This window comes from Spinacia oleracea, chromosome 4 (assembly GCF_020520425.1).
Source record: "Spinacia oleracea cultivar Varoflay chromosome 4, BTI_SOV_V1, whole genome shotgun sequence".
Taxonomy (NCBI): domain Eukaryota; kingdom Viridiplantae; phylum Streptophyta; class Magnoliopsida; order Caryophyllales; family Amaranthaceae; genus Spinacia; species Spinacia oleracea.
In genome coordinates, this window is record NC_079490.1 from 51,865,023 (window position 1) to 51,937,111 (window position 72,089).

A 72,089-nucleotide genomic window follows, 5' to 3' on the forward strand; every position below is an offset into this window, starting at 1 on the left:
ATTAAAATGAATTTAATTAAAATAGTGCGACCTACGAAATAATTAAAATAATTATTTTATTTTAATTTCATTTAGTGGCTCCCACTCAAACCAATAATTATTCCGGATAATTAAAAATAAAATATTAAATTAAATATCCCGTTAGCCCAAATTAATGCAAATATACGAAGCCCAACGAATTAAACGATTAAAAAAAAGTTCAATTGCCTAATCGGGCTAGGCTTGTGCCCAGCCCCGCCTTGCGTGAAGCCCAGAGCAAACGAGCATTGCCCGCGCACCCCCAGCCCCATCGTGCGTGAGGCCCAACAGCACACGAGCAATGCCCGCGCGCCCACAGCCCCATCGCACCGCATGCACACCGCGTACCCGCAGCCATGCTGCCCCTGCGTTGCATGTGTTGTGCATCGAGTGTGATGGACGTCGCAAGGCTTGCCCTTGCTTCGTCACAGCCCCGCAAGCGCCCTCGCCTGCCCTTTCTTTGCCCAGCGTGCACGAGGCACGCAGCATCGCTGCTGCTGCCCGTGTCGCATGGCTCGGTCGAGCACAATGGCCTTTTATGGCTCGACGAGCCATACTTCCATCATGCCCATGTTCGTGTTTTTGGTTCGTAAAATGGACCAACTTAATTAAAATTAAATTTAATTCACGAACTTGCATTAATTTTATTTTTCAAAAAAAAGTTACGATATAATTTTCGAAAAACAACGATTTTTAACGATTTAATAAACTTTAACGACAATCCAATTTTCTAAAATTAATAAATCAAGGACTAACAATATTCAAACTTTCAAGAACGATCGAATCAACTTTAAGTTTGAACTTTTAATTAATAAAATCCGAAATTTTATATCGTTCATAAACAATTAAATTTCAGATTATTAATAATTTGGTTTAAGTTCGATTAAAATTAACGAAACCATTCAAAATTTTAATCCAATAATTTTTAAAATTAGCCACTAACCCATGAAATTATACCCCCTTCCCCAATTAACCGAGCTATTAAACCAAAATTAAATAAAATTCAATTAGGGTTGTAAATTTTACGAATTGGGGAAAGGCAAAATTAGGGTTTATACTTATCGGAAAAATCTGAAATTTTTACCATATATCAAGCATGTACCCAGAAACATTGTGTCAAAATTTCATGCAATTCGGAGTAGTTTAGGTTGACCTTTTAATTGAATTACTGTCCGACACTTTTAATTTTTAATGAAAAATTAACAAAAACGCCCAAACAACGATACTTCGAGGCCTGTTTTCGCAATTCTATTCTCATGAGTTGATCTTAGAAAATCGTTTTCCATCAGATTAGGGTTTTAAAAATCGAAAAAGCGAATATTTTTGATTTCGGAACTGCCAATTTCGCAATTAATCCCATAATTCGGAAAAAATTCCGAAAAATCAACAAAAATTCCAAAAATTTCGACAATGCAAAAACAATAATAATCATGCTAATTCATGCTTTGAATACATAAGGCTCATGATACCACTGTAGGGTAATACAGTTAAACATAATAACATGTGCGGAATAATCCCCAAAGCCAGGAAACATGTATAAAGCACAGATTAAGCAAACTTACATTCGAAGCGTGTTTTCCACGTTAATCCGTCAACGAACATGAACAAAGAACTCCACTTGTCGTTCCTCTACTTGGTTCACCGACACGTCAGATCCGTCTTGATAATCGTAGCTTAGACAATTGATCAAGATACTTTGCTTTTGGGAAGAACTCACTTTGGAGGCACACAGAGAATTAGGGTTCTCTATGTCTCTAGGGTTTGAGTGTATGAATTGTGTTGTGTGTTGGAAACAAGGTTGTAAGGTTATATCATTAACCTTACTAACCGACCAAGAAAGAAGCAAGGCCAGCTAGCTAGCCATGCGAGCCAAGCAACGGACACACGCCCGCGCCCAGCGACACACTGCAGGCCGAAGCCCACAGCGCGCACGCCGAGCAGCTGGGTCGTGGGCCTTGCTCGCTCGTCGCTGCTGCTGCGCTATGCGTGCTGTTGCGTGCTCGCGCCCAATGGGCTTGCCTTGCTTGCTCGCGAGCTTGCTGGCTCGTTGGGCCTTGCACGCTTACGTGCTTGGCTCGACGGGCTGGCAACTCCGATGCCCTTCGTATTCGCGATTTAATATATTTCCGATATATTATTTATCGTTTCGTATACGACGAATCACCGTCGTACGATACGATTTATTCGTGTCGCCCAGCTTACGAATATTCGCGATACGATATACGATTCCGACAAAGGTCGTATCGTATAATACGTTTCCAACTAATTCGCGAAAAGCTATTAAATGAATTTCCGATTCATTTAATCCGGTGATCTGTTACGTGTCATTGGTGTGACCTTGTAGGTTCAGTCAAGAGTAAGTTGTGAGTTCAATATCCATTAGAACTCACTGATCGGAAGCATTGCTTCAGCTAGCTGTTCCGATCACTTGATCTCACTGAATTAATTGTTCGCAATTAATCTGAACCTTGGTATTAGACTTAATGCACCTTGGGTGAAGGACATATTTCCTTCAATCTCCCACTTGTCATTCAGACAAGTGTGCATCCACATTCCTTTGTCACTTAGTGTTACTTACTGAACATAAGGTAAGATCCAAGCCATCCTTATTAGGTCCAGAAGTGTTTCTCGGATTACAGAGTTCAACTGTCAAACTTTTGCAGAAGGTTAAGCCTAACCATTCTGAGCACGGCCATGCATTTTACAGTATCTAACTCTCCGAGAGGCCTTGTTACACAACAACACCATATCCTATCAAAGATAGGAGGACAACCCATTCTTGCAATCTATGAACACTCACTTTAATTCATAGTACGCCCAATAACTGCTTTTATAGCCTCCTTTTACGGTGCGACGTTTAGCTAGTATCAAAGCGAACTAATTCTCAAACGAGCAGACATAATCGCTCATGTTCTGAGGAACGGTTTCTAATCACCATTAATGAGAACTACCTATGACATGACTTTAATCTCTTAAAGCGTTCTCATGGTCAATCTGATACAAGATCCAATAAGTATCTATGCAAAAGATTCTGAAATCCAGTCACTCTAGTTCAAGAAACAGACCTAAGTAATCTACTTGCAATCTAATCTTCATTAGTCATTGGTCGTCCACCTTTCAATGACCTGGATTAGGGATCCTTTGTGACTTCAATATTCAAGTTCACTTATGGGTGTTTCTTTGCCAAAGAATCCATCTTGACAACCCATTTGAATGATTTGAATCACATGGACTTATCATTTAATTCTAAACCACAATTAAATGAATATGAAATAAATAAATTTCATAAATATGAAATGGTTAAACCAATTGTTTTAAACATAGATCTAACAGAATTTCTAAAACAGTACTTAGAAAATCAAAGCCATTCTCCAACATACTTGATTCCCATGGTTGCAACATGTGCGTTGTGTTTCACTTGTGGCAACGGTTTAGTCAATGGATCCGCGACGTTGTCGTCAGTTCCAACCTTGCAAATCTCGATTTCCTTTCTTTCAACAATCTCTCGAAGTATATGAAATCGCCGCAGTACGTGCTTGGACTTCTGGTGGCTCCTAGGCTCCTTTGCCTGGGCAATGGCTCCGCTATTGTCACAATACAAAGCCACTGGTCCTTTAATGGAGGGGACAACACCAAGTTCATCGATTAACTTCCGAATCCAAACAGCTTCCTTTGCTGCTTCTGAGGCAGCAATGTACTCGGCTTCAGTTGTAGAATCCGCAATAGTGCTTTGCTTAGCACTTTTCTAGCTTACTGCTCCGCCGTTGAGGCAGAACACAAACCCAGACAGTGATCTAAAATCATCTCTGTCGGTTTGAAAGCTTGCGTCCGTATAGCCCTTAACAATCAACTCATTTGTACCACCATAAACCAGAAACTGATCCTTAGTCCTTTTCAGGTACTTAAGGGTGTTCTTGGTAGCAGTCCAATGCGCCTCACCTGGTTCTGACTGGTACCTGCTCGTTGCACTGAGTGGGAACGAAACATCCAGCCTTGTACAAATCATAGCATACATGATGGATCCAATAGCCGAATCATATGGAATTCCACTCATCTTTCTACGCTCATCAGATGTTTTGGGACACTGATTCTTGCTTAGATATACGCCATGTGACATGGGTAGATGGCCTCTCTTGGCTTCCATCATATTGAACCTAGCTAGCACCTTCTCAATGTAAGTGCTTTGGCTTAGTCCAATCATCCTCTTAGATCTATCCCTATAGATCTTGATGCCCAATATGTACTGTGCCTCTCCTAAGTCCTTCATTGAGAAACACTTCCCGAGCCAAGTCTTTACAGACTCCAACATAGGAATGTCGTTTCCAATAAGCAGTATGTCGTCAACATACAAGACTAGGAATGCAATTTTACTCCCACTAACCTTCTTGTATACACAAGATTCGTCCTGATTCTTGACGAAGCCAAACTTATTGACTGCTTCATCAAATCGTTTATTCCAACTCCTTGATGCCTACTTTAGTCCGTAGATGGACTTCTTAAGCTTGCATACCTTTCCTTGGTTCTTTTCATCGACAAAACCCTCCGGCTGTGTCATGAACACAATCTCTTCAAGAACATCGTTCAAGAAGGCAGTTTTGACATCCATTTGCCATATTTCATAGTCATGAAAAGCGGCAATCGCAAGGATTATCCGAATAGACTTAAGCATCGCGACTGGGGAAAAGGTTTCATCGTAGTCAACGCCATGAACTTGCCTGTGACCTTTTGCTACCAATCTAGCCTTGTATATGTATACAATTCCATCTTTGTCTTTCTTCAACTTGAAGACCCATTTGCATCCGATAGGTGTGAACCCATCCGGCAAATCAACCAAATCCCAGACTTGATTTTCAGACATGGAGTCTATTTCAGATTGCATGGCCTCTAACCATTTAATGGAGCTTGGGCTCGTCATAGCTTGCTTGTAAGTCAAAGGTTCATCACTATCCAATATGAGAACGTCTAAGTTTTCAGTCAAGAGGACGCCTGTCCATCTGTCCGGCTGAAAAATAGTTCTATTTGACCTACGAGGGGCAACAACGTTTTGAGGAACTACTCCCACTGGCTCTTCTAAAGACCTTGGAGGTTCATCAACTTGAACTGCTTCTAAAGAGTTTTGAGTTCGTTGTTCGTCTCGAATCTCTTCGAGGTCTATTATTCTCCCACTTGTCAATTTGGAAATATGATTTCTTTCCAAAAAGACACCGTCACGAGCAACGAATACCTTGTTGTCTGACTTGTTGTAGAAGTTATACCCCATAGTTTCTTTTGGATACCCAACGAAGAAACATTTGTCAGATTTAGGTTATAGCGTGTCCGAAATTAATCGCTTGACATATGCTTCGCAACCCCAAATCTTCAGAAAAGACAACTTTGGAAGTTTCCCAATCCATAATTCGTATGGAGTCTTTTCAACAGCTTTTGACGGAGCACGATTCAGTGTGAGTGCTGCAGTTTGCAACGCATGTCCCCAGAACTGTAAAGGAAGTTCGGCTTGACCCATCATTGACTTGACCATATTGAGTAAGTCCTGTTTCTCCGTTCCGACACTCTATTCCATTGAGGTGTCTCCGGAGCAGTCAATTCAGAAAGAATACCGCATTCTTTTAGATGGTCACCAAACTCGTGGCTAAGATATTCACCTCCTCGATCCGATCTTAGAGCTTTGATTTTCTTGCCATGTTGATTCTCTAGTTCATTTTGAAATTCTCGGAATTTCTCAAACAATTCAGACTTGTGCTTCATTAAGTAAATAGAGCCATATCTACTAAAGTCGTCCGTAAACGTTATGAAATAGCTGAACTCACCTCTAGCTTTCGTACTCATAGGCCCACATACGTCCGTATGTATTAGCCCTAGTAGTTCGCTTGCTCTTTCTCCCAGCTTTGAGAAAGGTTGCTTTGTCATTTTGCCAAGTAAACAAGATTCGCATTGATTAATCTTCTCTAAGTCGAATGATTCTAGAATTCCTTTCCGTTGAAGTAATTCCATGGGCTTTATGTTTCTATGGCCTAATCGACAATGCCACAGAAATGTGAGATCCGAATCACCAGTTTTAGCCTTTTTGGTATTTATGTTATAAATGTGTTTGCTCGTATCTAGCACATAAAGACCGTTTTCTTGTTGTGCTGAACCATAAAACATTCCATTCAAAGAAAAAGAACAACTATTGTCTTTAAATTGAAAACTAAAACCTTTAGAATCCAAACTTGAAACGGAAATGATGTTTCTGGTGATACTAGGAACATAGTAACAGTTTTCTAGTTCCAAAACAAACCCACTAGGCAAAGAAATAAAATAAGATCCTACGGCTAATGCAGTAATCCGTGCTCCATTTCCCACGCGTAGATCCATCTCGCCTTTATCAAGATTTCTACTTCTCCTTAGTCCCTGTGAATTGGAACATAAGTGTGAGCCACAACCAGTATCTAATACCCAAGAAGAAGAATTATCAAGATTACAATGTATAACATACATACCTGAAGGAGAAGCAACGTTTCCGTCCTTCTTCTCTTCCTTTAGTTTGGGGCAATCTCGCTTGTAATGACCAATTGAAGCATTGCGATGTAGAAGGAGAACGATCCTTCTTCATCTTCTTCTTGGATGGCGCCACTTGCCTTCCTGAAGTAGATGGAGATGCACCCTTGCTTTGGATCTTCCCCGGAACCTTTTTCTTGATTTTCTTACTCTTTACTTTTAGCGATGCTTGCTTATCACTTCCAAAGTCCAATTCGTACTGATGAAGCAAGTAAATTAGTTAACTAAGAGTATTCTCCCTTTTCTTGGAGAAATAGAGTAGTTTGAATTTCTTATAACCAGGGTGAAGAGAATTCAAAAGTATTCCCGCAGCTGCAGAATCTGGGAATGGATCACCAAGTAACTCAAGCCGGTTGAGAAGCCCAACCGTTTTCTCTGTATGAGTTCTAATTGGCGTCCGTTCTGTCATTTCAAGATCAATGACCCTTTCCCTTGCTTTTTGTCTTTCGACGTCAAAGCAACAATCCAGTGGAGCGTTAAGCTTTAGATCCTCAAATGAATTTACCAATTCAAAAACATTTTGGTCGACATGTTGACCACCATGTTGGAATCTACCACGACATATATCCTTAAGATTCCTTAGGAGTGCCCATGGCTCGTATGCAACGAACCTTGCACTCCAATCATTGGGGATAGAGCCAAGAATAAGATCCATCACTAGCGACACGTGGCTTGCCCACGTACAGTGCTTTTCTGGAGTCATATCCTTTGAGTAATAGCTGGGGATGGGATGGTCAACTACATATTCAATGTTGTTCCACCTGAGGACTTGCCGAAGCTTCCTCTCCCAATCAAGAAAGTTTGATAGGTTCAATTTTACATCCAGAATTTCAGTTACTTTGAGTTTTGTTTTGATCGCGGCCATATTGATTACTACAATCGAAAAGAATTTGCAATAAATAACCATTCATACAATTCAATAACTTTAAAATAAAAGCAAAAACAGCAATCATTAAAGCTATTAAAACATTTCATTCATGCAAAAGTAAAAACATGGTCCAAAATGAATGAAACGATTCCAAGACCCCAAAAGTCCTAAATCCTTAAGCAGCTTTAGCATGTCTTAAGTAGTTTAAGATTTTAGGTAAGCAAAACCTATTGCTAATAATCTCCAAATTACTCTTGGTTAATAAATTAATGCCATAATTTATCCCATTGCCACAACTTAATGCCATTGTTGTTTGAGTTGAAACCACAATCAACGTGCTCCTTTGGGACGCCTTACCACCTAAGTCAACTAAAATAGCACCTCGCTTTTGCAGAAACCTACTATCTTAGATCCTTAGATTTTTGTAAGTGCTTGATTTGGAAGGCAACTTAGATTAATGCCATAATTTATCCCATTGCCACAAAATGAAGTAAATTCAGTAGGAAAATATTCCCCACCTCTATCACTCCTCAAGATTTTCAGTTTCTTTCCCTTTTGTGTTTCTACCATGGCTTTGTAAACTTGAAACATATCAAATGCTTGATCTTTTGATCTCATTAAATAGACATAGGTAAATTTAGAACAATCATAAATAAAAGTAATAAAATACCTACTGCCACCTCTAGTTAAAACACCATTTAACTCACAAATATCAAAATGTACAAGCTCTAAAATTTCAGATTGTCTATCAACCTTTGGGAAAGGTTTCCTTTTCATTTTTGCTTGGACACAAACTTCACACTTATCTTTGTGTTCATTGCTATAAGAAATAATTTTTTTTTTGCACATGAACTTCATTATTTGATAATTAACATGTCCCAAACGATTATGCCAAAGATTAAAAATTGTACATTCTATATTAAAACTGAAATCAAAAGATTCCACACAAAAATAATTAGAACTTTCAACTTTATTGATACTTAGTTTAAACATGCCATCTGATACATAACCCTTTCGAACAAAGGAACCAACCTTAAATAGAATAATCCCATCGGACTCTAAAACAGCCTTGAGTCCTTTCTTACATAAAATAAAACCAGAAACCAAATTCTTCCTAATATAAGGAACATGAAGTACATTATTAAGAGTGACTTTCTTTCCAGAAGTAAATTGGAGCACCACAATTCCTGTTCCAAGAACCTTGTTAATGCGATGATCTCCCAACAGAATTTCATGCCCATCAACGGCATCAACATAATCCTTAAAAAGCGAGCGATTATTATAAACATGGGTGGTAGCACCATAATCATACCACCAATCATCACTTGTAGCAACTGCATCCACATACAACTCTTGGATCATTCCAATGTACAAATCAGAAACCATACAAGTAATCTCGTTGTCTTTTTGTTCAACAACATTTGCAACTGCCTTCTCTTCATTACTCTTCTTCTGGGTTTGGTTTCGATTTTTCTCCATCTCCTTCTTAGGATTCCTGCATTAACGTTTGAAGTGTCCTTTCTATCCACAATTGTAACAAACAATTTCAGAAATATCCTTCTTTCCGTTTTTGTTCGGGTTAGAAGAATTAGGATTATTATTTTTCTTTCTCTTACCCTTCTGATTCTTCTTTTTGATATAATTTACTTTAGAACTAGAAGCAACATTCAGATCCTTCTCACGAATACGAGTTTCCTCTTCATTTCGTAAGTGTTTCTGAATCTGTTCCAAAGTAAATTCCTCAGAAGTATGCAGCAACTTTTTCCTGTAATCATTCCAGGATGGTGGTAACTTTACAATAATCCCTCCCACAATCAGTTTCTCAGGAATGGTTATCATCATATCTTTAAACTTAGAAATCAATACCAGAAATTCGTGCACTTGATCAAGAATAGAAGTGCCATCAACCATAGAAAATTCAAAGAATTTAAAAGTAATAAACTTATTTGCCCCTTGTTTTTTAGCATCACACTTAAACTCCAGGGATTTCCACATCTCCTTTGCAGACTGAATTGGAGTGTAGAGATCATATAAACGATCAGAGATGGAATTCAGAATATAGCCTCTACACATCATCTCATCTTCAATGCGCTTCTTACGATCTGCAACCATCCCTTCGGTGTCCTTGTCTGATGGTTCTGGTTACGGACCCAACTTCGGATCCAGAATATAGAAAATCTTCAGAGCAATAAGCAAGAACGAAATCTTCTCCTTCCAACGCATAAATTTGGTTCCATCAAAACGATCTAGTTTCACATTATCATTACCGAACATCTTCATCGTGCTCTCCATAATATTATCCTAAGATTGTTAAATACCGTACTTTGAAATATAAAAAAACGAAAATTTAGAAACTAAATTAGGACGAGTTAATCTCTGTCCTTAGGATAATATTAGCCCCCACTATATTGTTGATGGGATTCAAAGCTAATCTACCCCCAGGATTCCCTAATCACGAATGGAATACAGCAAATTAAACCACTCCCCATGAACATGTATTTTGGAAGAAACTGACATTATGAGATATGTAAAGAACGTAATTAACATTAACCTAATGGATTAGATTAAATAGGAAAACCAATATGACAGTTACTAAATAACTGCCCTTGGTATTATCCTATTCAAAATAATTAATTCATTAATTCCGAAATATTAATTAATTAATAACCGCAAAAACAATTAACGTTAAGTATGTCATTAAATAGACGGTGCGCGTGCCACGTGCTAAGTGCTAAGTGCTAAGTCTTGATTAATAATATATAGCAATATTACCAACCCAATACTAGCAAACCAAGCCCAATGCTCCACTAGGCCCAATAACCCAAGTCATCTCATATTCAATATAAGAGGGACTGTAGACACCTACTTTTGTCCCCATTCCCGAAAGGGAAGGTTCGATGATGAGAACATAAATCTCCACTTGACAACGCATCTCCTATAAAATAACGAATCTCAATTCCCCTTTTCATTTCACCCGAAACCTGCTATTTATAAAAACCTATTATTTATGGAAACCTGCTAAAAATAGTAACTGCCGTAATGGGTAGTTGTTAAAAGTGGCAAGTCATAAAAGATAGAAACCTGTCAGAATTAGGTGTTGCACTCCAACATAAATCCTAAATGAGATAGAAATTGCGAGAGAATTCTATTCCTAATATGATTAGAAAGTAAGAGTCACGTATTAATTAAAATCCTAACGAGCCTATAGTTCGTAACGGGCCCAGACGCATCCCGTCACAAGGTTAATACGCACTAAAGGACTCAATTAAATCTCAAATACTCCGGATTCTAGGAATCCGAATCTGACTAAGAAAAACAGCCCAGATCCTATTTTCAACGCCTAGCTCTGGGCGCCGAAATCTTCGGCGCCCAGGCCTGGGCGCTGAAAATACCTGGTACGTGTTTTTCCTAATTCCTCGTGGATTAGAGTTCTGCAATCCTATCTTTCCACGAACTCTTTTCTATAAATAGGGCCTTAAGTTCGACGTGAAAAGGACACAACACACAATTATCATTCTGAGTATTGACTCTAAACCCCTAAGCCTAAGCCTCACGCTGCAAAACTGATCACGCGTTCTGTCGCAATCGATCCATAAATCGAACAGAACGTATCCCGTCCCATAATTTGAGATTCGTTAAATAAAAGGAGAAATAGCAAAGTCAAAGTGGTTAGTTTTCTGAGAACCGTGACGCACCTCTCAAGGGTGCGTCGTAATGTGTCCCTTTTCCATGGTTTAATTGCTTTCCTCGCCCTTTTATGAACTGTTAAACTAACTGAAATCTGATTGTTCGATCACACTTAATAAATATGATATTTTTGGGAAAATGGATGATCATGCTAGGTCCCTTAAAACAATCTAAATCAGATAATCGCGCTCGATCTAGTACTATATGTTGCATATTATTAAAATCAACTCAGATTAGTTTAATAGTTAACGCATGTCCCTTCAATTATTTATGCTGAGCTAGTAAGGATATCCTGCCTCTGCAGTTATCGAAGAGCGAGTACTCCTCTTGGTAGTTACAGTCCCCCGAACCCTCAATCTCTACCCTGTGGGTGTACATTGAGCGATCCCCACCACCAGGGATCACAAGGGAACCTACGGCCGTCGTGGTGAAACATAATTGCACTCCCTTTATGTCACGATAACCGGGTTTTGTCAGTTTTTCTCATTGTCGTTAAAAACTGAATGGCGACTCCTATATTACTAGTCAATTGGGTGTAAACTCACAGGAAATCCAATTACACTTGATTTGACAAAAAGAAGCGTCACACCCACGAGGGACAAGGTCACGCATTAGCCTCGTGCTTTTTCGACCCCCTCACAGTGGCGACTCTGCTGGGGATAGTGAAGGAAATACTCGTGCTTGTAGGTAATCAAAATAGCCGAAGGGTGAAACGATCCTACCCCGCATTTATTTCCCAATCAAGTTGGGACGACCTGAAAATCAGCATATTAATGTGAACGGACAGAACCGCATAACGAATCTTGGCTCCCTTGGTGTTTCATCTTGGGAGTTAGGACTAAGGATACCCATCGCCAACTGGGGGGTGCATATGCTTCGAATGTTGTCCACTCGGCACTTTCGCTAGTAGTACACCCGTCCCAAACCCAATCGCTCGCTCATTAGGTCCCTCTCGCCTGCATGCCCCCTTGGCTTGCACTTGCGGGTTGGCCTCTTGAGCGAAATTCGTCTGCTGAAGACACTACCTCGACCGGGGCATGTGTTGGATCTACGATAGAAGCGGTACCAAGCCAGGCGCAAATAACTACCCATAGAAGCCTATCATAAACTACATGACATATTATTATTGCCTCATGATGGAATGTTAGTTATGTGTAGCGAAATATATGATTGTGTGTGACAAGCTGTCCTAGAAAAACCAATGACCTTAAAAATTGCCCAAACATTCATAAACCAATTTGCCAAAGAGTTATACCGAAACACGTGTTCCGCAAACCCGAACGATCGCCACAAAAATAAGCGACGCTCGGGACGGACTGTAACGAATCCCACAAACGCTGCACAACGCGTAAAGGACGTTATTAGGCAAGCACCCAAAATCGAAGTCGCATAAACAAAAGTAGACGCAAACAGAAAATGAGAACCAGCCAGGGACGCATTTTCAACGCCCATGGCTGGGCGCCAGTATTTCTCACGCCCAACGCTGGGCGCTGAAGTTGCTGTTTGACCTTCTGGTCAGGCACAACAGCTCGGTGCCCGCGAAAAAGAAAACACGTAGCAAAAAACCGTTCGTAAAAAAAATTGCTGCGAGGGCGTAAGAAAAGCACTCGATTCTAAAAGCGACTTGTAAAAAAATAAAATAACTCTTTGTGTCGTTGTTAGGCCTCCTACGACGACAATATTCAGCACCAAAACCGAGCACGCTAATCGAAATAAACTTGAATGTCACATGTGCAAAATATTCAAAAAATAATGTTCGAATGAAGTTTTCTAGGAAAAATAATGTTCGAATAAAAAAAAAAAAAAAATCCGAGTCTAAACTAGGCTATGCCAAAGTACAATCTAAATCCTAAGTCTTAGTTGTCTTATCCATAGAATCGGTCCTAATGCTTGGTGTCGTTCTGCAAGTTAAAAGGTTAAACCATATTGAGCCTCCCTTCCTAACATTTAAATCAATGAGCACCCATATGTAATTGTCATCCCTTGCTAAGAATCCACGGCCTTAATACTCTCTCTTACCAATAAAAAAAAATATATTATAGTATTTGCAAAATGGAAACAGTCATATTCTGAAAATCATTCCCCCATAGTCGCACAACCCCCGAAGTGAACCTAAGGTGTCAATACCATTAGCACAAAATTAATGGCCTCAAGGGTTATGATCACATTGGGTCACGACTATCGTAGTCCTCTCGAGCCACTCGCTCCTTGAAATACTCCTAAGTACGGACTAAAAGATTTTCCACGAACGCAACGTGACGAACCATGAAAATACCCGAACCGGCATGCCATAAGGCTACCATTGGAGTAAAGCAATACACACTAAGAGGGAAGCCGCATTAATGATTCTAGTCTTGCAAAAATAAAAATTCGATCTCCCCAACTAACTACCTTTCCAACATTAAGCAAAATGGCGCATGACAAATGAACACCCAGGGGTTAAAATCTAAAGTGTCAACCAACGAAAGTTATGGTCCAATTAGCCTAAGTTTGAGAGATGCTTGGTCAAGTATTATAGGCTTATGCCACGTCATCATTTTGAGTCTAGACCACCTCCTTGTATTCATACACGGGTTATAATCAGAAAGATTAATGAAAGTTTGAGTCTAAATCACAACTTCCAATTAAATCCCGAAAACTGGAATCTGAAAAGAAGCAAAAAAGTTATTTTCGATGCAATTCTTTCGTTAAATTTCAATAAGGTAAAAACAAGATTTCGAATCTACGCTATTTGCACATTTTAAGAAACGACAAATTACGCTTGCAAAGCAAGGCAATTTAAAGGTCCACCCTAGGACTGCTAAAATTAAAGGTCCACCCTAGGCCTACTAAAATTAAAGGTCCACTATAGGCCTACCAAACGAGGCTCACTCAGTCTCGCCTCGTGACTCAAAGACCACAACCATCTACCTTTTAGCCCAAATAAAATTTTTTGAAAGATTTATGTTGGGGAGAAATCCCATGCAAAAAGGAAAAAATAGAAAGAGAAAAGGGAGAGCGAAAAGAGCGAGCCATGAAATACTTAGCCCGTACCTCCCAAAGTGCGAAATTTACTCAAGTAAACGAAGGAAAAGAATCGAGTCAACCAATCCAAATCATAAAATTCTACGATGTCTACCCTTTCCAATCCTTATGTTCTTAGACGCCTTCGCTCTAGGGCCCCTGTTCAGCTCATTTAACCCATCCATGTTCTCGTTGCCATAACCCAAGAAACCATTACCTCGACTCTTGTTCTTGAACTTGTTGTCAACCGCAAACCACGCACGGCCATTGACACGTGCGTCATACCCATTATTTCCAAAACCTGCTCTTACACCACCATTAGCATAATGACCATATAACTTGTTTGGATACGTCCTGTTGATATACCCTTGAGCCGTCCCTATGCTACTCATTGGCCTTGATTGATGTAAACTCGTGACACTAGCTTGAGGCCGCAAATTGTGAATCCTAGCAGATGTAATCCTCGTGCTTGACTAATACCTATACAACTTATCCTACCTCATTCAACCCATCTTTCAAGCCGTCTTGAGTCACAAATAAAAAAGGAGACAAATGAAAAGTACATTCTACGCTCAACGTAAAAATAAAAAAAAATAAAAAAAAATGTGAATAATAAAAAAGAAACTTTGCAAAGCGCCTCTAAAGTTAGTCTAAAAAGAAAAAGAAGCATTTAGCGCACCAAAAAAGATCCGCCCAGAAATCATTTACAGCGCCCAAAGCTGGGCGCCGAAATCTTTAGCGCCCCAGCCTGGGCGCTGAATCTCTCTGCTTGCCAAATTTTGTCCAGAAGTGCTCGTCATTTTATCCGCACATGCACGGAAAAATAACGAACACTTGGAGGGGTACAACACGTATTCAGATATACGTACCGAAAAACACATGAAAAGATTTTTGTGCAAATACATGTACTTAAAAAAAAAAAAAAATTGGCTTACGGCAAAGCGGCAGATTAAAATAATAATAAACTTCACTTGCTTCACCCTATTTCAAACATTACGATTCCACTCGAACGTACTCGTTTAAAATCAGCATTCTAAAAAACCATTTTCTAGGCTAAGAACTACGCAAGACCTGATTCCAAATTAAATCTATTTAAGGCGGATACGTAGGCAATCCATGATTTGGTCCAACAAATATTAAAGCCTATAGAAAAACAAGAATAAAAATAGAAGTCCCTTATTGAAATTTAATTACTTGCAATCCAAGTCGAAAGAAAAATTGAAAGCACGAAGAAGAATCCAAGTCATCAAGATGCCAAAATGAGCATACATCAAAAAATAATAAGGGCATGTACCCTTGCCAGAAGGAGCACTCACACTCCTAGGCACTTAGCCAAGACTCAAAAAGATCGCTTTGCCTCAATTGAATGGGGGCTAGCGCAAGCGTCCATGACCTCTAAAGTACTCGACTTGACCCTCCCTAAAGCGAACTAACTCACTTAAAGACTTTCTTTCACCACTAGACATAGTCGTTCGCTTAAATACCTTCTTTCATCACTAGACACAGTCATAATCGCCAACAAGTAGTAAAGGCAGTAAGCTTGCAATAAAGAGGATTGTTCTACGGCGTCGCCCCATCGTTCCTTCGAGTTCAGGGCACCCGTTCATGGTAACTCAAATGCTCGCGAATCACCTTTAAAAAAAAAATTAAAAAATCAGACATCGTCAATAGGACTTGGCACTTAACCAAGGCTCACCCTACTCAGACATATGACACGGGCATCTAAAATCGAAATCTGAAACATCATTAATGGGAAGACATAACAGCAACTGGGGGCTAAAAAATTGAAATGAAAGAGCTAGGGAAAGAACTAAGTATACCTTGACCTTTTGTGCAGACATACACCAAGTAAATCTAAGTCAATTTGAAAACGGTTTATATTCCCGCAATTCTGGAAAAGATGGCCCTAAAAAGCCTAAGGTACATGCCAAACGGGCACATGTATATCTTGACGCCTGCACCCTGGCTTCCAGCAAATCCTTAGACAGCATTCCAAAAATCGTAATAGTATTTTGATTCACTCATGTGATCCTGTACGAACCCTTCTATAAGTCAACCTACTTAGGACACCTCGGATTGTACACAGTAGGATTCGGATTTTAAATAATTTTCAAATAATTTTCAAAGACTTTTTCGAACATAATAAAGTGTCGTTGGTTTAAGCTAAGTATGCGCTTATCTCAATGTTGCAAGTGAGTCAAAAGATTTCTAAATATGATTATGGGTAAAGAAGGGCACCTAGCTTTTGGTCAAGGCACACTTCAATATGTGACTACCTTGACCATGGCGATGTCGCATAATACGACATTTACAAGAGAAGCAGCAGATCACTACTCGAACGTACCTCGCGCTAAACGAGTCTGGTTCAAACTATTCATGATCCATGTCACCATGAATACATAAAGACGTATGCAAACCATCATAGCACCAAGCCCATCCCGTAGCTACAGTTGGAGGCTTGAGAAAAACACTCTAAAAAAGCTCGAAATGAAGATTTTATCGCAAATTCTCGGCGCTAATGCTATACACACGTCATAGGGGCATAATCCTAAACTTTAATCGTGTAAAACGAACCTTAGAATGGCTACAACCCCTCCCAAATTTTAAGCACTACTTAGAATATATAAAGTCACCCCACTAACAAGGGTAACTGAAAATCGCGAGTCACCAACACTCTGATCAAACTACTGCACCTAACGCTCGCCCTATAAGCGCCCGTTACACGTACAGTCTACGTCGTTCCAAAGCAAAAGCGAAAGAAAAAAATCAAGGATAAGAAATGTCAAAATATACCCAGAAATCAATTTCAACGCCCAGAGCTGGGCGCCAATATCTTTAACGCCCAAGCCTGGGCGCTGAATCTTTCTGCTAGCCACGTTTTTGCCAGATATAAAAATAAGAAAGAAACACCTATGAATCCTCGCATCGAACGAAGTAATAAGCCGTGCAAACCCACGCAGAAGGTGCTACACTTGTTCAAGCACCTGAACGAGGCGTGATGAAGTACTTCAATGCAAAATATAATAATGATATCCCAACACCTGGAGGAATGTTCTAAGACACGCTGTTAGGCCACACAAGCCTACGTCGCACCATAAGTTCAACCATCCCACAGTACAAGTCTAAAAAAAAGTGGAAGGCATATTGCACTAATGTAGGCACGACCAAGAGAACGTGTAAAAGAGGCAAAGACTACTTATCGCCCAAATTCAAAATGCAAGCCACACGACTCCTACATTAAGGATTAAAGGTAGAAAAATATTACCTACCCCGAAAGTGATAGCTCGCACCTACACGAGCGGAACCCCAGGGCATCTTTCTCGAAAGAACCTACAAAAATCGTACGCCAAAAGGAAGCATCCCAACATGCATACTTGGGGGCTCCAAGCTACGAAACGACCATAGCAAAATAAATAAAAAATCTCGAAGCAAATGTTTGAACAATCGAAAGGGCACGATGTTTGAGCCCACTTCATGAATGGGCCTGAACCCTATCAAGCTTCTAAGAAAACTATTCAAAATCAGTCATTGCTCAAAAAAAAAAATGATTCAAGCAAACTAATTAATGGACCGCACGCAACGGCCATTCTATGAACGCTCGTTCGCACATGCATATCATCATTCTAAGTATTGAACATTCACGAACGCGTTCAGAAGAAAATATATACGTTCAAAATAACAAGAGCGATCAAAGTCTTACGCCTCAAGGTATGTTCCTCGGGCCATATAGACTCGCCCAACTATCGCAATAACTGTACGCCTTAAGAGCAACAGTTCCTTAAAATAATCGCCCCAAAGCGACAAGCATTGTAGTCCACCAATCGGCTACGGCTTCTCAAAAAAATCATCACGTTCTAAAAATAAAGAAAAAACAAAAGAGAAGAGAATACATAGAACTTCCAAGTGAAATAAACGAATGAACAAGAGGCCGACTGTGTCATCAAAAGACAAGCCCAAACAACACTTTCAACGCCCCACCTGGGCGTGAATCATTTCAACGCCCAGGCCTGGGCGCCGAAAATGAACCCAGGCTCAAAAAGGCCCTAACTTCTATTGGGCCCTGCCGCATCCATTCGACTCGAAAATTACCGATTTCCTTACTAAAAGTCGCACCTCACGACTTTGTCAAGAGTAGCACACCACTACAAAGATCGCTCGCACTTACGAGTACAACCCCAAACATGATCAAGGACATCACAAAATGCGTATCCCCAAAGAACCTCTTAGACAAGAACTGACCGCAAAGCACGAGTGCTTGGTGGCTCGAAAGAAAATATATATTTCAAAAGAGAGTATGCAAAGTTAAAACAATATTCCCAGACTACGCTATACGAAGTCCCATGTTTGGATGTCTCAAAAAAAAAACCGGATTACGACCTCAAGACAAAGGTCGCCGTTGATACTTATACATAGTCCCCTAATCAAGGACCCAGGTAGTGGCAAAATTGAGCCGAAAAGACTATCTTAGAACCATGAAAGATGATGACCGCGAGACAATGGTCCTTCTAAGCCCGTTGTCAACCCACATTCAGGTTACAACTAAGTCCGAGCATCCCTCGAAAGAATTCGCTCTTACAAGAATGAATAAAAGAAATTCTCAAAAGAAATCACGATATGGACTTACCCACCTCAATCGGGCAAGATCGCGCCACGAACCACGCGAGTTCCAAATCAAGAAAAAACGAATTCAGGGACGTCCACCCTCAGCGGACAGGGCTCGCCCACCTTCAGCGGGCGGGGTCTGCGTCACTAGCCGCGCAGGTCCTCAGTTTTCGAAAAATAAAATCTTCAAATTCGAAACAGACTCGCCATCTTTAGCCGGCGGGGTCTACGTCACAAACCACGTAGGTCCTTATTTTCAAAAAGCACAAACAAATTTCAAAATAGATTCGTCCACTTCTATCGGACGGGGTGTCCACCCTTAGCGGACAGGTTCGCCATCTTTAGCCGGCGGGGTCTACGTCACAAGCCGCGTAGGTCCTTATTTTCAAACTTCAAAAACAGATTCGTCCACTTCTATCGGACGGGGTGTCCACCCTTAGCGGACAGGCTCGCCATCTTTAGCCGGCGGGGTCTGCGTCACTAACCGCGCAGGTCCTTAGTCGCTGCAGCGATAACCTTTATCGGTTTTCCCTTTTTCCAAAAATTAAAGGATCGGTTTTCCATTTTTCCATAAATTAAAGGATCGGTTTTCCTTTTTCCAAAAATTAAAGGATTGGTTTTCCGTTTTTCCAAAAAAGAACGATGTGATTGGTTTTCCCTTTTTTCCAAAAATTAAAGCATTGGTTTTCCGTTTTTCCAAAAAAGAACGATGAGATTGGTTTTCCCTTTTTTTCAAAAATTAAAGGATTGGTTTTCCGTTTTTCCAAAAAAGAACGATGTGTTGGATTTTCCTTCGTTTTACGTCCCATAAAAACAAGGGGGTTTTCTCGTTTAGCTAACCCTAAAAATGAGAATCTTTAAAAACATTTTTACCTCGTGATTGGGCTTGGCCAGGCCCAATTACACTTTATAGCTTTGATTTTGAAAACATTTGTAGCTACTCCCAATGACAAAGTGAGGGAGTTTCAACGTCTCTTTAGATACTTCCAATGACAAAGTGAGGGAGTTTCTATACTATCCGTTGACAAATCCCGATGACACGTGAGGGATATGTCGATACTTCAAGTGATGACCCTTAAGTCAAATGTTATCACTCGGGGGCTCGTGAGACCCTCGCAAAAGCAGGTCACCATGACTTGTGTGGCGCACTCCGTCTAATACTTTGACCATCGTCTTACTCCAAGACTCAGTCAAAGTGGGGGCTAACTGTAGACACCTACTTTTGTCCCCATTCCCGAAAGGGAAGGTTCGATGATGAGAACATAAATCTCCACTTGACAACGCATTTCCTATAAAATAACGAATCTCAATTCCCCTTTTCATTTCCCCAGAAACCTGCTATTTATAGAAACCTGCTATTTATGGAAACCTGCTAAAAATAGTAACTGCCGTAATGGGTAGTTGTTAAAAGTGGCAAGTTATAAAAGATAGAAACCTATCAGAATTAGGTGTTGCACTCCAACATAAATCCTAAATGAGATAGAAATTGCAAGAGAATCCTATTCCTAATATGATTCGAAAGTAAGAGTCACGTATTAATTAAAATCCCAACGAGCCTATAGTTCGTAACGGGCCCAGACGCATCCCGTCACAAGGTTAATACGCACTAAAGGACTCAATTAAATCTCAAATACTCCGGATTCTAGGAATCCGAATCTGACTAAGAAAAACAGCCCAGATCCTATTTTCAACGCCTGGCTCTGGGCGCCGAAATCTTCGGCGCCCAGGCCTTGGCGCTGAAAATACCTGGTACGTGTTTTTTCCTAATTCCTCGTGGATTATAGTTCTGCAATCCTATCTTTCCAAGAACTCTTTTCTATAAATAGGGCCTTAAGTTCGACGTGAAAAGGACACAACACACAATTATTATTCTGAGTATTGACTCTAAACCCCTAAGCCTAAGCCTCACGCTGCAAAACTGATCACGCGTTCTGTCGCAATCGATCCATAAATCAAACAGAACGTATCCCGTCACATAATTTGAGATTCGTTAAATAAAAGGAGAAATAGCAAAGTCAAAGTGGTTAGTTTTCTGAGAACCGTGACGCACCTCTCAAGGGTGCGTCGTAATGTGTCCCTATTCCATGGTTTAATTGCTTTCCTCGCCCTTTTATGAACTGTTAAACTAACTGAAATCTGATTGTTCGATTACGCTTAATAAATATGATAATTTTGGGAGAATGGATTATCATGCTAGGTCCCTTAAAACAATCTAAATCAGATAATCGCGCTCGATCTAGTACTATATGTTGCATATTATTAAAATCAACTCAGATTAGTTTAATAGTTAACGCTTGTCCCTTCAATTATTTATGCTGAGCTAGTAAGGATATCCTGCCTCTGGAGTTATCGAATAGCGAGTACTCCTCTCGGTAGTTACAGTCCCCCGAACCCTCAATCTCTACCCTGCGGGTGTATGTTGAGCGATCCCCACCACCAGGGATCACAAGGGAACCTACGGTCGTCGTGGTCAAACATAATTGCACTCCCTTTATGTCACGATAACCGGGTTTTGTCAGTTTTTCTCATTGTCGTTAAAAACTGAATGGCGACTCCTATATTACTAGTCAATTGGGTGTAAACTCATAGGAAATCCAATTACACTTGATTTGACAAAAAGAAGCGTCACACCCACGAGGGACGAGGTCACGCATTAGCCTCGTGCTTTTTCGACCCCCCTCACAGGGACATGAGTATATTTAAAGACAACCAAAACATCATTTCTCTTCCATGTGGGAGAATACTCCTATTCACACAAGTTGAAGACTAATATCTAACAATCCCCCACTTAGTCTTCAATTTCACAGAATGTGCATACATAAAAGTATCTTTCGATTTGAACTTTCACTTAGTGACAATTCTTCAAAACACTAACAAAATTTATGGCAGCTGAAAGCTTTTGAGCCAAAATTCCTTTGTTAGAATCGGAAAAATCTCACACACAAATGTCCTTCAAAATGTTCATAAACAAGGTAGCACCATTATGGCCATGTGCTCCACCTGGTTCATAGACATTTACAAAAGTTTGACCTTAAAACTTTTGTTGAAGCGGCACCACTTCTTATGTCTACATAGGTGAAATTCTTCTATCACTAGAATTGCATTAAGAGTATATAACTCACCCTAAAACATACACCAGAATAATTGATAAACTAGTGTGACATAATCAGTTGTCAACAATTTCTTATTACCGCATTGAACCTTTTAATAATGGGTACTCATAATAAAAGGTTGAGTTTCCATTGTTGCTGAATAATCAAATAGGTCTCAAGCCCATTTCCCGGCTTGTTCGATAAACCATCTCTCTCAGAAGTACTTTGGTGAAAGGATCCGCCAAATTGTTAGAAGACCTTACATAAATTACAGTTATAATCCCGTCGGATATCAAATGTCTTACATATGCATGTCTCAAACTGGTGTGTCTAGACTTACCATTATAAATCTTATTATAAGCTCTAGACAATGTTGCCTCACTATCGCAATGCAAAGAAATAGCTGGCATGGGTTGTGGCCACAACTTTATATCCAATAACATATTTCTTAACCATTCTGCTTCTTTGCCAGCTGCCCCTAAAGCCAAATATTCAGCTTCCATGGTGGAATGAGTAATACAAGTTTGTTTCTTTGAGGCCCAAGAAACAACACCACCGCCGAGCATAAAAATCCAACCACTTGTGGATTTATTATCCCCGTCACTAGATATCCAACTAGCATCTGTGTAACCCTCAAGTACAGCCGGAAAATTTCCATAGTGCAAAGCATACCCTTTGGTTCTTTTCAAATAACCAAAAACTCTTCTGATTGCTTGCCAATGCTCTGTACTAGGATTGCTAGTAAACCTTGAAGGCTTGCAAACTACAAATGCAATATCAGTTCTAGTACAATAGTAGCATACATTAAACTACCTATTGCACTAGCATACTCTAGCTGAGCTACAGCTCTTCCACTGTTCACACTAAGTTTACATGATGTATCATATGAAGTATTTGCTTCTCTGAAAGTCAAATGCTCAAATTTCTTAAGCATCTTCTCAACATAATGAGACTGACTCAAAGAATAACCCCCACTATTTTTTCTCACTTTGATACCCAACACAGTATCGACCTCATTTAAGTTTTTCATCTTGAAACAAGAACTTAAATCAGCCTTGGTTTCATTTATGCCAATCATGTTTGTTCCAAATATTAACATATCATCAACATATAGGCATAAAATGACCCAATATTCCTTTGTAAACTTAGAATATATACATCTATCAGCAGAGTTATGAGCAAAACCATGAGATAAAATTGCAGAATCCAATTTCTCATGCCATTGCTTTGGAGCTTGCTTTAAACCATACAATGACTTAATTAGCTTACAAAGTTTATGTTCATAACCAGAAAGGACAAACCCTTCGGGTTTCTTCATGTACACCTCTTCATCTAAATCACCATTTAGAGAAGCAGTTTTAACATCCATTTGGTGTACATGCAATCCATTCAAAGAAGCTATAGCTACCAAGACTCTTATGGATGTAATTCTAGCCACAAAAGCATATGTATGAAAATAATCTACTCCTTCTCTTTGACTAAAACCTTGACCCACAAGTCTAGCTTTGAAAACATTAATTGATTCGTCATCCACATTCTTCTTTACCCTAAAAACCCATTTAGATCCAATAGCTTTGGAACCAGGAGGCAAATCTGCTAAGACCCAAGTCTTGTTAAATACAAGAGAATCCATCTCGTCATCTATTGCCTCTATCTAAAAAGATGAATCCCTAGAAGCCATTGCTTCCGGAAATGTCTTTGGATCACCATTCTCATTTTCAGCATTGAGAATCATTGGGATTTGTAGACACCTACTTTTGTCCCCATTCCCGAAAGGGAAAGGTTCGATGATGAAAGCGTAAATCTCCACTTGAAAACGCATCTCCTATAAAATAAACGAATCTCAATTCCCCTTTTCATTTCACCCGAATCCTGCTATTTATGGAAACCTGCTAAAAATAGTAACTACCGTAATGGGCAGCTGTTAAAAGTGGCAAGCCATAAAAGATAGAAACCTGTCAGAATTAGGCGTTGCACTCCAACATAAATCCTAAATAAGATAGAAAACTGCGAGAATCCTATTCCTAATATGATTCAGAAATAAGAGTTACGTATTAATTAAAATCCTAACGAGCCTAGAGTTCGTAACGGGCCCAGACGCATTCCGTCATGAAATTGATACGCACTAAAAGACTCGATTAAGTCTCAAACACTATGGATTTCAGGAATCCGAACCTGACTAAAAAAATAGCCCAGACCCTATTTTCAACGCCTGGCTCTGGGCGCCGAAATCTTCGGCGCCCAGGCATGGGTGCTGAAAATACCTGGGTACGTGTTTTTTCCTAATTCTTTGTGGATTAGAACTCTGCAATTCTATCTTTCCACGAACTCTTCCCTATAAATACAACCCCAAATTCGACGTGAAAGGAACACACACAACACACAATTATATTCTGAGTATTGACTCCAACCCTTAGCCTAAGCCTCCCGCTGCGAAATCGTTCACTCGTTCTGTCGCAATCGATCCATAAATCGAACAGAACGTATCCTGTCCCATAATTGAGATTCGTTAAATAAAAATGAGAAATAGCAAAGTCAAAGTGGTTAGTTTCCTGAGAACCGTGACGCACCTCTCAAGGGTGCGTCATAATGTGCCCCTTCTCGATGATTTAATTGCTTTCCTCGCCCTTTTTATGAACTGTTAAACTAACTAAATCTGATTGTTCTATCACGCCTAACAAATATAATATTTTCGGGAAATTGGATTATCATGCTAGGTCCCTTAATACTATTTAAATCAGATAATCACGATCGATCTAGTATTATATGTTGCATATTGCTAAAATCAACTCAGATTAGTTTAATAGTTAACGCATGTCCCTTCAATTATTTATGCTGAGCTAGTAAGGATATCCTGCCTCTGGAGTTATCGACGAGCGAAGTACTCCTCTCGGTAGTTACAGTCCCCCGAACCCTCAATCTCTACCTTGCGGGTGTATGTTGAGAGATCCCCACACCAGGGATCACAAGGGAACCTACGGCCGTCGTGGTCAAACATAATTGCACTCCCTTTATGTCACGATAACCGGGTTTTGTCAGTTTTTCTCATTGTCGTTAAAAACTGAATGGCGGCTCCTATATTACTAGTCAATTGGGTGTAAACTCACAGGAAATCCAATTACACTTGATTGAATAAAACGAATCGTCACACCCACGAGGGAAGAGGTCACGCATTAGCCTCGTTCTTTTTCGACCCCTCCCAGTGGCGACTCTGCTGGGGATAGTGAAGGAAATACTCGTGCTTGTAGGTAATCAAAATAGCCGAAGGGTGAAACGATCCTACCCCGCGTTTATTTCCCCATCAAGTTGGGACGACCTGAAAATCAGCATATTAATGTGAACGGGCAGAACCGCATAACGAATCTCGGCTCCCTCGGGAGTTGGTACTAAGGATACCTTTTTCCGCCAATAGGGGGGTGCAAACGCCGCGCATGTTGCCCACTCGGCACTTGTGCAGGTAGTACACCTATCCCGAACCCAATCGCTCGCTCATTAGGTCCCTCTCGCCTGCATGCCCCCTTGGCTTGCACTTGCGGGTTGGCCTCTTGAGCGAAATTCGTCTGTTAAAGACACTACCTCGACCGGGGCATGTGTTGGATCTACGATAGAAGCGGTACCAAGCCAGGCGCAAATAACTACCCATAGAAGCCTATCATAAACTACATGACATGTTATTATCGCCTCATGATAAATGCTAGTTATGTGTAGCGAAATATGTGATTGTGTGTGACAAGCTACCCTAGAAAAAAAACCAACGACATTAAAAATTTCCCAAACATTCATAGACTAATTTGCCAAAGAGTTATACCGAAATACGTGTTCCGCAAACCCGAACGATCGCCACAAAAATAAGCGACGCTCGGGATGGCCTGTAACGAATCCCACAAACGCTGCTACGCGTAAAGGACGTTATTAGGCAAGCACGCAAATCGAAGTCGCATAAACAGAAGACGGAAAACGAGAACCAGCCAGGGACGCATTTTCAACGCCCCTGGCTGGGCGCCAGATTTTCTCACGCCCCTTACTGGGCGCTGAAGTTGCTGCTTGGCCTTCTGGTCAGGCGCAGCAGCCTCGGTGCCCGCGCAAAAGGAAAATACATAGCACAAAAAATGTTCGTAAAAAGAATTTCTACGAGGGAGTAAGAAAAGCACTCGATTTCAAAAGCGACTCGTAAAAAATTAATAACTCTTTGTCGTTGTTAGGCCTACTACGACGACAATGCTCGGCACCAAAACCGAACATGCTAACAACTATGAATGTCACACGGGCAAGTGTTTCGAAAATCCAAAGAATGACCAAAAAAAAGACCAAAAAGTGTAACCAACAAAAGAAAGAGTGAAGAACCAATAGAGAGAGTCGAAGTCTAGAGTAAGTAATGCTTGAAACTTTGGGAACCTAAACTTTAGCTTATCTTATGCCTAGGACTGGTCCTGCCACTTGGTGCCGATCAGGGAATCAACGGTTAGTGCATCTCGAAGATACATCACCAACATCAGGTTTAGTGACTCCAAGCTCCGTCCGTCGTCCCTCATTTCAAGGATCTCCGCTTCCCCAACCTCGATTCGCACCTTCAAACATGTCCATCGAAGATTTGCGAGACCAGATGGTCCAAATGACCCAACTTATGGGCCAATTGAAAATGGAAAATGAAGCTTTAGCGGCTGCGCAAGCCAAAAACGACCTCGATAACGAGAAGAGGATTGAAAAAATGGTCCTACAGCAAACCATGGGGAGCAAATACTTCTCCCTCGATCCTGAACCTTTTCTTGGCAAACTACCAGAAAATTTCAGTTCATCTGACTTACCAAAGTTCAAGGCCACGGACAACCCCCGTGATCATCTACTGAGCTTTGTGAATGCCATGAACTTGAAAGGCGTGGATAAGTCCATGTACTTACATGTCTTTCCTTTGTCCTTGGAACCTGTGCTGCTCAAATGGTACTATCACCAGGACTATAAGCTCTTCCCCACTTGGGAAGACTTTGTCAATGTCTTCATCAAGCAATACTCGTCGAACATGGATTTCCAAGTCACCACGCGCGAGCTGGAAGTTCTCTTCCAAAAGAAAAATGAGGGTTTCACGACTTACTTTGCTAGATGGAGGGACCAGGCGGCCCAGCTAATCAATAGGCCTCCCGAAACAGAATTGGTCCAAAAATTCATTGACAACCTGGACCCGGCTTACAGACAACACCTTAGGTACCTGGGACTTGACACTTTCAAAAGAGTTTATGATGTGGGAATAAAGATCGAGGACGACCTCGCCAAAACCATACAAAGCAAACCCACATATAAAAACAACACCTACAATCGGGGTAACACATCCCAAGCCCAAGAAGTCCATGCTGTAGAAGAGACTCCCGCCCGAAGAAGCCCTGGAAGATGGGTCCGAGACCGAAAGTTTGCCCCACTCGGGTCGACTTTGGTACAAGCCTTTGAAAGACTAACCAATCAAGGAAAGTTGAGACCTATAGGCCCCACCCGTGACCCTCCTGTCAAAAGCAAATATTGGGTCGAAGGTACTTATTTCAAATTCCATCAAGGAAATGGGCATGACACTGAAAACTGATGGAATCTAAAACATACGATCCAGGACATGATAGAGGATGAAGTGATACCTCTCCGTAACGTTGGCAAACCCAACAACAACAAGAGCCCACTCGGCTCTTGTCACATCTCTCTCGACCAACCAGAGAATTTCGACCCCACGGTGTACATCACGCCTCAACGTGCACCACTCGCTGTGGTCCCTATGGATCGAATCGAGAGAGAAGTGTGCGGTGTGTGGAATGATGATGCTGAAGATATTTACCTATCTCAAGTATCGGGCCAGGACCTCTTCACCGAAACTTGGCCCGGGTATGCTCTCATTGACACCACCCCTCAGGAGCCCGAGGTCGACAACCTCACCCGATCCGGAAGTGAAGGAAATAATGCCCTTGGTCCAAGTATGCATTCTATGTTAAGTCTAATAAATGCGGTTCAGTATTAATTAACAAGTTAATAATTCAGTGAGATCAAGTGAGCTGAATGCCTAGCTAGAGGCCGCTTCAGATCAAGTGGAATTAATGATATTAATCCACATCTTACTCTTGACTGAACCCGTAGGGTCACACAAATAGTACGTAAACGGATCAAGTATTTAATGGCATTAAATACTCCATCTATGGATATTCGGAATCGACGGATCTTGGTTTCGGTGGGAGCTGAGATCGTCACAGGCAAGAAATGAATACTCCGGAAACGATGATATTGCCGGAAACGGAAATATGGATCGTATCGGAAATATAAATATTATCCAAGTCGTAGATGTTGCCGGAAACGGAAACATGGTACGTATCGGGAAATATTATCGGAAATGGAAATATTGCCGGAATCGGAAATATTGCCGGAAACGGAAATATTGTCAGAATCGGAAATATTATCGGAATCGGAAAATAATTCCGGAAACGGAAATATTAAATATTTGTTCGAAACGGAAATTAATTCCGGAATCGAAAATATTAAATATTGTTCGTATCGGAAATATATTCCGGAATCGGGAATTTAATCGGAAGCGTATCGTACGAATAAGCATCGGACGAGGCCTGCCGGACGAGGACCCAGCACGAAGCCAGGCCATCGCCCAGCAAGCCAAGCGCGCCACACGAACAGCCAAGGCCACGCCAGGCCCAGCGCAAGGCCAGGCCCAGCAGGCCGTGGCAGCGCGCGCAGCGCGCGCAGCTGCGAGCAGTGGGCTGCGAGCATTGCTGCAGCTCGCGTGGGCTTGTAGCTCGCGTGGGCCATGCGGCCGTGTGGGCTGTGCGCGGGCATGGCCTGCACGCTTGCGGGTCATGCTCGCGTAAGTGTTTGTGTTCGCATACGAAACCTAAAACGTGCAGAGTTCGGTTAATGATTAAATTCCTAATTCTATTTGATAAATTAATTAAATAAGAGTTTTATTATAATTCTAATTTAATTAATTCGTATCCTAATAGGATTCCAATTCTCTTTCCATACCCCTATAAATATGTGGCCTGGGTTCACAATTTATAACGAGTTTTCAAGTATTCAAAGTGAGTTTTTGAGAGAAAAATTCAGTCACACATCTTGCTCAAAAGTGCAGAAAATTTATAGTACCTTAGGGGCGATTCTAGTTGGTCAATCTTAAGGCGGATCCGAACGTGCTGTGGACTATCTACGGAGGGACGACACTTGGAGTCCTAAAGACTTGTTCTTGTTCGGTTCGGGCGCAGCTAGGGAAGGCACGCAACAAAGAGTATGCATCTAAATTATGCTATATGATTATGTGTAAATAATATGTATTCCTGGCTTAATGGTTGTTTCCGCATGATTTATGAATTGTCATATGTATCATAACCTAACAGTGGTATCACGAGCCTCTTATAATTTTCATAATCTAAATTGCATGAACATGGTTAAATATTACAAATTTGCAAGAATTAAAAGGGGTGATTAATTTTCGTAATTGTTAATTAATTGCAAATTGCATTTATTTAATTATACGTACGCAGTTTTTCGGCAGTTTCTTCGTTACTCATCCAAATCGAGTGATTTTTGTGTCAATTCCGCATGTAAAAGGCATTCTAAAATTTTGACAAAATTAGTATTTTTCTGCCGACCCGAGAATTCTCAAATTCGAAGCCTAACTATGACTTTTCGAAGGTTTTAGTTTTTCGAATGCAAAATTTCGTAAATTTAAGATGTTAAATTAAATATTTGCGATTCTTGCTGATAAATCTTGAATTTTTGATTGACCTACTGTATATGTTTAACAAGTTTGAATGCCTAGCCTTGTTAATTATGCAATCTAATTTGTAATTATGATTAATTAGTTGAAAATTAGAATAATTTAGAATTAATTTGATTTTCATAATTAATTATAATTTAATTAGAAACCTATGATTAAAAACCACCATAAAAATTGTAAATTTATGATAAATTTTAAATGTTTATGACCTAGGCTTGAATCCATGATAATCGGAAATCAATTGAATAATAAATTTTCGATTTTTCGCCCTAAAATTATGAAATTAATATTAATTTATTAATTTGTCAGTAATTTTAAATATAAATTTTAAATTTCTATGCGATTCGTTCATATAACTTGCACGCACAAAGCAATGGACGCTTCGTGTTACCCTTAAGGGGTGTTGTATAGTGCGGGCATGCGACGACGAGCAAGGGAGCTCGTCGCCCGTGCGGCACGAATGCAATGAGCAAGGGCATGGTGCACGAGCACAAGGCAGCAGCCCTGCCTTGTGTCGTGGGCCACGAGCTATGGAGGAATGGGCATGGGCGAAGACAACGCACGGCAGTCGCGTGTGGGCAGCAAGCGAGCTGCGCCACAACGCGCACTGCCTCGCGCAAGCGCGCGCAGCCTCGCGCGCAGCGAGCGCTAGCTCGCGTGCCACGAGCGCTGCGCCCAGCGTCGATCGCGCGCAGCGTGCAATTGCTCGCGCACAGCGAGCGATGGCTCGCGCACAGCGAGCGATGGCTCGCGTGCATCGAGCGCTGGAGCGCGCGCAGCAAGCGTTGGCGAGCGCGCACAGCGAGCGATGGCTCGCGTGCATCAAGCGCTGGCGCGCGCGCAGCGAGCACCACTTGTGCAATGGCTTGCGATGGGAAGATGCAGCAGCTATGCGACAAGCGCATGGGCTGCGCGCACATGGCCAGCGATGGCTGTGTGCGTGTGGCCCATGGGCGTGCGATGCGTAGGGTGTTTGCGTTGCGATTAGATCGTTTTGAATGTTTAATTTGAAATTTTCAGTTTACGTAATTTTAATTAATTTTAAAATTAATAATTAAAATTATTTTCTTGGATTTTAATTTTGAATATTGTAATTATAATAAATTTTATTTATTCTAATTATTTTACTAAAATTAAAATCATGAATTAATTTAAATACGACTGAAATTAAATTAAACTTTTTGGATTCAATTATAAATTTATATGAGCTTTAAAATTTTAATTAAATTTGTATGTTTCCGGTTAGACTTGAAATACATTTTTATGTTTAAAATTAGTAAAGCATATGAATTTATTGGTTTAAGTGGGAGCGCTTTTTAGTCATAAACTCTTGATTAGGTCTACGAATCCTTAAGGTTAAAACAACTTGATTAGAATTAATAAGGACTGAATAATTGGTAGATTATTGGTGCCCTTGATTAATTGCTGCAAATGTTTACGTGATGCATAATGTGTTTTACTAACCAGCTATGTGGGCCATTCATGATAATGAATGGGTGAATGGTATATATTGTATATGTACTGTTTTGCAGGTTATGAAGTGACTAGTATGGCCCAAATAGGATAGAAAATATGGTCTGCGTACCATTAATTTGAATGTAATTGGTCTAAAGTTGTTTTTCAATTCAAATATGGTCTGCGTACCATCAAATAGTTGTAATTAGTTTTAATTATAGCTTATCCTATTTGAAGAAAATGGTGCCTCCCACGGAGATTTTCAAGACGGACTTTGAAGTCAAAGCTTCAAGATGAAGTCGGGCCATACTAGATCACAATTATCTTATGCATGCTTTAAGTTATTTATTGCTTTAAATATGTCTTAATTATGCATAAGATTGTGGCTTGATTATGTTGCATGATTAAGGATTTTAGTTCACTTAAAATCTAACCAACATAGTAAGAGCCTTAAGTTCCAAACTTAAAAATTGAGTTATAAGGTGCCATGCCAAAATATACACTTGCTTGGATATCCTTTACATCAATCTAGTAATAGTTTTCACTCAGCGAGGTGTTACTTATTGGTCCTAAAGGGGCAAGGTACACAAATAATTGTGAGTACATGTTAGTTTTGGTGAAACTCAACGATATAAGTAAGGAGTCCTTTTATGTCGTGGCAAAATCGATAGGTTTACCTAATAAGTTCTTAGACGTACCTATCAACCAAGAATAGTTTCTAGACTATTAGCAAAAGGCTTTTGCTTACCTAAGATGTTTTAGGATTAAGTCGACAAACTGTGCTTAGTTCTTCAATGATTTTAGGATCTTGGAATCATTTTATTCACACCTGCCGGAACACATAACTTGAATAAAATGCTTAATAAACATTGAATTATGCATGTATGCTAGAATTTAAGTTTATTAAGAGAAACTGTGAATGATTATTTGTTTATTCTTTTCAATTGTAGTTTTTAATATGGCAAACAACAATTCATTCAACATTCGATCAATTCTCGAAAAGGAGAAGTTGAACGGGAAAAACTTCCTTGACTGGCAAAGGAACTTGCAAATAGTTCTTATGCAGGAAGAAAAGGAGTATGTCCTAGATGAGGCGATGCCCGAAGCCGCAGGCGACGGGGTCACTCAGGCAGCCCTCAATCGTTGGATTGATGCCAACAAGGATGTGAAATGTCTGATGCTCGCCACCATGAGTGCGGATCTGCAGAAAACGTTCATCAACTCAGATGCTTTCACAATCATCAGTGAGTTGAAGAACATGTTCCAAGATCTGGCTCGAGTCGAAAGATTCGAGACTCATAGGCAAATTCTTGAGACCAAGCTTAAGAAAGGCGAGCCCGTAAGTCCACATGTTCTCAAAATGATTGGACTCATTGAGAATATGAGTCGGCTGGATCAGCAATTTTCTCAGGAAATGGCTATAGACACCATCCTCCATTCTCTTCAAAGCGGGTATGATCAGTTCAAACTGAACTACAGTATGAATAGTCTGGACAAAACGCTCACTGAGCTTCACGGTATGCTGAAGACTGCTGAAAAGACGCTCAAAAGTGATAAGCAGGATGCGCTTATGGTGCGTGGGGGCAAGTTCAAGAAATCTGGAAAGAAGAGGAATGCTAAGAAAGGTGGCAACAAGGCCAGCCCAACTAAGCAAACTGGCGCCAAATCTGTAAAGAGGAAGGTCGGTCAACCCACTTCTGAATCCGAATGCTTCTACTGCAAGAAGAAGGGGCATTGGAAGAGAGATTGCTTGAAGCTAAAGGAAGATCAGAAGAACGGAACAGTCGTTCCATCTTCAGGTATTTTCGTTATAGACTGTATACTTGCTAATTCAACTTCTTGGGTATTAGATACAGGTTGTGGCTCACACTTATGTTCCAATCCACAGGGACTAAGAAGAAGTAGAAAGTTAAGCAAGGGTGAAGTCGACCTACGAGTGGGAAATGGAGCACGGATTGATGCATTAGTTGTAGGAACTTACTTTTTGTCGTTGCCCTCCGGGCTAGTTTTGGAACTGGAAGAATGTTTCCATGTTCCAAGTCTTACTAAAAACATCATTTCAGTTTCTTGCCTAGATGCTAAGGGATTTTCCTTTTTAATAAAAGACAATAGTTGTTCGTTTTATTTTAAAGAGATGTTTTATGGATCTGCTAGATTAGTCAATGGACTTTATTTATTAGATCACGACAAACAAGTATATAACATAAATACCAAAAAGGCCAAAAAGAATGATTCAGATCTCACCTATCTATGGCATTGTCGATTAGGCCATATAAACTTGAAACGCTTAGAAAGACTTCAAAAGGAAGGAATTCTAGAACCATTTGACTTAGAGGATTATGGTAAATGCGAATCAGGTTTACTTGGCAAAATGACAAAGCAACCTTTCTCTAAAGCTGGAGAAAGAGCAAATTAACTATTGGGTTTAATCCATACAGATGTATGTGGACCAATGAGTACAAATGCTAGAGGTGGTTTCAGCTACTTTATCACTTTCACTGATGACTTCAGTAGATATGGTTATGTCTACCTAATGAAGCATAAGTCTGAATCCTTTGACAAATTCAAGGAATTTCAGAGTGAAGTAGAGAATCAATTAGGGAAGAAGATTAAGGCACTGCGATCTGATAGAGGCGGTGAATATCTGAGCTATGAATTTGATGACCATCTGAAAGAATGTGGAATTCTATCAGAATTGACTCCTCCTGGAACACCACAATGGAACGGTGTGTCGGAACGGAGGAACAGAACCTTGCTAGACATGGTCAGGTCAATGATGGGTCAGGCCAAACTTCCATTAGAATTTTGGGGACATGCACTAAATACAGCTGCACTCACTATAAATAGAGCTCCGTCTAAAGCTGTCGAAAAGACTCCATACGAATTATGGTTTGGAAAGCCTCCAAATGTGTCTTTTCTTAAGATTTGGGGATGTGAAGTATACGTCAAACGATTAATTTCAGACAAACTTCATCCAAAATCTGACAAATGTATCCTTGTGGGCTATCCAAAGGAAACAAAGGGGTATTACTTCTACAATACATCTGAGAACAAGGTGTTTGTTGCTCGAGATGGTGTCTTTTTGGAGAAAGATCACATTTCCAAAATGACAAGTGGGAGAAAAGTAGACCTCGAAGAAATTCGAGTCGAACAACAAACTCTAGAGAATGCTCAAGATGACATTCAGGATGAAACTCAGAGATCTTTAGAAGAATCTGGTGAGAATCATGGTCAATCTAGAACTGTTACCCCGCGTAGATCGCAAAGATATAGATCTCAACCGGAAAGGTACTTAGGTATTTTGACGAACGAGAGCTATGATGTTCTATTACTTGAAAGTGATGAACCTGCGACTTACAAACAAGCTATGACGAGCCCTAGCTCCAAGCAATGGCAAGAAGCCATGCAATCTGAATTAGACTCCATGTCTGAAAACGAAGTATGGGATTTGGTCGATTTGCCAGATGGCTACCAAGCCATTGGAAGCAAATGGGTTTTCAAACTGAAAAAGGACAAGGATGGGAAACTTGAAGTTTTCAAAGCTAGATTGGTTGCAAAAGGTTACAGGCAAGTCCACGGTGTGGATTACGATGAAACCTTTTCACCAGTTGCAATGCTAAAGTCTATTCGGATAATGTTAGCAATCGCTGCATATTACGATTACGAAATATGGCAGATGGATGTCAAAACTGCTTTCTTAAACGGCGTTTTAACAGAAACTGTGTTTATGACACAACCTGGAGGTTTTGAGGATCCAAAGAATGCTAAAAAGGTATGCAAGCTAAAGAAGTCAATCTACGGATTGAAGCAGGCATCCAGGAGCTGGAATATACGTTTTGATGAAGCAGTCAGTGACTTTGGTTTCATCAAGAACGCGGACGAATCTTGTGTATACAAGAAGGTCAGTGGGAGCAAAATTGCTTTCCTAGTATTATATGTCGACGACATATTACTTATCGGAAATGACATTCCTATGTTGAACTCTGTCAAGATTTGGCTTGGGAAATTTTTTTCGATGAAAGATCTAGGAGAAGCACAGTACATATTGGGCATCAAGATTTACAGAGATAGATCTAAAAAGATGATTGGACTTAGTCAAAGCACTTATATCAATAAGGTGCTTGATAGGTTCAAGATGACGGACTCCAAGCGAGGCTACCTACCCATGTCTCATGGAATGACTCTAAGCAAGACTCAGTGCCCAAAAACACTTGATGAGCGTAGACGAATGAATGGGATTCCATATGCATCATTGATTGGTTCAATAATGTATGCTATGATATGTACACGCCCGGATGTTGCGTACGCACTCAGTGCTACGAGCAGATACCAGTCAGACCCAGGAGAGGCGCATTGGACTGCTGCCAAGAACATTCTGAAGTACCTGAAAAGGCACAAAGATGACTTCCTGGTCTATGGTGGAGATGATGAATTAATTGTTAAAGGCTATACGGACGCAAGTTTCCAAACCGACAAAGATGATTTCAGATCACAGTCTGGGTTTGTCTTCTGCCTCAACGGAGGAGCAGTAAGCTGGAAAAGTGCTAAGCAAAGCACCATTGCGGATTCTACAACTGAAGCGGAGTACATTGATGCACATGAAGCAGCAAAGGAAGCTATATGGCTAAGGAAGTTCATAGGTGAACTCGGTGTAGTCCCCTCCATTAAAGGACCAATAGCCCTGTATTGTGATAATAACGGAGCTATTGCACAGGCAAAGGAGCCTAGACACCACCAGAGAGTCAAGCATGTACTTCGTAGATTTCACCTTCTACGAGAGTTCGTTGAAAGAAAAGAAGTCGAGATAAGCAAAATTGGTACTGATGACAACATATCAGATCCATTAACTAAACCTCTGCCGCAGGCGAAGCACAACTCGCACACTGCAGCTATGGGAATCAAGCATATTGGAGAATGGCTTTGATGTCTCTGTTTAATGTTTTAAAGTTTTAGGGTTTAAATCTTTGTAAAACATTATTGGTTAATCATTCACAATAAATGAAAAGAATTCATTTTTCCATTTAATTTGTGGTTTATTAAATGATGAGTCCCTTCAATTTGACGATATATTCAAGATAGACTGTCAGGACCAGTCCTGTGACTAAGAAATGTCTATCAAGTGAACTTGAATGTCAAAGGTTGAAAATGGTCCCTAGTCGGAGTTTTCTATAAAATTGGACGCATAGAAAACGTTAGACGATTAGAATGCAAGATGACTAGTAGTTCTGTTTCTTGAACTATGTGGACATGGAAATGTCATAATCATTTGCATAGATACTTACTTTGGGAAGACTAATATCGGACAAGACCTATGAAACTTTACTGTAAGAGATGAAAATCTGTCATAAGTAAATTTCATTAAAATTATTAGACACTAAATCCTCAATACCTGAGTGATTTGAGATTACTTGTTTGAGAAATGGTTGCTTTGACGTTGACCAACCGTCGCACCGTAAAAGGAGGCTATAAAGGCAACGCTCAGGTAATCACCTATCAAACGAAATCTAATCTCAAGATCACAAGATTGGGATTGTCCTCCCATAAATCGGGATGAGATGCTTAAAAGTTGTACAAGGCCACTCGGAGAGCTAGAAACTGTGAAATGCATGGCCGTGCTCGGATGAATCATAGGCTATGATTATCTGTTTATTTGATCAGTTGAACTCTGAAACCGAGGAACACCTCTGGACATAATAAGGATAACAACTCTTACCTTATGTTCAAGAGCAAGCATCGAGCGACAAGGGAATTAGGAAATGCACACTTGTCCCTAAGGACAAGTGGAAGACTGAAGGAAATAATGCCCTTGGTCCAAGTATGCATTCTATGTTAAGTCTAATAAATGCGGTTCAGTATTAATTAACAAGTTTATAATTCAGTGAGATCAAGTGAGCTGAATGCCTAGCTAGAGGCCGCTTCAGTTCAAGTGGAATTAATGATATTAATCCACAGCTTACTCTTGACTGAACCCGTAGGGTCACACAAATAGTACGTAAACGGATCAAGCATTTAATGGCATTAAATACTCCATCTATGGATATTCGGAATCGACGGATCTTGGTTTCAGTGGGAGCTGAGATCGTCACAGGCAAGAAATGAATACTCAGGAAACGATGATATTGCCGGAAACGGAAATATGGATCGTATCGGAAATATAAATATTATCCAAGTCGTAGATGTTGCCGGAAACGGAAACATGGTACGTATCGGGAAATATTATCGGAAATGGAAATATTGCCGGAATCGGAAATATTGCCGGAAACGGAAATATTGTCAGAATCGGAAATATTATCGGAATCGGAAAATAATTCCGGAAACGGAAATATTAAATATTTGTTTGAAACGGAAATTAATTCCGGAATCGAAAATATTAAATATTGTTCGTATCGGAAATATATTCCGGAATCGGGAATTTAATCGGAAGCGTATCGTACGAATAAGCATCGGACGAGGCCTGCCGGACGAGGACCCAGCACGAAGCCAGACCATCGCCCAGCAAGCCAAGCGCGCCACACGAACAGCCAAGGCCAAGCCAGGCCCAGCGCAAGGCCAGGCCCAGCAGGCCGTGGCAGCGCGCATAGCGCGCGCAGCGAGCGCAGCTGCGAGCATTGCTGCAGCTCGCGTGGGCTTGTAGCTCGCGTGGGCCGTGCGGCCGTGTGGGCTATGCGCGGGCATGGCCTGCACGCTTGCGGGTCATGCTCGCGTAAGTGTTTGTGTTCGCATACGAAACCTAAAACGTGCAGAGTTCGGTTAATGATTAAATTCCTAATTCTATTTGATAAATTAATTAAATAAGAGTTTTATTATAATTCTAATTTAATTAATTCGTATCCTAATAGGATTCCAATTCTTTTTCCATACCCCTATAAATATGTGGCCTGGGTTCACAATTTATAACGAGTTTTCAAGTATTCAAAGTGAGTTTTTGAGAGAAAAATTCAGTCACACATCTTGCTCAAAAGTGCCGAAAATTTATAGTACCTTAGGGGCGATTCTAGTTGGTCAATCTTAAGGCGGATCCGAACGTGCTGTGGACTATCTACGGAGGGACGACACTTGGAGTCCTAAAGACTTGTTCTTGTTCGGTTCGGGCGCAGCTAGGGAAGGCACGCAACAAAGAGTATGCATCTAAATTATGCTATGTGATTATGTGTAAATAATATGTATTCCTGGCTTAATGGTTGTTTCCGCATGATTTATGAATTGTCATATGTATCATAACCTAACAGGAAGAATATACCGACCGGATATTCACCCACCTCCTATGGACGACGTCCCGGTTAAGCAAACTCCCGAGAATGGACGGCACGCCACCGTCGCATAAGTCACTGAAAATCCTCTCCTGAAACAACTAAAAAGAACCAAGGCCGAGATTACCATCTGGGATCTCATGTGTACTTCAAAGGAACATCGCGAAAAGCTTATTCGGTCACTCGATCTCATCTCAGTACCTACAGATATCACACCTGACTCATTGGTTAGCCATGTCACGAGAGATGCCGGAGAAAAAGCCATAGTTTTCACTGACAAAGACTTACCCAAAGAGGGGGGTGTTCACAATAAAGCCCTTTACCTAGTGGTTGGATGCAAAGGACAAAATATCCCCCTAGCGCTCGTAGATAATGGTTCGGCAGTTAATGTCTGCCCATTGCGAACCGCCCATTGCTTGGGGCTAGGAAATGATGACTTCCAAACCTCCACGCAAGGGGTACGAGCTTATGATAACTCCCGAAGGCCTGTATTGGGAAAAATCAACCTTACCATACAAACCGGGACTGTGGCACGCACCACGGAGTTTCAAATAATCGACATCAAGCCCACTTTCAACCTCCTCTTGGGGCGACCTTGGCTCCATGACTTAGGAGGTGTGGCTTCTACCTTACACCAAATGGTTAAACTTAACCATAACGGGGTAATATTAGAAATTCGCGCCCCTCCTCTCGACGTCAGTTGCACTATGGTTGGAACGGCCGAAACTGCAGACGACCTTTACGGGTTTCAAATGGAAGAAACAATCCAGTTCATCGAAGATTATGATCCAGCATTCCTAGACCCGCATGCATCCCGAGTCATCCCTAGAATGCTGTTAGCTCAAGGTTATTTCCCAGGAACCCCATTGGGCATAAGGAAGAAGGAATACACATTCCATCTTTTTCCCAACAAATCTATTCCCTTTGGCTTAGGCTATGAACCAACGGAGGAAGATATTGATGACCGCCTGTCTAGGCTACACCTTAAAAAGGCCAAACAAACCACCCTCCTTCCCCTGTATCAAAGGACCCTTAACGGGATGTTCGTTCGGGAAGGAGAAAAACACCCATGTTGTGATTTCCCTGAACCCTTCATTCAGGATGGCTTGCTAAAACCCGGATTTGAAATTTTCCATGACTGCCACACCTTGGATGAGGCACCCCACCTCACCAAGACTAAAACAGCTGAAATATTGGACAACCAGGCTCCATGGACATTGTTTAACGAATCGAGGCCTATGGAGAACGAGACTGTGATGACTACCCTAGCTTTACAAGATGAAGGTCTCGATCCAACCCGGTTAATCTCTCCTGCATCAACACTAGAAGAGGTCGAGAACGGATGGGTGAAGACATATCAGTGGGTCAATGCAAAAGGAATGGAATTCAAGATGAGTACCGGTGAAGGACCGAAGTTTTATGAGACTAAACCCCAGGCTTGAGCCATATAGAGCACCGTTAGTAAAAGCGCCTAGTAGTTCTTTAGATTGATAGAAAAAAAAATAGACTCTTTAGATGGTCCTAAGGCCCCTTAGAATATAGGTCAGTTTTATTTCAGTGTGTTTTCCTTACTTTCCGAATCAATAAAGGCGTAATATTTCTCCTAAAAATTTTATTCTAACATTAAATAAGCACCAAATGTACTTGCAAAATACTAAAATAAAGAGGCGGCCCACTCTAGGGCCAACAAACAAAGCCCACTCGGTTTTGAAATAGTGCCATGGGAACCAATTCCCGAAACCCACAAAATAAACCGCACTATCCCATTCATATCCCCAAAACCTGAAAAGCCAACCAGTGTCATCATAAGAGTCAATCCATGCAACCCAAAGAAATCAAAGGAAATCAAAATCCTAAACATTGCAAATGTTACCAAAAAAAAAGATTCATAAAACATAGATTCCATCATACCCTTCACTAACAACACACACTTCAACCCACCTCAAAAGCCTACACAAAGATCTTCATAACTTCCGCACCCTAACCCCATTTTCAAAACTGTTTCGAGTCAAGAATAGAAAAAATTAATCCGGACAAAAACGCATTTCACGCTAACAGCCAAAAAAGCCTCCAAAATTAGCCTCAAAATTAACTTTAAATACGAGCAAAATATCAAGGCACAAAAAAGAAATAAATGCAAGAACATGTGAAGCAAAGCGTCAAAAATTGACCGCCCAAGTCATTTTCAGCGCCCAGGGCTGGGCGCCGAAATTTCTGACGCCCCAGCCTGGGCGTTGAAACTCTCTGCCTGACAAAAATTTTCTTTTCAGAAGTGCTCGTCATTTTATCCGCACACAACGGAAAAATAACGAACACTTGGGGGGTACAGTACGTATCCAAATAGGCTTACCAAGAATATAGCCATACAAATTAGTCGAATTTCGAATTTCATATTTTACGCGACTTATGGCAAAAAAAAACGGCAGATGAAAATAATGATAATACTTCACTCATTTGACCGATTAAGTAATATGCTTCCACCTCAGGGCATATCTACCGAAATCCGGCATACTAGAACTTATTCTAAAGCTAGAACTACGCGCGACCTGATTCTGACAAGATACGTAGGCAATCCTTACCAAGGATTCGGTCCAATAAAAAAAATACAAATATTCTTTGTGCAAAAAGTGTTAAACATATAAAATACATAAAAAAGAGGAGAAACAAAAATAAATGAAAATGAAAAATAAAAATAAAAATACGCCTTTATTGAGAAATAATAAGAAGGAAAACAAAGTGCTAGGAATAAAAACAAACACAACTGAAATAAATAGAGGGCACCTACACCCTAGCAAGAACTACACTACTCTAGTTCTTCCGGATCATCAAATAAAGTCTTGTAGAGGGCAATGTTCGCAGGATCCACCCCCACAGTCTTCTGCGCTGCCCCAATATCAATTTCCATAAGAACCGGCTCCTGGACACTAACTTCCAAAGATGCCAAGGCTTCAGAAACATTCTCAGTTATAGCCCGCTCAGCCTCAAGGGCACAGACAATGGTGGGAGAAGGATTATTATCATCAACTAGACTAGCCACTATTTCTACAGGCGGCTGAGCCTTCCTAACCCATACATTGTTCCGGCGACGATCTCCGCGAGAGCTTGCATTTCTTTTAACAACAGCAGGCCCCTTCATGTTAGGCATCTTTTTAGGCCTAAAACTGGAACGGGGAGGAACTTCCTTTCGCTTTCGATCAGGACGAGCTTTCACAGTCTTAATACTATAGGTACGAGATTTGGCAGAATCAGGACCCTCATACTTAACACGAATACGAGGTATCAAAAGCTCAGCCGGCTCCCCATTACGAGCCTCGGCCCTCACATCTTTATCATCGGAGCTCATCCACAAATTGTAGTTTTCAGAAAGACCCACAAAGCCATTTGTAGCTACGGCCCAACGCGGGAGACCATCATAATACTTAGCCCACGCTAGAACCCGTGTTTGTGAAAAGGCCGCTACCTTAGGTGGTACCGTATCAGAAAAGGGGATAGTCTGACTTAAACCATATTGACGCATGACTCGGTAAGGGCAAATATAAATGGGACGAGATAGCCCCAACAAAGAAACATAAACCGATACATCAGAACCCCCTGTCATAGTAGTCAAACCCCACCATGGTACCACCCACTTAATAGAACAAATGCCATAAGTAAAAAAGGAGGTCCATTCGAACTCGTCCTGGCCTTGGTGCAAGTATTTTCGGTTACCAAAGGCTATAGGGCGATAATGGTTAGGATCGGTAGGAGCTTCCAAAAGTCTAAGCCGTTCCGCAAGCCAAATCTGCAAAAACAGGTACGATCGAATCAAAAGAATGAAAAGAAAAAAAAATGGTCCCTGGGGCGCAGTTTCAACGCCCAGGACCAGGCGCCGAAAACTCCAGCGCCCAGCCCTGGGCGCTGAAACTCAGCCCCATGCAAAAGAAATATATGCAAAAGAAATATATGCAAAAGGGGTGTATGCGTGCGCAAAGAAGAAAATCGATTACCTGCAGCAATAGGGGGCTTCCCTTAAAATGTTCAGATTTGGCATCCTTCTTCAGCTCATCCGCACTCAGCAAAGTCTCGGCAACAACCAACGGCATAATAGAATAGCAACTTTCCATCTGGCTAATCAAGGGGATCAACCTTATGTCACCAAACTCACCATTGTTATTCGACAGCAAATAATGATTCAACAAGCAAAATACAAGGGCTCGGATATTCAATTTCTTTCGGTCATATTCTTACTAGGCCTAAAATGATGTTTTACAAGTTTTGCCAAGTTAACCTTGTCATCTACAACAATTTCGGCAAACGTGTTATCATCTAGTCCTAGGAAAGCCCTTATGGTTGTTTTACCCTCTTTAATAGTGCCAGGAGTAACAGGAGTAACATTAATAGGATAACCAAGGATCGCAGCAAATTCATCGGGCAAAGGACATATTTCGTTGCCCCAAAAGGCAAAAACATGATGATCGGAGTCCCAAAAGCTTAGGGCAGCATGCAGAAAGTTATAATCAATATTAATTTGTTGTAAGCCTAAAAGTGCCTCTAAGTGGTATTCTTTTAACAAAGCCTTTTCTGTGGGAGTAAGGGCCCGTAGCCAACGCCTAACAGTCCGTTGGAGTGAGAAATTAGGGATCGACATGGCAAAAGCAATGAGTAATTAAAACACAGCAAAAAAGAGGGAAAGAATTTGAGAGTGGTGGAAAATAGGGACGTATCTAGCCCCTATATATAGCTGGACGCACCCAGTGACATCCTGATCCCATTCGGAAACGTGTTAGGAAATCCGAAAGTCAAATATCACCAGGAAAAGACTTTCAGCGCCCACGGCTGGGCGCCGAAATGTTTAACGCCTGGCCTTGGGCGCTGAAAATGCAGCCCAAGGCCCAGATTTCACAAAACGCGGAACAGGAAAGGACTTAAGACCGTGTTGCTAAACACGAGGCCCTATTGCAAGTAGGATCAAGCCCAAAGCACCTTTAGCTCCCAAATAAGGAAAAAAAAATATAACATTAAAACTTGGTCGAAACTTAGACTCGTCTCAGAAAATGCTTATGTACACTTTTCAAAAAACAAGTTAAATATCATGGTCATTCTTCGAAACACCAAAAATGTGTATCGTTAAGTCGTTGGTTTTCCAAATAAAAAATGTTTGTCTGTCAAAGGATTAATCCGGGCCAAGCTAAAACCGGATGTCGCCTGAAAACTAAGTCGCACTCCACGGCTTCGCTAAAGTAGCACACTACTATAAAAGGTCGCTCGCACATACGAGCATGACCCCAAACATGATTACAAGATGCGAAAAACGACCGACGAGCCCCAGTGCTTGGGGGCTCGCGAAAAATAGACTCCAACAAGGAGCGCACGATCAAAATCACATTCCCGGACTGCGCCATACACCATATCATGTTTGGATATCTCAAAAAAAACAACAGGTTCGACCTCATCGAAAGGTCGTCATTGACACTTGTGCACGGTCCTCTGATCGAAGACCAAGTCGAGCCGTAAAGACTAGCTCAAAATCACGAAAGCAGACGGTCGCAAGACAAAGGTCCGTCTGAACACGTTGTCATCCCACGTTCAGGTTACAACTAAATTCGAGCATCCCTCGAAAGAATTCGCTCTTGCAAGAATGAATAAAAAGAAATTCTCAAAAGAAATCACAAAGAACCAAAGAAATAGGAACTTGCCCATCTTCAGTGGGCAAGATCGCGTCACAAACCGCGCGAGTTCCCAAATCGAAAAAACGAATTCAGGGACGTCCACCCTTAGCGGACAGGGCTCGCCCACCTTCAGCGGGCGGGGTCTGCGTCACTAGCCGCGCAGGTCCTCAGTTTTCAAAAAAAGAATCTTCCAAAAACAAAATGAAATAGGCTCGCCATCTTCAGCCGGCGGGGTCTACGGCGCAAACCACGTAGGTCCTTATTTTAAAAAAACACAAAACAAATTTCAAAACAGATTCGTCCACTTCTATCGGACGGGGTGTCCACCCTTAGCGGACAGGTTCGCCGTCTTTAGCTGGTGGGGTCTACGTCACAAGCCGCGTAGGTCCTTATTTTCAAAATTCAAAAACAGATTCGTCCACTTCTATCGGACGGGGTGTCCACCCTTAGCGGACAGGCTCGCCATCTTTAGCCGGCGGGGTCTGCATCACTAACCGTGCAGGTCCTTAGTCGCTGCAGCGATAACTTTTTCTGGTTTTCCCTTTTCCAAAAATTAAAAGGATTGGTTTTCCGTTTTTTCCAAAAAAGAGCGATGTGCTGGATTTTCCTTCGTTTTACGTCCCATAAAAACAAGGGGGTTTTCTCGTTTAGCTAGCCCTGAAAATGAGAATCTTTAAAAACATTTTTACCTCGTGATTGGGCTTGGCCAGACCCAATTACACTTTATAGCTTTGATTTTGAAAACATCTGTAGCTACTCCCAATGACAAAGTGAGGGAGTTTCTACGCACCTTTAGATCCTTCCAATGACAAAGTGAGGAAGTTTCTATACTGCTAGTTGACAAATCCCAATGACACGTGAGGGATATGTCGACATTTCAAGTGATGACCCTTAAGTCAAATGTTATCACTCGGGGGCTCGTGAGACCCTCGCAAAACAGGTCACATACACCATGGCTTGTGTGACGCACTCCGTCTAGTACTTTGACCATCGTCTTACTCCAAGACTCAGTCAAAGTGGGGGCTAACTGTAGACACCTACTTTTGTCCCCATTCCCAAAAGGGAAAGGTTCGATGATGAAAGCGTAAATCTCCACTTGACAACGCATCTCCTATAAAATAAACGAATCTCAATTCCCCTTTTGATTTCACCCGAAACCTGCTATTTATGGAAACCTGCTAAAAATAGTAACTGCCGTAATGGGCAGCTGTTAAAAGTGGCAAGTCATAAAAGATAGAAACCTGTCAGAATTAGGCGTTGCACTCCAACATAAATCCTAAATGAGATAGAAAACTGCGAGAATCCTATTCCTAATATGATTCGGAAATAAGAGTTACGTATTAATTAAAATCCTAACGAGCCTAGAGTTCGTAACGGGCCCAGACGCATTCCGTCATGAAATTGATACGCACTAAAAGACTCGATTAAGTCTCAAACACTACGGATTTCAGGAATCCGAACATGACTAAAAAAACAGCCCAGACCCTATTTTCAACGCCTGGCTCTGGGCGCCGAAATCTTCGGCGCCCAGGCCTTGGCGCTGAAAATACATGGGTACGTGTTTTTTCCTAATTCTTTGTGGATTAGAACTCTGCAATTCTATCTTTCCACGAACTCTTCCCTATAAGTACAGCCACAAATTCGACGTGAAAGGAACACACACAACACACAATTATATTCTGAGTATTGACTCCAACCCTTAGCTTAAGCCTCCCGCTGCGAAATCGTTCACGCGTTCTGTCGCAATCGATCCATAAATCGAACAGAACGTATCCTGTCCCATAATTGAGATTCGTTAAATAAAAAGGAGAAATAGCAAATTCAAAGTGGTTAGTTTCCTGAGAACCGTGACGCACCTCTCAAGGGTGCGTCGTAATGTGCCCCTTCTCGATGATTTAATTGCTTTCCTCGCCCTATTTATGAACTGTTAAACTAACTAAATATGATTGTTCTATCACGCCTAACAAATATAATATTTTCTGGAAATTGTATTATCATGCTAGGTCCCTTAATACTATTTAAATCAGATAATCACGATCGATCTAGTATTATATGTTGCATATTGCTAAAATCAACTCAGATTAGTTTAATAGTTAACGCATGTCCCTTCAATTATTTATGCTGAGCTAGTAAGGATATCCAGGCTCTGGAGTTATCGACGAGCGAAGTACTCCTCTCGGTAGTTACAGTCCCCCGAACCCTCAATCTCTACCTTGCGGGTGTATGTTGAGAGATTCCCACACCAGGGATCACAAGGGAACCTACGGCCGTCGTGGTCAAACATAATTGCACTCCCTTTATGTCACGATAACCGGGTTTTGTCAGTTTTTCTCATTGTTGTTAAAAACTGAATGGCGACTCCTATATTACTAGTCAATTGGGTGTAAACTCACAGGAAATCCAATTACACTTGATTGAATAAAAAGAATCGTCACACCCACGAGGGACGAGGTCACGCATTAGCCTCGTGCTTTTTCGACCCCCTCACAGGATTTTATTGGTAACAGTTTCTCTATCACCTTCCACAAGAAAAGCAATAGCTTGTGAATTAATGAAATCAGGACCCAAGTTCTTTTCCTTTCTAGCTCTTATACTCCTTCTTGGTTCACTAAGTTCACTAGAATCATTACGATGTAACCTCACATTGCTAGAAGAAGGGTTAGAACTTGTTTCAGTTTGTGGAACTTGTTGCAAATACTCATCAACTGTTTTGGAATCACTTCGAAATTCATTCTCAAAGAATTCTACATCTCGAGATTCCACAATGAAATTTTAGTCTAAGTCCAAAAGTCTATACGCCTTAGAGTTTTCAGCATATTCCATAAACACACTTTTCAAAGCCCTTGGACCTGATTTAGTTTCTTAGGATCTGGGACCTTGTAATAAGCTAAGCATCCCCATACCCTAAAATAACTAATATTAGGTTTTCTTCCTCTCCAAATTTCATAAGGAAATAATTCCAGCTTCTTTGAAGGAACTCTATTGTGTACATGGCATGCAGTTAGTAAAGCCTCACCCCATAAATTCGTTGGTAAATTGGAGTTAACAATCATGGCATTTACCATATCAACCAAAACTTAATTTTTCCTTTCTGCTACCCCATTTTGTTGAGGTCTATAAGGTGCACTAACTTGGTGAACAATGCCATTGTCTTCACAAAATGAAGTAAATTCAGTAGGAAAATATTCCCCACCTCTATCACTTCTCAAGATTTTCAGTTTCTTTCCCTTTTGTGTTTCTACCATGGCTTTGTAAACTTGACACATGTCAAATGCTTGATCTTTTGATCTCATTAAATAGACAAAAGTAAATTTAGAACAATCATAAATAAAATTAAGTAATAAAATATCTAATGCCACCTCTAGTTAAAACACTATCTAACTCACAAATATCAGAATGTACAAGCTCTAAAATTTCAGATTGTCTATCAACCTTTGGGAAAGGTTTCCTTTTCATTTTCGCTTGGAAACAAACTTCACACTTATCTTTGTTTTTATTTCTATAAGAAATAATTCTGTTTTTGCATATGAACTTCATTGTTTGATAATTAACATGTCCCAAACAGTTATGCCAAAGATTAAAAGTTGTACATTCTATATTAAAACTGAAATCAAAAGATTGCGCACAAAATAATTAGAACTTTCAAATTTCTTGATACTTAGCTTAAACATGTCATATGATACATCACTACGACAGAAAATGCTTTTAATAGCGCTTAATAAGGCCTTTAACAGCGCTTCTTGAAGCGCTGTTGATGGCTCCGCTATTAAAAGTAAAAGGTACATTTAATAGCGCTTTTCAAAAGCGTTGTCATATGTAATATTAGGATAATTCAAATGTTTCTTTCATAGCACTTTATAAGCGCTATTAAAGAAACGCTATTAAAGGTTTACCGCCAACTTTTAAATTATTTTCTAATAGCGGATGTATATAAAGCGCTGTCAAAGTTATTAATTTTTTTAAAAAATATATATTTCTAATATACCTGAAATTTGTTTTTTTTTTTGCAACAAAAATAACACCATATATTGAAGAATAGTATATAGTTGAAACTTAATTTCCAAACCTCAACTAAAAGAAGTTATGTAATTGTCACCCTAATAAAACCGATTACATAGATATAAAATAAAATTCTAAACATTAAACTACGTAAAATACATTAATTAATAGAGTCTAATGTTTGTTGGTTCCTTCAACATAACCTAGCTATTATACAATTGTTGAACAACATGGCGCACCCATTCGGTTCTTTACTTCGTCAATCTGCTCTTTGTCATAACTTCGAAACTGAGAATCTGAAAAGTAATGTGAAACAATGGGGTTTAAGAATTCATACATATATAGAAGGGGAAAAATCGAAAGAATTAGTATTACCATAAAAAATAAGTGCCATACATGAAGAAAACAAATTGAACTTACATTATAGGAATAGATTATGATGTGATTCTAATTATTTGTGTACTACTACGTAATTATCAAGGTCATTTTTAGGTAATATTTATGCTAGGTACCAAATTATGAAGTCTTCTATAGTTTGAATGCAACCATAGTTGGATTGGCTGTTAGCTGTGCAGACTCACAATCTTTGCCTGTCTACGTTGGCCTTAGTATGTACTACATATATATGTACCTTTTTTTTGGAGGCCTGGTATGTCTTTTATTTCTATATTACAAAACCAATACTTCTTATTAGATTTAAAATATATAATATACATATCGGTCTCCATTAGCCAATATGAAGAAAGGACACAATATGTGAACATTACTTGATATAAAAACAACTTACCCATGCACCACCGGTGTTAACAGGCCCATGATTTGCTGTCATGGTGTAACTCATAAAGTAATAAGGTATCGATATTCCAAGGAAAAGACTCAGCCCCAAAACGTACATATTCCTCATGGAATTATTGTTCGTAAATTGAATGAAGGAAATCCCACTGGCAGCTGCAAGATAGTGACTAGTTACAAGGCATTCATAACATCAAATAGGTAATTAAAAATAATAATATACTTACCAACTATTCCATACAGAACGCAATATATGGCAGCAAATATTGGTAGAGGGATTGATGCAAAGAAGGATTCAAATTTTCCTGAAACAGATATTTCACAGAAGATAATTAAGCTTACAAAGATGAAAATACATGCATACCTAATTTCATTAAAGCTTCGATTGTAGCTGTTACTCCAGAACTGCTCACCAAATATGGAGAAAAGGATCATGAAAGATGTAGACACTTGAACAACTCTCCTACTTCCTACATGTGTCAGTCCAAGAAGCCCAACATTCTCCCTGCAAGAAAAAGTGAAAGTTAAATGTATGAGATATGTAGCAGCTTACTGAGATAAGAAGGTGCTGAAAAAAACCTTAGGGACAACTTCTTGAACCTATCAAAAGTAATAACTTAAAATTGCAGAAATTATATATAAAAACTTAAAAAGCTATCCCACTTAAACAATAACCCTACATAGCTCCAAGTGTGTTGCAGGGTCTTGACTCTTGAGAGGTCTAAATGTACGTAGTACTTACCCTTAACTGTCAACAGTTGAGATAGACGGGAAAAGGAATAATTTCCACTCAACTTAAGGCAGTAGTATAACTATCCTATTACTGTTTTAACTGAAACTGGACAAACTATCTCACAAGAGAAGAAGAATTTCAACAAGGAACTTCATTTACATTATTCTTTCTTGTAGGACTTCTCTTCTATTAGAACACTAAAACACGGTTTTAAAGAGGAACCAATTACTCGACAACACAATGTATTATTCTTGAACCAAGTGATTTCAGAAAAAAAGTATCTGCTATAATAGCTCCCTAAATTTACAAAAATGGGTTGGAAACGCTGCATATACAGGGCACTTACACCGAAGTAGTTGAACCAACAATAGAACCAAATAGACCATCAAGAAGCATGCTTATACCTTGCGTGCCAAAAGAACAGTTAACCTTCCTTACCACATATTACTCCAAGCGGAATAGCCAAACAAATTATTAATATAATCTCAGCCCAAACCTGCCACCCTATACTTCTGCTCAACGTATGACAGGGAGGAGGAGTGGCACCAGATAGGCGGGCAGCTGCATAAAATGTTCCAGTGGTCTGCACCAGAAAACGAATCATTCGAAAAGATGGATCACAAAAACATGCCAATATCCTACTACTTAAATAGAGCTCGTCCACTATTTTACCTAAAAGAGCTTTCAGCAACAAAGTGATTTTATAAATTCATAATACTCAAATCATGAAAACACAAGCAAAGTTATTAATTTTATGCGAACGTGATCAAACCTCTGCTGACGAAACAAGTGCCGCACCCATTATCCCAAACACACTGCCTGCACTGAATAACGGTGTACCCCACTGGAACATTAATTGATTATCGTATAAAATTTAATTAAAGTCAAGCAATGGTTGTTAATTAAGCTCACTTACGTGTTAACGATATGATTTCAAGTAAATCCCCAAGGATGCATTTTTCGGTTCCTATAAATTCAAGAGTAATATTATAATAACAAGAATAATAGATGCTCTTCATTAGTACTGTAGCTTTCGTACACTAACCCTTATTACTACAATTCTATAATTCTAACCTAGATGAAACTATAAGGATTAAAATAAAGTTGTGTGATGACTTGGCAATGCCCACCAATAACTATCATGGTATCACCTACAACAGAAGAGGACAAAAGGGGCAGCAACAGAATCATCCAAACATCTTTAAAAAGCCGTAGCAAACAAGACAGCAGATGCAATAGAGGAGAAAAGGAAGTGGGATGGTAGTGCAACGAGTTTTAGCTATTAATAAGGGAAGAGAGCAATGAGTTTTGGTTGTCTTTTGTGTGAGTAAACAATTGAGACTTGTGACCTAAACTCACTATTTTGGAGAATTGTAGCCTCAAGCTAACTTGTAACCGCACCATTTTGTGTGCTTAATCTTCCATTAATATAAGCAGCAATCTTTCCCCATACTTGTTAATTTTCTTGGCAGATTTGTGATTTCATTACAAGCTGATGCAGTATTAAAAAGACATGATATTTCAGACATATTAAATCATGGCAATATTGCCACTAAATCCCTTAACCCTCAAGTATCAGACTCATCAGAAGCATCAATCTGTTTCAAGTTTCATATTATCACTGCAGTCGAATTAAGAACAATAGTCTCAATTCAGAACCAAGAATCGACTGACTACCATCAACGAGTGCATGGATTTGTTCAATTAAGAAGGTTTTAAGTATGTAAGCACCCGTATCAGAGTAACACAGGTAATATTTTGACAGAATCCGACAGTAGTTCACTCAAGGAACAAATAACGGTGGAAAACCAGTACATCAGATTGATTTGTAGCAAGATCAGTAGATCAATATTTAATCAGCATTCAGAGCAGATCAATATTCACATTAGCATATCAGTTGATCAGTATGCAAGATCAGCAGATCAGTATTCACAGCAGCATATCAGTAGATCAGCAGATTAATATTCACAACAGCATATTAGTAAATCGGTAGTCAGTATTCACAGCAGCATATTAGTGGAATAAATTAGCATAAAAAAGCAGAACACAACAATCACAGCAGAATAAATTAGCATAAACAAGCAGACATATTAGCATAAACAAGTATAACAACACAATCATAACATAACAAATTAGCATAAACTAGCATAACAACACAACCAAAAGAGATCATTACACATAGCACAAAGCAACATATTAGTAGCATTGCAGTAGATCAGTTCGAAGCAGCATATGAGGCGCACATCAGTCAGTTGATTTAAAATGTTATATAGTGCGCCTCACTTCAACTAGGCGCACCGAAGCAAGACCCCTACCGCTTTAGGCTTGGAGCTTTTTTACACATTGCATTTGAGTGATTTGACTAGGCATGTAAGAAAAAATGAATCAACTCTTGACATAGGTGAAAGCGAAGACACCAAATTAACTACTTCCACTGGAGTGGTTTAAGTCCCTACATATTTAGTAATGAAAGAGACAAATACGAACTCACTGAGAAAACACTTCTATTTTCCAAAAATGATCTTTTAATCAATACATTCACCACTTGCTTTAACTTCACAATTTCAGAAATTAATGGAGAAAAAAATTTAACCATGACTAAGTCATATACAGTAGAATATTAACAAGAACAGAAGAATCACCCCTGCAATAAAAAACTACAGTCAATGGCTATTACCACAGGATTTCGTGCTTAGCTGAATACAAATCTAGGTTCACTGCGTTGTACTACCATCCTCCCCAAATTAGTTTCTTTAGAGAGGGATCTAACCTTTAATATTTCTGAAAATAAGATAAAAAAATCTGTTATAATCCTTACCGTCACAGCACAGATAAAACCTTTCTCAAAGTCAGAATGGATAACTCCTGCAGCTTAGCTTACAAGAGTTCTGCAGAGTACTTAGAAATAAGAACTAGGGGGAAATTAACCGAGATATGTAAACTTTACTAGGCATAGCTCACCACCTTGCCCTTTTAATTTATTAAAATGTTCCTTGTCCTTTTAATTTACTAGGCATAGCTCACCACCTCTCCAATTTCTTGATTATGGATTGTGTAACCTGGTATCACTGTTTAATTTGCAGGTTATGAAACATGGATATATTATTTCACAATTTCAGCAAGTCATTTGTTTTGCATTCCATGACAGCAAAATACTCATGGAAACATGTCAAGAAGCAAAGAACCTTTGAGGATTGTAACACTCTTCTACCTTGATTGAGTAAAATCGAATGAAAACAAACCTTTTGTCTGACCATAGATTATTTTTGTATGTGGAAAGAGAGATTTCATTGAACAGGAAAGCAGTGAATAGTTCTTGTTATTTTGCTGGAGGATGAATTTCAATTCTGGGCGAGGAAGAGTTGTTTAGCAACCGCAAAACCCCAAACCCCATCATTAAACCCCAAAACCCATAATTAAACCAACCATAATTGAATCCAAACCTCCTTCCCAACAAAACCAATTCAAGAAAATTAATTAACAATTATCCCAAATTTCATACAAAAATTAAGAACAACATAAATTAACAGAATTTCGCAAATTTTATGGAGATTACCTTGAAAATCGATTTCTCTGTCAGAATAAGCAACGCCGGACAAAGGAAACGCCGTCACCTAAATCTCCACCAACCTTAATCGCCGCCATCTAAATCTCCACCACCCTTAATGGCCGCCGCGTGAAGGATTGTGGTGCTGGTTTCGGCGTCTATTGAGAGTCTTGAGATTTGAGGTTTCTGGTTTGGCAGAGTGAAGAAGTGAGGGAATTAGGCGATTCTTTTTTATTGGTTTTTGTATTTTTTTTTCTTTTTTTTCTTATACTTGTAATAGAGGTTTTTGAAAAAGCCCTATAATAACGATTATAAAATAATGGCGCTCCCGGTTAAATCGCTATAATATGTGCACATGTGACAGCGTTTTTCTTATAAGCGCTATGATATGTTATTTTTAATATTTTTGATAGCAATAGAGGCAAAAACGCTATTAAAAAAACGCTATTAAAAGCCATATTTGTAGTAGTGCATAACCCTTTCCAACAAAGGAACCAGCCTTAGATAGAATAATCTTATCGGACTCTAAAACAGCCTTGAGTCCTTTCTTACATAAAACAAAACCAGAAACCAAATTCGTCCGAATAGAAGGAACATGAAGTACATTAGTAAGAGTAACTTTCTTTCCAGAAGTAAATTGGAACACCACACTTCCTGTTCCAAGAACCTTGTTAGTGTGATGATCTCCCAACAGAATTTCATGCCCATCAACGGCATCAACATAATCCTTAAAAAGCGAGCGATTATTGCAAGCATGGGTGGTAGCACCATAATCATACCACCAATCATCACTTGTAGCAACTGCATCCATATGCAACTCTTAGATCATTCCAATGTGCAAATCAGAAACCATACAAGTAATCTGTTGTCTTTTTGTTCAACAACGTTTGCAACCGCCTTCTCTTCATTACTCTTCTTCTAGGTTTGGTTCTGATTTTGCTCATTCTCCTTCTTAGGATTCCTGCATAAACGTTTGAAGTGTCCTTTCTTTCCACAATTGTAACAAACAATTTCATAAATATCCTTCTTTCCCTTTTTGTTCGGGTTAGAAGAATTAGGATTATTATTTTTCTTTCTCTTACCCTTCTGATTCTTCTGACTGATATAATTTACTTTAGAACTAGAAGCAACATTCAGATCCTTCTCACGAATACGAGTTTCCTCTTTATTTCGTAAGTAAATTCCTCAGAAGTATGCAGCAACTTTTTCCTGTAATCATTCCAGGATTGTGGTAACTTTGCAATAATCCCTCCCACAATCAGTTTCTCATGAATGGTTATCATCAGATCTTTAAACTTAGAAATGAATACCGGAAATTCATGCACTTGATCAAGAATAGAAGTGCCATCAACCATAGAAAATTCAAAGAATTTAAAAGTAATAAACTTATCTGCCCCTTTTTTTTCAGCATCATACTTAAACTCCAGGGATTTCCACATCTCTTTTGCAGACTGAATTGGAGTGTAGAGATCATATAAACGATCAGAGATGGAATTCAGAATATAGCCTCTACACAGCATCTCATCTTCAGTGCGCTTCTTACGATCTGCAACCATCCCTTCGGTGTCCTTGTCTGATGGTTCTAGTTACGGCCCCAACTTCGGATCCAGAACATAGAAAATCTTTAGAGCAGTAAGCAAGAACGAAATCTTCTCTTTCCAACGCAGAAAGTTGGTTCCATCAAAACGATCTAGTTTCATAGTATCATTACCGAACATCTTCATCGTGCTCTCCATAATATTATCCTAAGATTGTTAAATACTATACTTTGAAATATAAAATAAACACGAAAATTTAGAAACTAAATTAGGACGAGTTAATTTAGAAACTAAATTAGGACGAGTTGATTTAGAAACTAAATTAGGACGAGCGTTTTGTCCTTTGGATAATATTAGCCCCCACTATATTGTTGATAGGATTCAAAGCTAACCTACTCCCAGGATTCCCTAATCACGAATAGAATATAGCAAATTAAACCATTCTCCATGAACATGTATTTTGGAAGAAACTAAAATTATGAGAGATGTAAAGAACGTAATTAACATTAACCTAATGCATTGGATTAAATTGGAAAACCAATATGATAGTTACTAAATAACTGCCCTTGGTGTTATCCTATTTAAAATAATTAATTAATTAATGCCGAAATATTAATTAATTAATAACCGCAAAAACAATTAACGTTAAGTATGTCATTAAATGGATCGTGCACGTGCCACGTTCAAAGTTCTAAGTGCTAAGTCTTGATTAATAATACGGATTTTTCATGAAATACCCCTCAATTTTCACGAAATTCACCAAATGCCCCTCAACTTTCATAAATTCACCAAATGCCCCTCACCTTTAATATAATACCCAAACTACCCTTACTAATGACACGCCGTTAGTCCGTCGTTAGCCTACTTTTCTAATTCACCAAATGCCCCTACAATGTAACTTATTTCACCAAATACCCATATTTTAAAATATAATTCACCAAATGCCCAAATGTAAAAATTACCTTTTTAAAGCCCAACGGTTAGTTTTTGGGCATGTGTATGTCGATCGAAAAGATGGAACAGTCCTTGTCGGCTGGTGTTACGGGGAAGGAAATTGATGAAGCAGGTTCTCCGTGCTAATTTGTTGGTGGCGTTTCTGGGTTTTCTCCGGCTAACAATTGTCCATTGGTTGGGGTTGGGGTTTGGTTGGGGTTGGGTTCTCTCTCTCCATTTTTTTAAGACAAGTGAGAGTCTTTTTATTATTAGATGCGAATACAACATTAGTTTACACCATAACTGAGCTTAATCATAGTTTGGGAAAGTTGCTGTCAAAAATCCGTAGCTCTAGCGACAACCACATGTCCATAATAGGACTAGACATCGAAAGACACTACTGTCAAGATGACACCAAACACCAACTTGCTGAAAAAGTTGCCATAGTGAAGCTGTGTTTCTTCGACAATTGCTTGATTATCCAATTGTTGCGGATTAATAAACCTATTTGTTCACTGGCCTAGTTCTTCCAAAGACAAGAGCTTACCTTTGTTGCTTTTAAAATGAACAACTGTCTTAAAGCGTTGAACAGAGATTATGGGATTCAATGCAGGAATGCTTTTGATTTGGGTGAATTGGTTGTAACAGTTAAACAGGATAAAAAACAGACCAATGAAAAGTTCAAAACATTTGGATTGCAATATTTGACGAATCTATTTACACCGGGTAAAGAATTGTTTTTGTACGTGCTTAAAGGTCCTACAGCACCTCTTGGGAGTTGGGGTGCTACTATGGTGTCTTTACAACAAATTGAAGCAGCTACTCGTGATGCTTACTTGTGATGCCTTGTTGCGTATTTCTCTTGTTAATTACTCCATATTTGGGAACTAAACTGCTTCCTCGTGAAATTGTAATCAATCTAGCATTTCTGCTGCTAATAGTTTAAGATGTGTCAGAAATAAAGTGTACTAAAAATATCAGCAACAGATTAAGCATATTCAACACACAAAAAAACATCACTTATCAAACTAGATTAAGCATATTCACCATTCAAAAACATCATAATTATCATATTCACCATTCAAAAATAACTTCATATAGTGACAGATATACTGAAACAATATGTAGTATGGATCAAAAACATCATAATTAAGCATATTCGCCATTGTTTCTTGGATCACACTTGTAGTATACCCTTTGTGGATTGAGTGTTGTATCGGAGCTACGAATGACAAATTTCCTCCCACGATAACAGATTTTATTTGGGACTCTAACATATGTGGACTCATTATGTGTGGATGATGATTTTGAATGATAACTCATGACACAAAATGAGATGAAACTACAACAAAACAATTTGGTGACTAAATAAACACTCAGAACAGGGTTATTTATACTAAAACAATAAGCTACGACTATTTTTCAATCTCAAAAAACTAGCCGTTGGGCTTTAAAAAGGTAATTTTTACATTTGGGCATTTGGTGAATTATATTTTAAAATAGGGGTATTTGGTGAAATAAGTTACATTGTAGGGGCATTTGGTGAATTAGAAAAGTAGGCTAACGGCGGACTAACGGCGCGTCATTAGTAAGGGTAGTTTGGGTATTATATTAAAGGTGAGGGGCATTTGGTGAATTTCTGAAAGTTGAGGGGCATTTGGTGAATTTCGTGAAAATTGAGGGGTATTTCATGAAAAATCCGTTAATAATATATAGCTATATTACCAACCCAATAATAGCAAACCAAGCCCAATGCTCCACTAGGCCCAATAACCCAAGCCATCTCATATTCAATGTATGAGGGACATGAGTATATTTAAAGACAACGTAACCAAAACATCATTTCTCTTCCATGTGGGAGAATACTCCAACTCACACAATTTGAAGACTAATATCTAACATGATCAGTTCAAGCTGAACTACAGCATGAATAGTTTGGACAAAACGCTCACTGAGCTTCACGGTATGCTAAAGACCACTGAAAAGACGCTTAAAAGTGAAAAGCAAGATGTTCTTATGCTGCATGGGGGTAAGTTCAAGAAATCTTGCAAGAAGAGGAATGCTAAGAAAGGTGGCAAGAAAGCCAACCCAACTAAGCAAACTGGCGGCACCAAGTCTGCAAAGAAGAAGGTGAGCCATCCCACTTCTGAATCTGAATGCTTCTACTGTTAGAAGAAGGGGCATTGGAAGAGAGATTGCTTGAAGCTTAAGGAAGATTAGAAGAACGGAATGGTCTTTCTATCTTTAGGTATTTTTGTTATAGACTGTATACTTAGAAATTCAACTTCTTGGGTATTAGACACAGGTTGTGGCTCACACTTCTGTTCCAATTCACAGGGACTAAGAAGAAGTAGAAGGTTAAGCAAGGGTGAAGTCGACCTACGAGTGGGAAATGGAGCAAGGATTGATGCATTAGTCGTTGCCCTCTGGGCTAGTTTTGGAACTAGAAGAGTGTTTCCATGTTCCAAGTCTTACTAAAAACATCATTTCTGTTTCTTTCTTAGATGCTAAGGGATTTAGCTTTTTAATAAAAGACAATAGTTGCTCGTTTTGTTTTAAAGAGATGTTTTATGGATCTGCTAGATTAGTCAATGGACTTTATTTGCTAGATCACGACAAACAAGTTTATAACATAAATACCAAAAGGGCCAAAACGAATGATTCAGATCTCACCTATCTGTGGCACTGTCGATTAGGCCTTATTAACATGAAGCGCATAGAAAGACTTTAAAAGGAAAGAATTCTAGAACCATTTGACTTAGAGGATTATGGTAAATGCGAATCATGCTTACTTGGAAAAATGACAAAGAAACCTTTCTCTAAAGTTGGATAAAGAGCAACTGATCTATTGGGTTTAATCCATACAGATGTATGTGGACCAATGAGTTCAAATGCTAGAGGTGGTTTCAGCTACGTTATCACTTTCACTGATGACTTCAGTCTGAATCCTTTGACAAATTCAAGGAATTTCAGAGTGAAGTAGAGAATCAATTAGGCAAGAAGATTAAAGCACTGCGGTCTGATTGAGGCGGTGAATATCTGAGCTATGAATTTGATGACCATCTGAAAGAATGTGGAATCTTGTCAGAATTGACTCCTCCCGGAACACCTCAATGGAACAGTGTGTCAGAACGGAGGAACAGGACCTTGCTAGACATAGTTCGATCAATGATGGGTCAGGCCGAACTTCCAATAGAATTTTAGGGACATGCACTAAACACGACGGCACTCACACTAAATAGAGCTCCGTCTAAAGCTGCCAAAAAGACTCCATATGAGTTATGATTTGGAAAGCCTCTAAATGTGTCTTTTCTTAAGATTTGGGGTTGTGAAGTATACGTCAAACGATTAATTTCTGACAAACTTCAACCAAAATCTGACAAATGTATCCTTGTGGGCTATCCAAAGGAAACAAAGGGGTATTACTTCTACAATACATCTGAGAACAAGGTGTTTGTTGCTCGAGATGGTATCTTTTTGGAAAGAGATCACATTTCCAAAATGACAAGTGGTAGAAAAGTAGACCTCGAAGAAATTCGAGTCGAACAACAAACTCTAGAGAATGCTCAAGATGACATTCAGGTTGAAACTCATAGATCTTTAGAAGCATCTGGTGAGAATCAAGAACCAACTAGAAATGTAACCCCGCGTAGATCGCAGATATATAGGTCTCAACCGGAAAGATACATACGTATTTTGACGAACGAGAACCAGGAAATTCTATTGCTGGAAAGCGACTTACAAACAAGCTATGACAAGCCATAGCTCCAAGCAATGGCAAGAAGCCATGCAATCTGAATTAGACTCCATGTCTGAAAACCAAGTTTGGGATTTGGTCGATTTGCCAGATGGCTACTAAGCCATAGGAAGCAAATGGGTTTTCAAACCGAAAAAGGACAAGGATGGGAAACTAGAAGTTTTCAAATCTAGATTGGTTGCAAAAGGTTACAGGAAATTCCACGGTGTGGATTACGATGAAACCTTTTCACCAGTTGCAATGCCAAAGTCTATTCGGATAATGTTAGCAATCGCCGCATATTACGATTACGAAATATGGAAGATGGATGTCAAAACCGCTTTCTTAAACGGTGTTTTAACAGAAACTGTGTTCATGACACAACCTGAGGGTTTTGAGGATCCAAATAATGCTAAAAAGGTATGCATGATTAAGAAATCCATTTATGGATTGAAGCAAGCATCAAGGAGCTGGAATATACGTTTTGATGAAGCAGTCAGTGACTTTGGCTTCATCAAGAACGCAGACGAATCTTGTGTATACAAGAAGGTCAGTGGGAGAAAAACTGCTTTTCTAGTATTATATGTCGACGACATATTACTTATCAGAAATCACATTCCTATGTTGAACTCTGTCAAGATTTCGCTTGTGAAATATTTTGCGATCTAGGAGAAGCACATTACATACTGGGCATCAAGTTCTACAGAGATAGATCTAAAAGGATGATTGGACTTAGTCAAAGCACTTATATCAATAAGGTGCTTGAAAGGTTCAAGATGGCAGACTCCAAGCGAGGCTACCTACCCATGTCTCATGGAATGACTATAAGCAATACTCAGTGCCCAAAAACACTGAATGAGCGTAGACGAATGAGTGGGATTCCATATGCATCATTTATTGGTTAAATAATGTATGCTATGATATGTACACGCCCGAATGTTGCGTACGCACTCAGTGCTACGAGCAGATACCAGTCAGACCCAGGAGAGGCACATTGGACTGCTGCCAAGAATATTCTAAAGTACCTAAAAAACGCACAAATATGATTTCCTGGTCTATGGTGGATATGATGAATTAATTGTTAAAGGCTATACAGACACAAGTTTCCAAACCGACAAAGATGATTTTAGATCACAGTCTGGGTTTGTCTTATGCCTCAACGGAGGTGCAGTAAGCTTGAAAAGTGCTAAACATTGCTGCACATGAAGCAGCAAAGGAAGCTATTTGGCTAAGGAAGTTCATAGGTGAACTCGGTGTAGTCCCCTCCACTAAAGGACCAATAGCTCTATATTGTGACAATAATGGAGCTATTGCACAGGCAAAGGAGCCTAGACACCACTAGAGAGTCAAACATGTACTTCGTAGATTTCACCTTCTACGAGAGTTTGTTGAAAGAAAAGAAGTCGAGATAAGCAAGATTGGAACTAACGCTAACATCTCAGATCCATTAACTAAACCTATGTCGCAAGCGAAGCACAACTCGCACACTGCAGCTGGAATCAAGCATGTTGGAGAATGGCTTTGATGTCCTTAATAAATGTTTTAAAGTTTTAGAGTTTAATACTTTGTGAAACATTTTGGTTAACCATTCATATAAATGAATAGAATTCATTTTTCCATTTAATTTTGTGGTTTATTAAATGATGGGTCCTTTCAATTTGACAATATATTCAAGATAGACTGTCAGGACCAGTACTGTGACTAAGAAATTTCTATTAAGTGAACTTGAATGTCAAACGTTAAAAATGGTCCCTGGTCGGAAGTTTTCTATAAAGGTGGACGCATAGAAAACGTTAGACGACCAGAATGCAAGATGACTAGTAGTTCTGTTTCTTGAACTATGTGGACATGGCAATGTCACAATTATTTGCATATATAGATACTTACTTTAGAATATTAGTATCGGACAGACCTATGAAACTTTACTGTAAGAGATGAAAATCTGTCATAAGTAAATTTCATTACATTATTAGACACTAATCCTCAATACCTGAGTGATTTGAGATTACTTATTTGAGAATTGGTTACTTTGACGTTGTCAAGCGTCGCACCGTAAAAGGAGACTATAACGGTAACTCTCTGGTAATCACCTATCAAACAAAGTCTAAACTCAAGATCACAAGATTGGGATTGTCCTCCCATAAATCGGGATGAGATCCTGAAAGTTGTACAAGGCCACTAGGAGAGCTAGAAACTGAAAAATGCATGGTCGTGCTTTTATGAATCATAGGCTATGATTATCTGTTTTATTTGATCAGTTGACCTCTGAAAACGAGAAATACCTCTGGACATAATAAGAATGACTACTCTTACCTTATGTTCATGAGCAAGCATCAAGCGACAAAGGAATTAGGCAATGCACACTTGTCCCTAAGGACAAGTGGGAGACTGAAGGAAATAAGGCCCTTGGTCCAAGTATGCATTCAATGCTAAGTCTAATAAATGCGGTTCAGTATTAATTAAACAAGTTAATAAATTCAGTGAGATCAAGTGAGCCGAATGCCTAGCTAGAGGCCGCTTTAGTTCAAGTGGAATTAATAATATTAATCCACAACTTACTCTTGACTGAACCCGTAGGGTCACACAAATAGTACGTGAACAGATCAAGTATTTAAGTGAATATATATTATTCCATTAAATACTCCATTTATGAACATTTGGAAACGACGGATCTCGGTTCCAGTGAGAGCTGAAATCGTCAAAAGGCAAAATATAGAATGCTCCGGAAATGATGATATTGCCGGAAACGGAAATATGGATCATGACCGAAATATAAATATTATCCAAGTCGTAGATGTTGCCGGAAACGGACACATAGTTCGTATTGGAAAATATTATCGGAAATAGAAATATTGCCGGAATCGGAAATATTGCCGAAAACGTAAATATTACCAGAATCGGAAATATTGTCGGAATCGGATAAATCAATCATCAAGGCAAAAATATTAAGGGAAACGTAAATATTTGTTCGAATCGGAAATAAATTCCAGAATCGGAAAACGAGTCGGAAGAGTGACGTGCGAATGCTTGACGAACGAGCTTGCGAGACGCAAGGCCCATCGCCGAGCAAGCCCACGCGGAGCAGCAACACTTGGGCCAAGCAAGGCAGCAACGCCCAGCGCATGGGCCGCGTGCTGTTGCTGGACGCCAATCGCACTTGGGCCGAAGCAAGGCAACAGCGCCCAGCGTGGGCCGCATGGTGTTGCGAGACGCCAAGCTCAGCGCAGTAACGTGGGCTTAGGCCACATGCTGCAAGGGCTTGGCCGGTCGGTTTCTTACGAGCTATGCAATCTTGTGTTTTCCTAAATCTACTAAAATTAGATGTTTAGGGTAAATCTGAAATACTTAGTATTTGATTGTCCCTAGAATTCTAATGTTATTAATTAACTAGAGTCCTAATGGATTTAGTTAATCGATTCCTAGTAGGATTACAACTCCTTTATTTCCACCCATTAAATATGGGATTCATGATCACAATTTATTTATTCTATTCAATACAATTCCAACACATTAAATTCAAGGGAGAATTTAATACTTGCCTATCACCATTGTGAGTTTCCCGAGTGCACATAAAACCTTAGAGAATATTCTAGTTGGTTGAATCTAAGGCGGATCCGAACGTGCTGTAGACTATCTACGGAGGGACGATATTTGGAGTTCTATACTTGTTCTTGTTCTTGTTCGGTTCGGGAGAACCTAGGGAAGGCACACATCACATTGTACGTATACTAAATTATGCTAATTGACTATGTGGAAATTAATTTGGATTCCTGGCTTTATGGTTTTTCCGCATGAATTATATTGTTTATATTATTCATAACCCTACACTATATCCCATTCCGTATCTAGTATTTTGTCCTTAAAAAGTCAAGTTAAGTGTCTGTTTTCGAAAAACTCCGTTTTGCCAGTTAAACGTCTTCAATGACTCTGTGAGAAGTCCGTTCAAGTCAATAGATTCCCAATGACTCGTGAGGGAACTATTGATATTCCTAGTGATGACCCTTCAGTCAAATGTTATCACTCGGGGGCTCGTGAGACCCTCGCTCGGACTTAGTTTTAACCAAACTAGGCCCCAGACGCACTCCGTCTACCAATACTTTGATTGTCGTCTTGTCAAGACTCAATCAAAGTGGGGGCTAACTGTACACGCCTACATTTGTCCCTAGGCCCGGCACGGTGTGTTTGATGATGAAACCAAACATCGCTTGACTAAGCTTTCTTAAGTGTGCTGCGAACGATCCATCACTGACTGATATCCCGTAAACCATATTTCCATTTTTAGAAACTACTATTAATAGTAACTGATATGCTTGAACGCTGCCCAGAATAGCAACCGTATAAGATAAAATATCTGAGTGTTTAAATTGCATTACGATTTATCGTTTAATAAAGGTTGTGTTGCATCCCATCTCATATTCCTAAGATAGAAAACATGAGTAAGATTCGGCAAAGAACCGATAAGACTGGAAAAGTGAACTAAAACACCAGCGCTGGAAAATTCCAGCGCTGGCATTCCAAGCGTCACTATTTTCCAGCGCTCAAACCTTGAGCGCTGTTATATTCCAGCGCTACAGTTTGTCTCTTACATAATCACGCAAAATAAAGAATTGATCTAGCTGTCACCAGAACAATTCTGGCGCTCAAAGTGCAAGCGTTAGAAATAACCAGCGCTCCTGATCCAAGCGCTGGAATTTTCTAGCGATGCACATATCTCAGTTGGAAAATTCTCATTTCGAAGATTTATCTTATTCTGGCCTATTTTACTATAAATAGGGCCTTTGAAAACCGGAAAATAACACACATTCCTAACCCTTAAGCTTGAGTATTGATCGAAGCTTTTCTCTGTCCCGTATTCGTGTGTCTGCCGCATTTAACACACTGTTAAGCAGACCCTGCCCGCACCACCGCCTAATAGCATGAATACTGTCGAAGTGCTGCTGAAACCTAAACACAATCCTAAGCCTAAATACTCAAAACTCTAGAAGAATCCCGTCCCATAGTTAGTCAGTCATCGAAAAGTTCTAAAGCCAAACGGAAAGCTAGCGAAGTCAAGTGGTAGGTGTTCCTGAGAAACGCAGTAAAGCCTACGCTTTGCTATAATCTGAATCCATATTTTATTGCTTTCCTCTCCATATAAATCTGCTAACTTTAATCTATTATATTGTTCACGCCCAAATCAGATTATACTTGGACAAACCGGTTTACTGTTAAGCACCTTAAATCAATCTAAATCAGCGTTTTGACATCTTCTTAGTAATATCTATGCATTAAAATCAATCAAGGGTAGTAATGTAGCATAACGCATGTCCCATCATCGTCACAATCAAACTAGTAAGGACCACACCGCGTGGGCTAATGATGGGCACTCCCCGTATTAGTAGTCCCCCTAACTCTGAATCTCTACTCCGCTGGATGTACGTTGAGCGATCTCCACATCAAGGATCACAAGGGAACCTATGGCCGTTGTGAGTCAAATATGTTTGCACTCCAGGCATATCACGATAACCGGGTTTTGTCAGTTTTTTAAACTGAATGGCGACTCCTATAGAATATTAAAAAGAGGCTAACGCCCACAGTTAGTTCCTATTTACTTAATATGCTTGCCACATCCATAGGGGAAAGAAGTCGTGCGGGCCGTATACTCTTTCTAAGAGGCGCCCCGTCGTGTTTTTCGACCCCCTCGCAGCGTCCTATAATTAGGGCTATTTTTGGGTTGTGCCAAGAATCACCTGGGCTGCATCGTCTTTATCCAGTGATATAGAGTCGTACATTGTACATGCTTTAGAGGTCACCGGAGAGTGGTGCACTCATCACGCGACAGACAAGGGTAGAAGGCGATGCGGTGTTATTTTAAATTTGAGGGGTACAAAAAATAATGAGGAGAGAGAAAGCAGGATGATGGGCCTGATGGCAATAGCGAATGACGTGTTATATTGTTTAGGTTTAGGTTTAAACAAAATTTAGGAAAGGGAAAAGGAATGATGGGGTTTCATTCCATTTGTTGTTGTTTGTTTGGTGGTTTTTGTCATTCCCTTTACCTTCTTTTCATAAAAAATAAATAATAAATAATAAATACTAAATAATAATAATAAATACTCCCTCTGCTCTTGCATATTAGTCCTATTTGGAATTTTGACACTATTTATTCAAGAGAATCTTTTAATTTCTTTTCAATACATACTTCAAAACATATTCATGTGAGATCTTGTTTTGTTCGTCTCAATGTGTTGTTTAACAATCTCAATTTTTTAATATTTTTTCAACATGCGTATTTGGAAATATTTACGTGTAAGTATCGAGTTGAAACGGGTTGAGAAGTCAAAAGGGGACTAATATTTAAGAACGGAGGGATTAATAAATAATAAAATAATAAATAATAAGTTACTTAAGAGAGAGAGAGTGGGGAAGAATTGGGATACCAAACACCATTCTTAAACAAAGGGTTTTCATTCCATTCTCCTTGATTCCCATTCTCATTCTCTTTCCCTTTCCCCTTCTCCAACCAAACGGCCCCTCAAAATATTGGATGGAATAAAAAATTTAAAACACTACTAAACGCCTATTGGATTGAATAAAAACACTTTTAAACGCCTAACTTAAATAGGAATACTCTATGTTATTTCATTTATTATACAAAAATTATGTAAACCAAGTGATAGGAATAGAGAACTGTCTAGTAGGGAAGCGTTTTATTTTATGACTTTTACATAAAGGTTATCTAAGGGACGCGTCCTCTATCATTCCAGAAAACGCCTATCCAAATTGACCGTACACTATTGTGCGTTTCTTATTCCAATTTTGTAGTAGTGGCACGCTGGCCAGGCGCGACCCACGGCCCAGCATGCTGCGATGTGTGTTGTGCGGGCAGCTTGTTCGAGTGGGCTTGTTGGCCGACTATGGCCTCATGGTTTGGCCGATTATCTTGCTCACTAGTACGATATTATTATAACCTATTGTGTAAATGTTTTCCCATACGAATCAACACACAAACCCTAAGGCATCTTTGAGAACCCTAATTCTCTCCTTGCCTCCAAACTGTGTTCTTCCCTAAAAAGTCAAAAAACCTTGATCAAGATCTAAGCTATCAATCATCAAGGCGGATCTGCACTGTCGATGAACCAAGTAGAGGAACTGCAATTGGAGTTCTCGTTCGTGTTCGTAGACTATAAGGGAATACACGTTACAAATGTATGTTATGCTTAAACTGTACTTTATACATGGTTCCTGGCTTTGGGATTGTTCTGCTATCATGTTATTTGTTTAACTGTAAATCTTTACAGTGCTATCATGAGCTTAATGTGATTTAAATATTTTTTTTAGCATATTTTATATGTTTGTATCTGTCGAAATCTTTTGTGTATTTTTTTACTTTTCGAATTTTTTCCAGATTATTGGATGAATCGTGGAAAAAAGTGTTGTATTCATAAAGTGTCGGAATTTCGACTTTCTAACCCTAAACTGATTGGAATCGCGTTCTAAGTTGAATTCATGTGATCAGAAACTTCAAAACAGGCTCCGAAGTTGTATTTATTGGGCGTTTTTGTTGTTTCATGAATTAAATCATTAAACTTGACGGCTTTTAAAATTAATTATATGAGAAAAATCGACATATAATTAATTGAAATTTTGTCCTACTGATGTTTTTAATATTATGAACCTATAATAATTTTTTCGTTAATAAATGTTAGTTATAAATCCTAATCACAATTTAACCTAGATTAATGAATTTTGATCGAAATTTAATTTTTATTAATTGGTTAGATCTGAAAATTTGTTTAGGTGAGAAGGGGAATATGATTTCATGTTTAAATGGCTTATTTAAAAATTCAAGGATTAAAATTTTGATTGGATTAGTCAATTTTAATCGTTCTCCTAAACCAAATTTGATAAAAATCTAAAATTTAAATGTTTGGATTGGATTATCATAATTATTTAAATTTTTTTGATGTTCATTGTTCATTAAATTTGAATATACGTTAGCCTAGATTTATAAGTTTCATTAATTGGATTGTTTGAAATGATTTAAATCGCCCATTTTAATTGTTTTTGTAATCTAAAACGAATGGAATTGTTGAAATTATGAAAAACTAAATCGTGCAAATTTTCGTTTTGTATACTAAAATTGAAACTTTTTTTTGGTTGGACGAGCAAGCCACTCGCACTTGGGCGAGGGGTGGATGTTGTCCATGCGAGACAAAGGGGCGAGCAATGCGCGACACGCGGGCAGCCCATGGGCGCTGGCCTGCTGTGTGTGCTGCGCTTGCAGGCAGCAAGCTGGGCGAAGGCCTAGCCATGCATGCCAAGCAGCGACACGACATGCTAAGCGAGGCAGCCAACGCACGTGCTGTTGGGCGAGGCGTGTGCGTTGCTGCTACGATGCGCGAGTGTGGGCCTTGCAGCCTACGCCTTGCGACGGACTTGTTGCAATGGGCAGCAATGGCCTAGGCGCAAGCCAAGCCCATGTTGCATGGTATCATGTAACTTTTGCTTCGATTAATTTCAAGGCCTAATGTTTGGGCTTCGGGCTTATTTTGCACGAAGGTGCTAACGGTGGACTTTTTCATTGTTTTATTTTATTTGACTTGGGCCGGGCCTTAAGTTAAATTATTTAAAATTAAAAGTCCAAAACGATATTGGTTTAAGTGGGAGCCGTTTAAATGAAATTATTTAAATTAATTTTCGTAGTACTTTTATTTTAATTAAATTAATTATTTGATTGGAATAATTTTAATGATTAATAATTTGGAATTGATTAATCTTTATGACACGTTTACATGAACGTAATTTTAATTAATCATGTAAATATGTGAAAAAGTTACTTGGGTCATTCGTTTTATGGTACGAATGGGTGAATGCATATATATTACACTACTAGAAAAAGGGGTTTTAACGACAAACTTTTTCGTCGTTATAAGTCGAAAAAGTCGTCATTAAAACCTTTAACGACGAACAAAGTTCGTCATGATTTTTGTCGTAATAGCTTCCGACGTTATTAGTATTAACGTCAACGTTCGTCGTGAATTTTACACGACGAAATTATTGTTCGTCGTTATTTATTAACGACCAAAAGGTTGTTTGCCGTTATTTATTAACGACAAAAAGGTTGTTCGTCGTTATTATGTACTCAATGACGTCAAACAAACAGCAAATAGCGACCAACATAGTTGACGTAAAAAGAGAATCAAATGGACGCAATAATTTTAATTATCGTCCAACAACGACAAAATATTTCGACGTTAATGTGGATAAAAGTTTATCGTAAATATGAAAAATATATATAACCTGCAATTCATTCAACACCATAAAAAGTATATAGAATATTACACTGAATTTATATTAATTAATGTAATCAACCACAAAATATTTATAATAAACAAAATCAATGTGAGTCAAAACAACCAAACTAATAAGGTCAAATATATAACGTGGTCCATACTAAGAATTAAATCTCAATGATTCCTTGTTCTTTAAAAAAAGTAAGAAAATTTGCACCAAATATCTAGAACTGATGTGTAGCAGCTTCGACCTATTTTTGCATTTCTGATCCAGCTTGTGAAGTTGGAATAGTAACATTAAGTTGCGACACCAATGCATCTTGAAACATTTTCATTCTAGACTCAACCAAGCTAATACGTTCCTTCATTTCATTGTTCTCGGCTTGTACTTCCTCCATGCGATTTGCAAGAACTTCATTATGTTTGTTGGCAACATTCAATTTAGTTTGAAGCTCTTGATATTTCTTTAAGTATTATTCCTCCTCCAAAATCCAAAACTCGATCATTCGACTTCGACTTAAACACATTTTGCGCTACCTATATAAAGAAGTAAAAAAATTAAAAATCGCATGGGAAAGTAAAAATTAAAACCAAAAAAATATAAATGAAGAAAAAAACATGTACATGGTAAGTGTTGGTTGTTTTTCCATTATTATCTGAATTTCCTCCTACAACATATATAACCATCTGAGTTAGTACCATTTACACGGGTGACTCTAATTAAGGCCAATTGACAAAGTTCTAATCTCTTAGTTGAGTTTCAAGATGCAACAATACTCTGTTTTGACAGATTTTGTTTTGACATTCTGTAAGAACAGAATCTGAACCCATTTCTCTTTTTGCGAAAACCTAAATTTATTCGGGATGGATTGATTAGGGTTTAAGGAAGTTGTGATTCCTAAATATTCGGCCCGGTTCTTGTTAGGTATTATGTTGTTAAACCGAGTCTGATGTTGTTTAAAAGCTTTGGGTGGGCTGAGTCTGATGTTGTAACTCTAACAATATCAAGTCCTTTTCTGTTGGCGCTTTCTGAAGCTAACCTCAAAAAAAGGTTGGGGTTTTTCATTAATTTATCTTAAAGGACATAGAAAATGTAGATTCCATTTGTAGTTGTCTGATGTTCTCTTAATGCTTAGTTCCATATCATATTACAGGATCAACTGTTATCTAATGAAATTTAAGTTGCAAGACCTGCCTTTTATTATTAGTTGAGCTTTATTTTTCTTACTTAGACATTTAAGTACGTTTTAGTCACCTGTCACAGTTATAAGTTATAACAGCAATATGTTCCAAATTTGTTGTTACACACTTACACACAGTTCGGGTTACAAGCCTAGTTTCTTGGCAAAGAAGTGTTCCTTGTTTACTTGTACCTTGAAGAAGAGAACAGTACCTAGACAATAAGACCCTCCTAGTGTAATGAACCATCCTAACCATCCAAGTATCCAACTGGTGAACAGCAGGAAGCAAAACAAAGGGAACAACAGAACCAACATCAGCTGACAAAGCACCAGACAAGAACAACCAACACAACACAAGTGAGGAACGGGAGAAAGAACAGTTTCCACACTAGCAGACAGAAAGTGGCAGTAGAGCCTCATTAAATGAAGCATACTAGGAAGCAATCCCTAAGTACTTAAATAGAGAAAGAAGAGAGAGAGCAGGATATCCTGTGTTTTATGTTGTAAAGAGAGTTGTCACCTAAAGTCACTAACCATGAGAGTGGTAGCTAAAGCTACTGATTTTGTATTCCACTCAGTTGAGTTTTCATCAATTAAACTTCTCCCTGCTTCTCTTATTTATGTGTGTGTGTATTATTTGTGTCTGCACTTACGAGTTTGTTGCACCTAGTCTTGAAGGAGAAAGGTTTGATTATGTTGGATTACTCCCTTGTTTCTGCCATATCATATTGCGAGTCTAAGTTCTTGGAGAAGTTGAACATAACATAATCTCACTCGAATATACTGCTAGAAATCAGGATTCAGATATCAAGAGCTGCAATTCCAAAATCTAATTTTCTGCTGCATGTTATTTACGTAATAAAGATTCAGGTATCAATAGCTACAATGTGTGTTTGGCTTTTTAGGTCACAGAAAAATTTACAAACTTCGGCAGAATTGAGAAAAACCCCACCTTCGACAATCAAGATCACTACTACTCACTCATTATTATAATAAATACACTGAAGTACATTTCTTCTGTAAATCAGACACTACATTAGCTTTATTAACATAGAATATGGTTCCTAGTCACAAAATCCAATAGTTGTCATGAACGATTTATGGTTGTATATAATCACGATTTAAGACTATGTGACAGATCAAAACAAGAATGTGTTCATGTACGATAGAAATACAGATAAAAAGGATAACAAAAGAGAAGAAAAAAAGAACCTAAATTATCTTGATTCTTGCTTGGCATTGAGATAAGAAATAGAGCTAAGGGGAAAATGTTTAATATCTTGGTGCATTGGCGGTGCCAAATAATCCCCCACATCTCTAGCCTTTACACATAGGAAATGCTGCAAATACAAAGCCAAATAGTGGATATAAGAAAATGGAAAATATAACTACTCTATAGAAGTTAATGAATGTTTTTATTCTTTATAAACTGATGTTGAGAAGAGAAAATAACTAAGAAGATTAAGAAGTTCAGATTTTTTAAATCCAACTACTTACATACCATTGAAGACATATATTAACCAATTAATTTCTCTTGTATTAACTAGTTTTTAGTCATTCACAATATCTACTTAAAAATAAATTGAGCATAACCGAGCCAAAAGAATGAAAGTCCATTCATCTCTTGACAACAGCATATTCGATCAGGATACATCCGGGACTCACCTTTCCCTACTTGGAAAAGAAATCCTGAAGTTCTCTGTGAGTGACTCTAGAGGATCTCAATCCTGCTAGTATAAAGAGTTAGCAGTCAAGCAGAAAGTGAACAACAAATATGCCTTTTAAGCTTTAAGCTAACCTTCCACGGCTCGCAAACCTTGACCTGGGACGAGAATGGGACCGGTACCTAGGAGGAGACATAGATATGGACCTAGAGTGAGACGTAGATCTTTCTTTCATAGGTGATGGAGACCTAGAATACCTACAGTGTCCAACAAGCAGAATAAGTTTAAGTGAAATGAAAATATAAACCATACAACATTGGACTACAGTCAAGAAACATAATACAGAATTAAATATCATATGCAATAAGAATATCTTTTGAACAGTCTCTTATAAAAGAGTAAGAAAATCCTCTGCAAACTTTAGAAAACACAAGTTTCACAATGAACAACAATCTCAATTAACCAGATTCACATGATAACTAAGCAGCTCAGCTATATCTACAAAACCTCGAAAACGTCAACAATATAAATCGGTGCCAAATAACATACTTGCATGCACAAACATATATCTGCGAGGCTCTAATACCCCGGCCCCCTCACAATCTTTCAGCACCTCAACCACTTACATTTCGCAACAACAAACAAGGTTCAACATTAGGATGAAGAGGAATAAGCAGCCATATCATCTAAAACCAGAAAAACAAAAGTGACCATTAACAAAAGTGACCATCAATAGCAACAGATTCAGTGAATACCCCTCCATATCATCTCTATGAAACAA

At 39.3% G+C, this 72,089-nt stretch overlaps 1 protein-coding gene across 1 annotated transcript; it reads right to left on the reverse strand.

The window, feature by feature from the left end:
• Positions 1 to 48,065: 48,065 nt before the first annotated feature.
• Positions 48,066 to 53,079, reverse strand: LOC130471534 (nucleobase-ascorbate transporter 3-like). Its single transcript, XM_056841725.1, has 8 exons — positions 53,065 to 53,079; positions 50,207 to 50,278; positions 49,931 to 50,017; positions 49,255 to 49,301; positions 49,115 to 49,206; positions 48,929 to 49,006; positions 48,697 to 48,857; positions 48,066 to 48,205 (listed from the first exon to the last, which is right to left on the reverse strand). The coding sequence occupies exons 1-8, from the start codon at positions 53,077 to 53,079 to the stop codon at positions 48,161 to 48,163; spliced, it is 597 nt and encodes a 198-aa protein (XP_056697703.1). The 3' UTR covers positions 48,066 to 48,160.
• Positions 53,080 to 72,089: the final 19,010 nt, after the last annotated feature.

Excerpts from the sequence above, each read along its gene's own strand:
- LOC130471534 (XM_056841725.1), bottom strand. Across the intron at positions 49,007-49,114 it reads GATCCTTTTCTCCATATTTG|GAAAATTTGAATCCTTCTTT; the intron begins GTGAGCAGTTCT and ends TATCTGTTTCAG. Across the intron at positions 48,206-48,696 it reads TTAACACCGGTGGTGCATGG|ATTCTCAGTTTCGAAGTTAT; the intron begins GTAAGTTGTTTT and ends ATTACTTTTCAG.